This window comes from Pelobates fuscus, chromosome 10 (genome assembly GCF_036172605.1).
Source record: "Pelobates fuscus isolate aPelFus1 chromosome 10, aPelFus1.pri, whole genome shotgun sequence".
NCBI lineage: Eukaryota > Metazoa > Chordata > Amphibia > Anura > Pelobatidae > Pelobates > Pelobates fuscus.
In genome coordinates, this window is record NC_086326.1 from 86872184 (window position 1) to 86944272 (window position 72089).

At 41.9% G+C, this 72089-nt stretch overlaps 2 protein-coding genes across 2 annotated transcripts; both read left to right on the top strand.

Moving 5' to 3' along the window:
* The first annotated feature begins 7317 nt into the window (after positions 1–7317).
* Positions 7318–31539, top strand: SAR1A (secretion associated Ras related GTPase 1A). The gene is made up of 7 exons (XM_063433583.1): positions 7318–7464; positions 23116–23186; positions 23303–23422; positions 25351–25416; positions 25526–25629; positions 29111–29242; positions 30581–31539. Exons 2-7 carry the CDS (start codon positions 23129–23131, stop codon positions 30695–30697), a joined length of 597 nt encoding a protein of 198 aa, XP_063289653.1. The 5' UTR covers positions 7318–7464; positions 23116–23128; the 3' UTR covers positions 30698–31539.
* A 19343-nt stretch (positions 31540–50882) lies between these two features.
* TYSND1 (trypsin like peroxisomal matrix peptidase 1) lies at positions 50883–62385 on the top strand. The gene is made up of 4 exons (XM_063435325.1): positions 50883–52453; positions 53892–54022; positions 60941–61126; positions 61447–62385. Exons 1-4 carry the CDS (start codon positions 51219–51221, stop codon positions 61662–61664), a joined length of 1770 nt encoding a protein of 589 aa, XP_063291395.1. The 5' UTR covers positions 50883–51218; the 3' UTR covers positions 61665–62385.
* The last annotated feature ends 9704 nt before the right edge of the window (positions 62386–72089 follow it).

Sequence of the window (72089 nt, forward strand, 5' to 3'; positions counted from 1 at the left end):
TGGTGAGGGTGTGAGACGGTCTCCAGCGGTATCTAAGGCCTTGTTGGCGGAGGAGTGAGGTCAGTGGTTGAAGGGAACGTCTCCAGGCCAGGGTGCTGCTAGAGAGGTCGGCATAAAAGCTCAGCGCCCCGTTTTCGAATTGCAGGGGCGTCCTGCCTTGCAGGGCATCTAGTACTGCGGTTTTGTCCATTCTGTTTCGGAATGCAATTATGGTATCCCGGGTGGCCCCAGTAGGTGCTTTTGGTGATTTGGGGACCCTAAAAAGGTAGTCGGGGTGTATCCGGTCTGCTTGCGCTGGCGGTAGGATCAGTGCGAGTAGGCGTTGAACGACCTTCGGTAGTTCACCTTCGGGGATCACCTCCGGGAGTCCCCTGACTTTCAGGTTGTCCCGCCGTCTGGCGTCTTCGTGCTCGGCCATGCGGTGTTCGTGCGAGCGTTGCTGGAGCTGCAGCTCTTGCACGGTGCGTTTGAGTTCCCCTATATCTCGGGTGTTGGATTCCATACTGCCCTCCATTTTGTTTAAACGGGTTGTCACCCCTTTGAGATCACCTCTCAGTGCAGTGATGTCCTTGTGTATATTGTCGTGGTGGTCCGCAAGTATTTGTTTGAGGACCGTCACTGTCACTGGTGCGGAGTCTGTGTTGGCGGTGGTCGGTTGGGGCTGTCCTGCCCTGGGAGCTGGTAAGTAATCTTCTCCCGAGAGGTCGTCGGAGAAGTCAGAGCAGCCTCCGTGGAGCGCCGCCATGTTGTGCTCACTTGCTCCTCGGGCCTGTCTCCACATGTCTCCTATAGTGAGTCCCGGGACGGTTTTTTCCGGGTTTGGCTTTTTCGTTTTGCGTCCCATAGCATTAAGGGGGTGCTGGGGGGTCTCTGTCGCGATTTAGGGGTAGTTTGTAAAGGTATTTTTCCAGTTTTCTTCGTTTGTGCCTCGGAGCTCCAGAGTTTTGCGACCGCTTGGTTTGGCTGTCAAGCTCCGCCCCCCTCACTTTCAAACAAACAAGAAACCAAAATTTATTTCCAAATACTTCCCCTTGGGATTCCATAGCACATACAAAGCAAAAAAAAGGGGAGTGTCAATTTTAATAAGCAAGACGGTGTCCTTTCAACTAATCAAACTAATCAAAGACAAAGAAGGCAGATATCTTCTTATACAATGCATTATAAACAACATTCAAATGACTTTAGTTAACATCTACGGCCCTCACAATGACCAACACGCATTTCTAGATAAAATCTTCACCATCACCGAGGCACACAAATATGGAGATATCATCATAGGGGGAGACACTAACTGTCTACTAGACCCCACCTTAGACACTACATCCACAGACACAGTAGACTCACGAACTAATAAGACAAGACTAAGGTCCGCATCACTGATAGACCAGACACTCACAAACCATGGCATCCTAGATGTGTGGAGAACACTAAACCCGTCAGCTAGAGATTATACGTTCCACTCAGCAAGTCACATTTCATACTCTCGTATAGATAGATTCTTTCTACCAACCACATTACTGTCAAAAGTAGCTAAGACCAGCATTGGAGATATAACGTGGTCTGATCACGCTCCCATTACCCTAGCACTCTTGACACAACACCCTACCCAGGGCAATAGAACATGGCGCCTCAACGACACTTTGCTGACAGACCACAATTTAGTAACACAAATCCAAGAAGAACTACAAACCTACTTTGAAATAAATAATGATGGAGAAGTCGGGGCCGAAAGCTTGTGGCAAGCACATAAAGCCGTTCTTAGAGGCCAATTCATCAAACACTCAAGCTACAACAAGAAACAAAGACTCCTGCTATATACAAATATACTCACAGAACTACATAACCTAACACGCACAAACAAACATACCCCATCCTACGAAACAACCTCGAAGATTCTACAATTACAAACACAACTGAACGACCTGGAAACAGCCAAGACCACTTTCTACCTCACGAGAATGAAACACAAATTTTTTAAAGAAGGCAACAGAGCTGGGAAGATTTTGGCTGCACAACTCAAGACTAGAATGGCAGCCACAAGAATAGCCTATCTTCAATCAACTAGCGGTCACAAAATAACGAACCCACAGAACATAGTTGATGAATTTAGCAACTACTATAGCAAGCTGTACAATCTAGGCACAGAAGATCCCTCTTCCCAACCTAGGAAAGAAGACATTGATGACTTTTTACGAGATGTCGACTTACCCCAGATAACAAGAGAAGAATGCCTGAGCCTAACCAAGCCCTTCACAGTAGATGAAACTCTTCGCACCATAGCTCAACTCCCAAAGCACAAATCACCAGGGCCGGATGGTTTCTCAAACATGTATTACCGCACCTTTGGTCACATCCTAGCTCCATATATGACTAAACTATACAACCATTGCTTTTGCACGGGCAAGATGCCAACGGATATGCTCCAAGCGCATATATCGACACTCCCAAAACCAGGAAAATCCCCTACCCAATGCTCTAACTTCCGGCCTATTTCTCTGCTTAATTGTGATACGAAGATCTACGCGAAACTCTTAGCTAACAGAATAGCGCCAATCCTCCCCAGAATTGTACACACAGACCAATCAGGTTTTATTCGAGGCCGTCAGGGCTGCGACAATACAAGGAAGATAATAAACATTCTGTCACACATGGAATCACACAATACCGAAGGCCTACTATTGGCGTTAGACGCCGAGAAAGCCTTCGACCGTCTGAATTGGTCCTATATGACAACTGTCCTAGAAAAATACGACTTCCCCCAAGAATTCATACAAGGTGTAATGGCACTCTATGGCTCACCATCCGCTCAAGTTTCAAACGGGGGGTTTATATCCACCCCTTTCAACCTTACCAATGGCACACGGCAAGGTTGCCCGCTATCACCACTATTGTTTATTTTATCACTAGAACCCCTGGCACATAAAATCAGAGAAGATCCGCTGATCGAAGGCATCCAGATTCACAAGCATAACTACCGCTTAGCAATGTTTGCGGATGACATCTTTCTATCCCTCAGTCAACCAGAATCCTCGTTACCTAGACTCATGAGTCTGTTACACAAATACGGCTTAGTCTCGTTCTATAAATTAAACACAGCAAAAACACAAGCACTACCGATTAACATACCAATACACCGCCTACAAGCTCTACAGTCCGCTTACCAATACGAATGGAGGCGCGAATATGTCACCTACTTGGGAGTCAAATTGGCACTCCACACCCAGAAAATGATCTCACTGAACTATACACCGCTGATCAATATGTGCATCTCGAGCTTCCAAGCATGGAAGGCAGTCCACATCTCTTGGTTAGGTAGAATACAAACCATCAAGATGATGATACTACCGAAAATACTCTACGTATTCAGGATGTTACAGATACAAGTCCCACTAATGTGGTTTAGGAATTTGCAAAGTACGCTGAACAGATTCATTTGGTGCAAATCGAAACCGCGCTTGCCACTATCCCTACTGCAAACGACCCCCAGGGAAGGAGGGGTGGGATTACCCAAGTTGCTCACATACTATAGAGCAGCCATACTGGAATCAGCAGTCCGACTCCATGCACAGCAAAACACATACCAATGGGTGGATATGGAAAGTGAGAGGATGTACCCACACTCTCCAAAAAATCTTCTATGGACCCCCAAGCCATATCGCCCACAGGGAATTTCACTATACCCCACAACTGCACTGACAGTGAGAGTCTGGGACCTGATCCACAGAGACTCAACCGAACTCAACCACTTCGATTCTCGCGCTCCCCTATTGGCGTTGAAGGCAATTTCTCCCTGGCTGTCGCTGAAGCTTTGGTCTGAAAAGGGCATACAATCTATTGATGACCTATGCGAGAAGGCCCAAATATTACCATTCTCAGACCTCCAAGAGAAATACAAAATCCCGAACTCCTTTATCTTCTCATATCTACAATTGAAGAGTATAATTACCACTAAAGTAGAGTTCCCACACACAGGGCTTAACTCTAGTCAGATATGTAAGGCGAACCTTATTACCAGATGCCAAAAAAACCCGATAAAACCAAAAACTTTATCAATTTGTTACCGAACGCTGCTAGATTGCCGTTCACCGCAACTCTTCAAATATACTTCCCAATGGGAAAGGGAGGGCATCCCTAAGCTTCCAGATGACCAATGGCTCAAATCGCTAGATGCCTTGAGAGGTATAACAACCTGCTTCACACACATTGAAGCTCACAAGAAAATCGTGTACCGATGGTACCTCACCCCACAACGTTTGCACAAGATCTACCCAACAATCGGAGCTAATTGCTGGAGATGCCAGAAAGCCTTAGGACATATGACCCACATTTGGTGGGAGTGCGAGTTGATTAAGCCGTTATGGACACATGTCGAAACCCTGATAACATTAGGCATCGGGAGATGCCCTACTCTCACCCCCAAAACCGGTTTGCTGCTCCTATTCTCAGATGAATGGCCAAGAAACTCCAAACAAGTGGCTACTATAGTTATTTTAGCAGCTAGAAACCTTCTGGCACTCAATTGGAAATCCACATACTGCCCGACAAACAAAGAGCTAACACGGAAAGTACACCAATACTATAGGTATGAAATACTCTCCTCGGAGTCCTATCTTAGAACTGCAAGACTAGAATCCATGTGGAAACCATGGTTGATAGCTACACACATGACCAATTGCGAGACGAAGACAAGACCGAAAGATCCAAAAAACGCTCTGCAAGATACTTTGGGGCACTTTGGAACATCTCGGTAAAACCGTTGAAAGACATATAAAGCGAACAAATGAATCTGATGTCTCCAACTTCAAACCAAACCATATATATATATCCAATACACCAACATGTACCTCCAGGTCAACTCACGACGACGCTGACAAATTATGAATTGTGGTCCTTCTCTCCTTCTCCCCTTCTCCCCCCCCCCCCCCCCCCCCTCTATCCCGATTGACAAATGGACTTCTTAGTCCTATATTAGAGACAGAGGCGACTAACTGGTAATTGTAATGCAAATTCAGGCTTGAATTGAGATTGTCATCAATTGATTGTACCATGTAAAGCGATTTGTCATACTATGTTCCCCTCCCATTTCCTTTCTGTATCCCATCCTTTGCCTTACAGAAAATAAAACAATATATTTCAAAAAAAAAGAATCCCCTTATAGAGTGATCAAAAGGTGGGAATTAGAATTAGATTTGCAGATTTCTGTAGAAGAGTGGAATTCCTCTCTAACTATGGTTAATAAATATATACACTGCCTCAACCTGTCTGAGTGCCATTTTAAAGTTTTATATAGATGGTACTATACTCCAGCCAGACTGGCCAGAATGTATGATTCTTCTGATCCAACGTGTTGGAGATGTGGAAGTCAGCCAGGTACTTATACACATATATGGTGGACCTGTCCTGCGGTTAGATATCTATGGCTATGGGCGTTTAATATCTTTACAGCTATCACGACAAATAGAATTGAGGAGAATGCCGCTTCGGCCCTCTTACATCTAAACCTGATTTTCAACTCCCAGAAGGATGTTTGTTTTGCCATACATTGCCTAGTGGCTGCTAAAATTATCATTGCGCGACATTGGAAATCATCAAAGCCATTTTACAAGCGACTATTGATTGATCAGATCATGTTCCAAATGTCAATGGAATATGCGCTGATCAACAATTCGACTTTTAGGTCGAAGAAGAAACAATGGTACATACAGTGGTTAAAAAAATACAAGGACATATTTGGACACCCTTCTATTTAGATAGTTTGTCATACTTGTATCTTATCGTGATATATTTGTTGGCCTTACTAAGGGATAAATCAAATAGAATATAAAATAGATGTGGATCTATATAGATTAATTTGGGAAGTTAAAAATAATTGATTATGTGCTCTAAATTATCTGCTCTAAAATTTGGTGATGGTTTTTTGTTTTTTATTTTTGTTATTTATGCTGGTTCCTATGGGATCATGGTGACAACATCTTTCTGTACTATGTCAAATATTGTGCAATAATCTATTCTAATATATATTTATTTGTTTGTAACACTGTACATGAATTGATTCTCTTAGGTCCAACATAATTGTCTCTTACTGTGAAAAAGGAAAATATTTCAATAAACATTTATTTAAAAAAAAAAAAAAAAAAATTATTTGTGAGTGTATGCAAGAATGTGTAAATGTGTGTGTCTGTCAGTCTGTGTGTGTGTGAGTATGTGTGTCTCTCAGTGAGTGTGTGTGTGTCCGTCAGTGCGCGTGTCTGGGTCAGTATTGCGACAGGGCAGTGGAGGACCTGAAGGTGCATGGAGGCACGCAACACAGACGTGATGTCAACGTGCTCCACTTTCACAGAATTTTTAAGGAGTAGTGGGAGGAACCAGTTTGGCACAGGGTGCTGACGGCGCCATGGGGGGTATACCAGAGGCTGTACTCTGTAGTCGCATACTGGCAGCGGCAATGTGAGTGGAGTCTGCTTGTTGGCTAATATTGTGTTTTTTTGTTTATTTTAAACAAGGGCCGGGGTTTAGTAGAGGGGGACTGGGATTTAGTATGGGGGGTGGGTGGGGGGACTGGGGTTTATTATTGGGGGTGGGGAGGGACTGGGGTTTAGTAGAGGGGGCTAGGGTTTAGTAGAGAAGGGATGCTGTTTTGTTTTTTTTATTCTGTACTTTTCAAACTAAACCTACGTTTCTATGAAAAAGTGTTTTGTTTTGCGGCCCCCATAAACTTAACCCTTGTTTATTTGGCCGATGCAAGCCTTTGAGTTTGACATGCTTGTTCTAGAGGGAGCGGGATACAAGGTTTATGATACAATCGAGTATTATAACTTGGTCTTCACGGTAGCATATCTTTTATTTTGTATACTTGATGCCAGCACATAATGCAATCTGAATATAAAACTATTTGTAGGAGAACTTTTTTCTCTGTTTGTGGATGACTGTTTCAGGTTTCACACTTAATTCAAGGCTTTACCAATTACATTTTCTCTTTATAAATAGAAGTAATAATGAGATGCTGTATGTCTATATATAATTAATCACACATGATGAACAATAGCTTTAGTAGGGACTCCCAGTGATGTGGTAAACGTGACGTCACGAACCCTAGGAGATCACGTGACCGAGAGAGCGAGAGCCACGCAGCAGCGGACTCCTCAGCTCCCCCTCTCCCCAACACCCGCCGGCGCGCCTTACTGCGCGCGCGCGAACAGCTGGGACACGAAACGCTTACGGGGCTCGCGCAGGCGCTTCAACACTACAGGCGCTGCCCCGCACCCTCGCGCATGCGCAGTCCCCGCCCGCGAAGCCGTTCTGCCTCCTGTTTGTCGGCTCGAGCTGCCCTCTTTCCTACGTACTTCCGGTGTGCGGTGTCTGCTCGCTCTCTCAGTATCTCAGAGTGTCAAAGGCCCCGGGCCGGGTGAAGAGGAGGAGCTGCCGCCGGGAACCGAACTGGGAGACTCGGAAAGACGGGAGCAGGTATAGCGGAGGGGGTGTCAGGGCGGGGGTGTCCCGGGTAGTGAGTGACCGGAGGGAGAGCTCCATGGTTAGTGTGAGCTGGAGGGAGGCCGGGGAGGTCCAGGGGGTCACGGTGGGGGATGACTTGGTGTCAGATCCTCTCACAGCGTCCTGGACCCCCCACTGGGACTGACACGGGCTGCGGACAGCCGGCGCCTGGGGATCGGGGGAGGCCTGGGAAGTGACACGCAGGCGGATCCATGGCCTGAGAGAGAGCCACTATCATAACATCTCCCTGTGTAACCTGCACACACTGAGCATATATAATATACACACTGAGCATATATAATATACACACTGAGCAAATATAATATACACACTGAGCAAATATAATACACACACTGAGCATATAGAATATCCACACACTGAGCAAATATAATATCCACACACTGAGCATATAAAATATACACACACTGAGCATATAGAATATACACACACTGAGCAAATATAATATACACACACTGAGCAAATATAATATCCACACACTGAGCATATATAATACACACACTGAGCATATATAATATACACACTGAGCAAATATAATATACACACTGAGCATATAGAATATCCACACACTGAGCAAATATAATATCCACACACTGAGCAAATATAATATCCACACACTGAGCAAATATAATATCCACACACTGAGCAAATATAATATCCACACACTGAGCAAATATAATATCCACACACTGAGCAAATATAATATCCACACACTGAGCAAATATAATATCCACACACTGAGCAAATATAATATCCACACACTGAGCAAATATAATATCCACACACTGAGCAAATATAATATCCACACACTGAGCAAATATAATATCCACACACTGAGCAAATATAATATCCACACACTGAGCAAATATAATATCCACACACTGAGCAAATATAATATCCACACACTGAGCAAATATAATATCCACACACTGAGCATATATAATACACACACTGAGCATATATAATACAGACACACTGAGCATATATAATACAGACACACTGAGCATATATAATATACAGACACACTGAGCATATATAATATACAGACACACTGAGCATATATAATATACAGACACACTGAGCATATATAATATACAGACACACTGAGCATATATAATATACAGACACACTGAGCATATATAATATACAGACACACTGAGCATATATAATATACAGACACACTGAGCATATATAATATACAGACACACTGAGCATATATAATATACAGACACACTGAGCATATATAATATACAGACACACTGAGCATATATAATATACAGACACACTGAGCATATATAATATACAGACACACTGAGCATATATAATATACAGACACACTGAGCATATATAATATACAGACACACTGAGCATATATAATATACAGACACACTGAGCATAAATAATATACAGACACACTGAGCATAAATAATATACAGACACACTGAGCATATATAATATACAGACACACTGAGCATATATAATATACAGACACACTGAGCATATATAATATACAGACACACTGAGCATATATAATATACAGACACACTGAGCATATATAATATACAGACACACTGAGCATATATAATATACAGACACACTGAGCATATATAATATACAGACACACTGAGCATATATAATATACAGACACACTGAGCATATATAATATACAGACACACTGAGCATATATAATATACAGACACACTGAGCATATATAATATACAGACACACTGAGCATATATAATATACAGACACACTGAGCATATATAATATACAGACACACTGAGCATATATAATATACAGACACACTGAGCATATATAATATACAGACACACTGAGCATATATAATATACAGACACACTGAGCATATATAATATACAGACACACTGAGCATATATAATATACAGACACACTGAGCATATATAATATACAGACACACTGAGCATATATAATATACAGACACACTGAGCATATATAATATACAGACACACTGAGCATATATAATATACAGACACACTGAGCATATATAATATACAGACACACTGAGCATATATATACTGAGCAATGTCTGTCGGATACCAGGAGGGAAATATAAATAAATTTTATATATATACACATATTCTCATTCTCTCTCTCTCTCTCTCTCCCCCGTCTATACTGAGCCCTGTCTGGGGGCCAATCTGTACACACTGAGCCTCTCGCTTAGGTAGGGGCCCATCTGTACATATTAAGCACTGTCTGTTACTCAGGTTCCAGTCTGTACACACCCAGCTCTACCTCTCACTCAGGTTCCAGGTAGGGCGCCATCTGTACATACTGAGCTCTGTCAGTCATTCTGGTTGTCATTCAGGAATCAAGAGGGGCTCATTGTTGTGAAGACCATATAGAGACTGAATGCTAGATTTCTTTCAGCCTCTGAACAATGGTTTTCCTGTTGGATTTCAATCCATAACAATGTCTGACTATTTAATATAGTGTTAGTTTCCAAATTTTAGGCCTAAATATTCCCCCTTAAATCATAAGGGGGTGGGGGGTATTCGCATGCTAATTGTAGTGAATTTTAAATATGAATTGCTATATTAGCGGAGTTGGAAAAATTCTCCAACTCAGCTCTAGTATTCACTTATCTCATCTGAAATCAAGAATTCAATTTACTATGATTTTAGTACTTGGTGATTAGAATGACCTGCAAAATTGTTCTTGTAACATTTGAAATTCACTTTGAATTTCCTTACTATTCACCCTTTAGTAAATTACTGTTTAAATGTCTCTCAATGATATTTGAAATTAACAAAATGCCTCGTATATTTTATTTTTCACTGCTTCTCACACAGGTTGATTCCTTAATCTCAATGAGAAAACAAAAATCCTACAACTCTATTTTTGTAGCTTAGTTTGGGCTCAATTGCGCAATTCCCTTATCCTTTTTTCACTATTCCCTGTTTAGTAATTAACTCAAACAGTGTCTGTATATCACACAATGTCACTGCTGAATGTATATATATATGTATGTATGAAATAAGTCACTGCTTCAGTTTCGAGCATGTCACCATGATTTCCTTGCTGAAAGCACCTTTTTCACTTTAAGAGATAGTAATAATAGAATCTTGAGAAACTCAATCTGCTTTAGAATGTTGGTGAAATTGCAAGACAATTGAAAGTACAGAAGACAGAGTAGGAGCTGTTTCTTCTCAGGTAATGTCCTTTTATGGTTTTACATGATAAATGTGGCAATGTTTGTAGCTAACACAGCATCATGCTGCCATTTCTTATGTGTGATGGGTACACTCATTTTATTACACGCTAAACAGCTGGAGATTTTTTTTCTGAATCCATTATTGTCTAAAATGTCTTGGTAAGCTGATATTTAGTTGCTAGAACTCACAGCAAAAGTATATATTCTTACATATCAGAATAATATATATAATGTTTTGTTTGCTTGTCACCTAGCTTGGTGTCTGTTCACTAGCCAACTTGCATGGTTTAGGTTAAAATAGAAAAGTTTAAGAAAAAGAATTGGGTAGTTTTCAAGGTTCATAAGGACCCTTTTTCAATTAGAATTCATTAATCCTGGGGCTAGACGTTGTAGTGATGATTAATAATTGGATTATGAAATAGCTTCTCAATAGCTGGCCTTTAAGGAACTCTGTAGTGGCAGGAATACAAACATGTATTCCTGACACTATATTGCTCGTGTGGCTGTTTAGAATACCGGCCCCACTCCAATCTGGATGAAAAGGTGATTTTACTCAACTGTTTCTCTCTTGCAGTGGGTGGCTCTGCCTCCATGGCTGAGATCTGTTTTGATGATCTTTTACAATCCAATGTGTTCCCGTAGGAAAATGTTGGGGAGGCTATTGCGCGTGCACAGCTAAATGTTGTGCTGGGTCAATCAGCATATCCGCATAGAGATGCATGGAAGCAATGCATCTCTATGTGGAACATTCAGAGCCTCCATGCAGTGTGGAGATGCTGCATACTGTGCAGCACTGCACTTGGAAGCACCTCTAGTGACGAGTAACTCCACCTACAGATGTTGGTAGGCACAAGTGTAAATACTGTCTTTGAAAAGGCAGTGTTTACATTGAACAGCATGCAGGGCCAGTCTATAGACATTACGCTGTGTGGTTCTGGTAAATAAGGTGTCCCTTTAAGTTATCTTCATCAGTGGCGGTTTTATGCTAGTGCATGTGTATCTCTTAAAATACTACCCCTATACCCATTTCTGCAAAGGATCAACTGTCTTAACATATAGTACGGTAATGGAGTAACTAATATGTCACTGTGGATGAATTTACCACAATCACTTCAGTGTGTGTCTGTGTCCAGGTTGAAATCTGAGATCTCGGCCCAGAAGAGTGCAGTTCTAGGAACCGATAAGTGCAAAAAAAAACTCAGATTCACATGAGGAACATACAAAATAATTATTTTTATATATATATTAATTCAATATGCTTGCACTACTGGTAAGGTTTGACATCTGTGCCTGGTGCTGGTCTGACAAAATATATAAATCCCAAAAATGTACCGCCCTTAAAGGACTTGAATAAATAATACTTACATTTTATTAATTCATCATAAAAAGAGTTGACATTTCAGTCCCACCAAGGGGACTTTCATCAGGACAAATAAACAAATACATTAAATAATACACATAAGCACAGACAAATGATACAAATTTAGGACAATAAATCATACAAATGGTTATATGAATCTCATTACGGATGGCAATAAAAACAAAATGATCTTACTGGGTCTGGACTTAAATTGTCCTTGTGAGAACCCAGGGGTTCAAGAAGAAAAATATATATAGTTATGTACAAATAAACATACAAAGGCTGGAACACTTAAGCAGACATAAGTATAAACTTTTAAATACAGTACTCAATCTCCTTTTTTGTGATTTATAAAAGTAATAATAATGGTGCCCAGTAGTCAGTCTCTTACATATGGGTATGTGAGAGAGTAAGTGGGCAGAAAATGTTATACTAAAAAGCTCAAATGGAGAGACATACCTTGTCATGGCCTTATGCCCGAAGCGTTACTGTTACTTATTGAAGGCGTATGGACATGGACGAATGATAAAGGCCAAATACAGTGGTACCCTATGGCAACAGTTGTATCAACTTATTAGAATAAAATAATGTCTCTCTATAAGTGTCATCCTAGTATCTGTGCAACCAACTTGCAACTATGATTATCTTTGTAACAGGGAGACCTGGGATTTATGCTACCGGTAACAAAAAAATAATGGCTAAAGGGTTCAAATGAAGGAACCTAAGAGTAGTCAAAATGCTTATTTTAAGGCCATCGTGCTGATGATAAAAATATTAGGACAATAATGTAGCAGTCGAGTTGGTTTGCATACTGATAGTGTGTGTGTCTCTCTGTCTGGTTAAACATAATGTATAAGGTGGTAGAGTATAGTTACAGAGTGTCCATATAGTAGTGATTTTACTCTTCAACTGTACAATTCAGGCCACAGACCATCTGGCTGATGGTGCTATAGGCTGGAAGTGGGGTTATAATGCTAAGGACACCTTAGGGCAGGTCTGTCCAACCTGCGGCCCCCCAGATGTTGCTGAACTACAACTCCCATGATTCTTTCAATTAAAAAAATAGCCAGGGAATCATGGGAGTTGTAGTTCAGCAACATCTGGGGGGCCGCAGGTTGGACAGCCCTGCCTTAGGGTATCCCCAACCACAAGAATGCAGTCAAATTATATTTTTAATTTAGGCCTCTTGGCCAGACAGTGTCCAAGGTACGACTCAAAAATAACTCACGTTTGAGTTACACCTTGAGTGTGTGTGTGTGTGTATATATATATATATAATAATAAAAAATTTCATGTTAGCCAGTATTTAGCTTAAAATATTTTAATCTCCCTAGTAATTTTTTTTATACTCTCTGCTAGAATTGTGTTACATAATCCTTTACGTATTGTTGAGGCATAAACTAATCTAGTATAATTTATATGCCTCTTCATGTAGACACCATACGTGTCTAAAATTATATGAATACACTGCTTGTTGCAACAGCGTGAAAACATTTTTGAAATCATCAATGGCTTCTCCACCTGTCGTCCCATAATGCAACACAAATCTTGTTTACAAGTATGTAGAAATAACTGTGCACGTCTATTCAGCCTAACTAGTAAACTGATATTTTTGTTTACATGTATGTAGAAACGTCTATAAGCTACTAAGCAGTTTCTCAAAGACTGTACAAGCAAGATGTTTTCTTGCCTGACTTACTAGTATTTATTAACCCCTTCATGACCAATGTTTTTCTGAGATGCGATGCATTGGTGACTGAGGACTTTTTGGTCCTTTTCCTATGTGTTCATTCCTCCATACTGTATCACTCTCTGTATAAGTGCACCTAACACACACATTTCTATTGGGCAGATATGACTATATAGCTAACAGACAGATGGGGCTTTCTTCTGATATAGTATGTATATTTATGATGCAACATAAAGAGGGAATACATTTTTTTATTAAAATACACTCATTTTTATTTTGCTTATGATCATTTCTACACAAGTGCAATTAAAGGAAACAATAACTCTACATAGATTTAGAGACTTTTATTCCTGATTATTTAAATGCCTAATATGTGGAGGATTTATATTCATTTTTAAAAGTTGTAGGACAAATATTGCAAGCAACGAATTGTACTTCTAAAGCAAAAATCCTAAGACTTGTAAAGCAAAAATCCCAAAAATTGTCCGCACTCAAAGGACTTGAATAAATAGTACTTAAAGGGCTACTCCAGGCACCCAGACCACTTCTGCCCATTGGAGTGGTCTGGGTGCCAACTCCCACTACCCTTAACCCTGCAAGTGTAATTATTGCAATTTTTTTATAAACTGCAATAATTACCTTGCAGGGTTAACTCCACCTCTAGTGACTGTCTACTAGAGGGCACTTCCTGCTCTATAGCACAGAAAACCTGTGCTAGAGCGTCGCTGGACGTCCTCACGCTGTGTGAGGACTCCCAGCGTCGCTCAATTCCCTATAGGAAAGCATTGAAAAGCATTTTCAATGCTTTCCTATGGGGAGCTCTAATGCGCATGCGCGGCATTGCTGCGCATTAGGTCTCCCCGGCTGTTGGGCGGGATCAGTCTCGCCCACCTGCCGACGTAATGACTGGGATGAGCGGCGGCGAGAAGAAACCACCGCTGAGGGACATCGGCGGGGTTTCAGGTAAGTGACTGAAGGGGTTTTCACCCCTTCAGCTACCGGGGGATGGGAGGGAGAGGGGGCCTGCAGTGCCAGGAAAACGGATTGTTTTCCTGGCACTGGAGTTTTTGTTTAACTTTTATTAATTTATCATAAAAAGAGTTGACGTTTCAGTCCCACCAAGGGTACTTTCATCAGGACAAATAAACAGTTTAACGATCACACAGTGCCCTTAACTTTCAGCAGCAAGGTATGAAAGTAGACCCAATCAGACCCTATGACATTTTCCAACTGTCCTATTTTGGTTTAAAAATGTTCAGTTTAATTTCCCATTAATTAGCAGTTTAATAAATAATCCTGCAATATTAAAAACTGGTGCCTAGGGAAACCACTTCGAAAACTGTTTAACACCATAAGGTAAGAGGGCAAACCAGAGACTCCAGGCATCAAACCTAATATACAACTACAGTATAAAGTACACATTTCTGCATCCTAATAAAGACATTAAGTAAACACAACGTTGAGCATGTACATCTTCATAAACCTGCCACATAGCTACTTGTAACACTCAGCCTTGCCTTTTCATCTGTTTTTATTACATTTCCACTGAATTGTTTAGTAATGGACAAACACAAAATAATCCCTGTGTGCCATGTTGCTGCAAATTAACCATGGATGCTTGGTGAGTGGGCAAACATGAAACAAATTTTCTTTTCTCAATGCACAAACACCGTAAAACTTCTTCTTGTACCTGGTCCAAATTGTTCTGACACTGGACGGTTGAGTCTTGGATTAATTGGACCAGTGCATCTGTTTGATGTATCCACACGTGCACCTTCCGATTCTGATGAATTTCTCACATTTCCTGATCTCTGGATGTACCTTGGTTAACCAATATTGTGGCTTACCGTATATCTTGTCCTTTGTTTGGCTCTGTTTTTTTGGTGTGGTTTTTTTCTGTTTTCAGGCTCTGTGTTCCTCATCTCTAGGTCTATTAATTTAACCCTCAACCATTCTAATGATCAGTACTCTGTCTATCTTATATTATTACTAGTTTTGGCTTTTCTGATTTTGTATTTTTCTGTAAAGTAACAATTTTTTCCTTGTATATTAAGCTTCTGAGGTTACTATGTAAGTGTCATGTTGCCAGTCCTCCATCTGGATTTCCTATTTATACTGCATATAGTGAAGAATAATGCTTTAGACATGGTACTTTGAATTTGTCAAAAGATTCTCCCTTGACCACCTCCGGTATGCTGCAAGGAAACAGGCTCTCCCACCATGCTTCAGTGGCAGAGGCAACTTCAAGGATCCCTTGCATTGCATCCTGATTCGCAGCACTGAGAGTTACTGATTTGACATCACACGTTTATGATGCATTATATCGGCATGCATTGCAGAATAACTAGAGGGACTCTAAAATTCTCTCATGCAAGGGTAGATCACTTTACCACTAAACATCAGAGACCTAATTGGTGCAACTCTTAATCTCTATTCCACAACTCCCTCCTAAATGCCTACAGAGGTAAATATTGGGAGGAGAGGAAGCTACACATATGCATACACATATGTGTGTGGTTAATTAGGTTTGAAAATGCTTGTGAGTATAGTTAATTAGATATGTGATTTAAAGGGATACTCCAACCACCATGACCTCTTAGTGACTTGAAGTGATCACGGCGGTAGGAGTCAGTATGTGCAGAGTGTCACGCTATTATTGATTATTGCACACAATTACCAAAATGTTTCCTTTGCAGACAGAGCGTCTGCAAGAGGAAGCTAGCTCCTCCTTTTTGGGTGTACCTTCCCACCTCCCCTGTCGCTCATTTTTTTTTTTTTTAAACCCTCACTCCCTCCATCACCTCGCCAGATCACACACATGTGCTCTGAGCTGGTGAAATGGTCCAATCACAAGCTTCTCTATGTAAAGCCTGTTTATTTGTGTTGTGTATGGCCCCAATGTCGTCAGAAGGAGACATAGAAGAGCAGAGCTGGGAGCTTCACCTGGTGCTGTATAATGCATTTTACACTGGACAGTTCTCTCCTCTCAAAAGGGTTATAGTAACACTTAAATTTCTGTCTGTGCCCTGGGTTAGGACATTGACTCCTAGATTCAAGGCAAATTTGTCAAACCATGGACTAAACATTGTAGCATAAGTAATAGTGCAGTTACCAATGCTCAAATGCTCTTAGAGGAGTGTGCAGTATGGAAATAGCGTGTGACCAGGATTGAAAGAGCAAGTGATTGAGCCTTGTAAGAATGCTTTGTGTATTCATTACTGAACATGCAAACAACTTTTCATAGTACTAATGTAACAGGATACTAAATCCTGCAGCACATCAGATTTCTCAAGGATTTGTTTTTAGCTTCTCTGATCCCTTTCTATCAGTGGGACTTTTACGTCTTCAACTAGAAGGATAAGGTTTGTATATATGGAGACAAGGCGTTGCAACCCTGTGTGTGTGTGTGTGTGTGTGTGTGTGTGCGTGTAGTTGCATGTGATATACATGTTCAAGCTAGCCCAATATCAGCTGTGTTTGCATGTGTATATAAAAATAACCTGTGCATAGATTCAAAAATCGTTTCCTAGATAAAGAGTTTTTGTTTTTTTTTATTCTTTATTTTGGCAGGTGGTGTATGACATCATTGTATAACAGTTGATAAGCATAGTCACCTCATTTTTGTTTTTTCAATTCTTTATTTTATTCGTGCATAGTTTGAACATGTATGTTTGCACTGCCCCGACAGCAGGTGCAAGCGGGTATGAAGACATAATATTATAACATTGGTGAGGCATTGAAAAAAACATTGCACATTTTTGATAATTCGACGTGGGCCCTGTGATGTTTTAGCCGGGCAGAAAGGCGTCAGGAGAGCGACCGTCCCTCCAGCGCCTCCCGTGTATGTAGGCCGCATGGTGGTGCCGAGCATTGTACCGGTATGTGAGGTATCCACATGTAGGTCTCGGGTTCCTCTGCCCGTTATCAGCGTCCAGGTGCCCGATTTGGGAGTCTGTGTTGGCCGTAGCCACTGTATTTGTCGGTTGGCACCGGAGCTGTTGCTGCCTGCGTCCGTTCGGCTCTGCGATCAGGCCCCGCCCCCACCTAATTTTTTAATTTATAACTATCAGTAGAGTAGTGATGCCCAGGAGCCTGGGGGTGGGTAGTGGAAGCATCCGCCTTCTCCGTTGTTAAGGCTAAAAAATTAGACTGTCTGTGGCGTTACTGTATCTCCCGGTTGTTGTGTGGGCCTCTAACCCGTATGGGGGGGGCGATTGTGAGTTTATTACATCCTATGACATTAGGAACATTGTTAGCTTTTTTTGGGGGGGGGGGGGGTTCTGTTGCTATAGCAGCACTTAGTTGTAAGATAGTGTATGCATGAAAGTACAGGATTAAACGAAAACTAAAACAGTTGGTGCCATTCTGGACCATAAGAATTAAGTCAGAGTCCTGTTCTTTCCCTGGCACAAACTGAGTGATTGCCATGATGTCCCATTGATGGTTGGAGCTCGTCGATGGGGTTGCTTCAGCTATGCCCAGAGACTGAAGGAAGGACGGGCCTTCTCTGGGGCTTGTTGCTCGCAGGGTCTTCCCCTCTTGAAGTACCGTGAGGGCTCTTGGGTAAGTCCAGCAGTAAGCTAGTCCCGCAGCTTGTAGAGCTTCGGTAATGGGTTTCATCGATTTTCCTCCACAGTAAGGTGGGCCTGCTGAGGTCTTGGGAAAAAAGGTGTATTTCAAAGGGTTTTCCCTTTTGAGTGCCGTGAGGAGCCTTTGTTTATCTGCGACGGTTTGACAGCACAGGATTAAGTCTCTGGAAACCGTGGTGGGGCTTGTGAGGATTTCGTGATGCGGTTTGCTCCGTCAAAGGCAAATTTTTGACGGATTTCGCAGGTAGGATGGTTGCGGCTAAACGCTTTATGAAGGGAATTTCTGCCGGAGGGAGCGAGTCTGCTACCCCTCGGATTTTGATGTTACGTTGCCTTCCACTCGTGTGGATAATGAGGTATGTAGTGCTCTTAGTTGCTGAACAGATTCATTCAGCGCAGTCATCCCTTGGTTGAGATCCTGTATGTCCTCCCTGTCAGCCACTGCTTGCACCTCTGTCTTAACCAAATTCAGCTCAGCCGAGAACCTGTTATGGAAGTGCATGAGTAAGTTGTGTGTGTCCTGCTTTGTGAATGGGGCCGTTCCATTAGCTATGGCTGGGCCTTCAGATATTACTATTCCCGCCGTGGGTGTCGTTGGAGTAGCTTCTGGCTGTCTAGCTGCCATGCCTCTAGTGCGCGCAGGGGCCACCAGCATCTGGCCGATATCTTGCCCGTCTTTAGGGGTAGGTGTAGTGGGTTTTTTGACCATGACCAGCTCTTTGGGGGTCGGGTGGCTGTTTGCCGTAGGCAGGTTACCTCCTGTGTCCAGAAAGCCCCAGTGTGCTGCACTCAGGTCCTGCGGGATTCCCGCGCTGTAGACCCGGCTTTCCCGCCGTCTGTTTTTGCCACTCGCGGGGATAATGAATGGCATCTGTCTGCTCGGGACCGCTTCCCCTTTATGATGGTGGCGGTTGTTCCTCGGCAGAACTCTCTGTTCCGAGGATATAGTCGCTTTAACCCCTTAAGGACCAAACTTCTGGAATAAAAGGGAATCATAACATGTCACACATGTCATGTGTCCTTAAGGGGTTAATGTGTTTTTACAGTGTTTTTTTTTTTTTATAGGCCCTAATTGGTACTGATACTTTATTTCTCCATTTTGAAAATATTAATAATTATTTACATTTTTGTTTTTTTCTTATTGGTATCTGATCGTGTGTTCTAGAAAGTCTAAATAGCTTCCTCAGTATCCCGGACCCAGATAAAGTTGTTTTCCCCATTAACAGGGAATCGTTCTAGGGTACTCCTAACATCTTATTCACTACAGGAAATCAAAAGTGGGTATTATGTTTAGAGTAACCCTTAAAGTAAAATACAACCCACAACAGCATCATTAAAAGTGGGTTCCTCATCAGTTGAATTTTTGTATTCTGAATCCTGAGCATGTGGAAAGATAAGGTCAACTCTTCATGAAATCTACATTTTAGACTGTGTCCAAACCCCGACCTCTCATTTTGTCTAAAAAAATCTTCTATAAAAATTTTGGTAAGGAAAGTGAATGTGCATCCAAATTCTCACTAGTCCACATTAAAGAAAATAGGTTGCAGCCTTTTTATTGTATTCTTTCTGGTAAAACTCTTAAATACGTATATAGATGGTGTACACCTGCGCAGTGAAATGTTTCTTACTCACCTCCTGCAGACAAAGGTTACTTGTACCAAAATTAACATTTACAAATCCAAAGGCTCCAGTGTATTGAGCAAGAGAGTGAGAATGGATATCAAACGGAAAGGTTAAGCTTCTTTTGAGGTACATGTATACAGCTCATCAGACACTGCTGTGTAAATTTGTTGAAGCCCCACATTAGCTTTTTGATTTCACATTGGTTTGTATGAAGTTTACCTTCACAAATTAATAGTATTTTGCACTATAGACATTTTTGGGTGGCAGCACAGCACAGCGTCCTATGTCCTGTTATCCTACCACATGTTCTCTTGTTTCTCTCCCCTTTCATTGTTTGGGGTCTTTGTCGTCTGCTCTTGCTCGATCTCTCTTTAAAATCTGCAATCTCTCTCTCTCGTTTTTGGTATCTTTCCCACCTTATTTAAACATGCTTCAGTCAGTACAATTTTTAAAATAAGTCCAAGGCTGATGTAAATTCACCATCGATCTACTGTCTCATGAAGTCTGACTAATTCCTACTTCGTGCTTGACCCTCTTTTTTGGGGGGGTTCTGGTCTTTATATCCCAGCAAAGTGAATCCTGATCTACATGACATTGCTCTTTCATGCATCTCTTATGTTTCCTAGTGCTCTTTTTAGTGTCTCCCTTTCTGGCACATCCTCCCCCTTCTGTTCTTTCGTTACCCGGCCTCTCTGCATGATCTGATTATATGAGTTTGAGTAACCACATCTGTGCTGATGACACAGTTCTCCCTCCCTGACCCCTCACTTGCACTCTGTCATGTCACCAGGTCCATCTGACTGGATGACTGCACACTTGCAGTCCCTTGGTCCCTGAAAAGCTGAATTTCCATCTCCTTCATCAGTGTCCACTTGGTTCTATCTTACAGTGCACTCTCTTTGAGTCTAACTTTTTCACTCTCCATATCCAGTTAATTTCCGAAGCCTTATAATATTCACTGGTTAAGATCCATGTGTTTTTTGGGGGGGGGGGGGTTTTCATGTGTTTTAATAAAGACCTTTTATGGAATTTTCAGTTTGTATAAAACATTCCCATACAAACTTATTTAAAAATATAAATTCTTTCGAAAGACATATTAAGTAATTAAATTCTCTCCCTTGCCACATCTGTATTTTCCCTTTGCTTAAGCCCTGCTTCTCATGCACTTAAGGCAAGACATTTGCTGTTTTATAACTTTATAATACTTTCAATTGAATTCTATTTGAATAGCATGTACTTAACCATTGTCTTTTGTGCAATCTAACCCACTTCCTTTAGATTGTAGATGCATTTAAGCAAGGCCCTCAATCCTCTTGCACATGGAGGTCAGACTTGTTTTGTCGAATTCACCTGTTTGATCTTTTTTTCCCTCCCACTGTACAGCACCACAATATATATTGGTGCTTTAGACCGGCTCTACCCACATTACAATTAGTTCTAAGTGGCTTCCTGTTCGAGGGACCCTATCTATGTTTTTACTATTGGATATAGACATGTCAGTCCTGCAGCTGGTTATCATGGCAACCGTTTGGTGGGCATTCACTGTCATAGGCTGGTAGGGTTGAATATGCCCTCACTCCTCCCACATATTATCATGTTTGGGGTTTTATACAAATGGACTAGATGTTTGTATCTTGAATCTCTTGATAAGTTCTATTTGAAGAAAAGTTGGGATTTACTGCAACTCTGTCACCTAATTAAGGTATCTATACTTTTGACCATTTGACTTTTGATCATTTGTCTTCTTATTTGCACATTGGATACATTTGCTCAATTTGTATGTTATCTTTATTTTTTTTTTGTTTTGTCATTGTATGTTATCACACTGATACAATATTTGGGTAAGAAGTATTATCCCACTATGTTATGATATTTGAATTGATATTTATTTCATTTGACTATTTACTGAAATGCTGTAGCATTATATAATTTATGGACCCTTCAGAAGCAGTAGAAAGGGATTTTAGATTTGCCTTTCATTTTGCCATTTTCCTATAGAGGTTAAATTGGACAAAGTTATGTCTAATAACCAGATTTTCATGTTTGTATCTTACTGGCAGTACTGTTCCAGACCTATTGTGTAACTTGTTAATATTCACGTGCTGATGGATAGGAATAAAGTCTTTACTTTGTAGTTTTTGTTTGTACCATTTTTGCTGAGTCATTGTAATCACTGTACATTTCAGCTTTGTGTTGCACAAGCCTTTATCATATTTCCATGTTTGACGTTTACACTTTTCTGGGGTTGGGGTGAGCATGCAAAAGGTTTTTATATACTTGGTTTTTCCATGTAATGACATGAATACGACCTACATATTAGCATCAATAGTACCAATTGCACAATTTAAAAAAAAAATCTATAGAAACAACCTAATGCAAACTTTTAATACTTAAAGGGTTAAAATAAGTGTTTATAATAAAACACAGGTGGAATTACACAACATAAATCTGTGTGATTTTTCATGTTGAAATGGGGCATATACAGACTCCAAGCACAATGATGACTTCAAATCAGGAAAGTGGTCTTGGTGCTTGGTGTAACTTTTTAAAGGAAAGCATTGAAACGTACAAAGGCATCTGTGGACCCGGGGCACCATAACCACTTTATTAACATGAAGTGGTTTTGGTATCCAGAATGTTGTTTTTTCTTTTTTTAAAGGAACACTTTGAGCTCTGATCTTTAGTTTCTGGCAATGCCCAAGGCTTTAGTGAGGAAGTCTCAGAGAAGCGGAGGACTTTCACTAGGAATTGAGTCAAATGGGAGAAGAACTATTTTTAAATAGGATATTTACCAAATCTATCCATTTGCTAGCAAATCTGCTAGCACAATGTATAGATGGAATGTCAAGCTCTTTTGGAAGCTATATTAGTTTTAGTCTTGACAGGATCCCGTTAATCTCCATATGTGAAACACTTCACATCCAGACTCCAGGGACCATGACCACTTCAAACCATGAAAGTGGTCATGGTGCTTAGAATGTTCCTTTAACTCATTGTCTTCTGATAATGCAGAATACATAAGTGCAAAATCTAGTTTGTTCTGGCAAAGGTTGAGATGTATATGGTAACTAAATAAGTTTTAATTTCAACTCTATCACTTGTATTGTATGTTGATTATTTCTTAACATTTTGCTTATGTGTTATTTTACAGGACAGATTCAGAAATGTCTTTCATATTTGAATGGATTTATAACGGCTTCAGCAGCGTGCTGCAGTTTTTAGGTAAAACATTTTTGTGTGTATATGTTTTGTGTTATATAGATGTTCAGTTTTTTTGGTTCACACCAGTGTGTGTTTTTTTTTTTTTATGTTTTTAACTTATAAAATCTGCTTTGCAGGATTATACAAAAAGTCAGGAAAACTAGTGTTTTTAGGCTTGGATAATGCAGGAAAAACCACACTTCTACACATGCTTAAGGATGATCGGCTCGGGCAACATGTTCCCACACTACATCCAAGTATGTATGACCAAGATTTTAATACTTGTATGACCATGTGTAAATTATGAGCTGTACTGATAACCTTTAAATTTTATCTTTCCATATCAATTTGTTTTGTGGTATATATGGTTTTTAATCATATCATAACCTGAACTGAAATTTTAATGTTTACTTTTCCCTGTAGTTAAAGGAACACTATAGCGTTAGGAATACAAATATGTATTCCAACCGCTATAGAGTCCTAATCAGCATTTAAGTGACTAGGGCCCCGTTCTGCTGTGAATAAATTGTTAATTAACCATTTATTTGCTTACCTTAATCCAGCGCCAGGCTCCCTCGGCACTGGTGACCTCTCCTCCTCCATCGAAGTCAGCTTCTGAGTGGAGCCGAATGCATTCAAACCCGCCCATAGGAAAGCATTACTCAATGCTTTCCTATAGGGATCTTTTTTGGCGCTGGATTCCGTGAGGGCGTCAAATAAGTGCGATTTACTCAGTGTAAATCGCGGAAGCGTCCGCTAGTGACTGTCAGGGAGACTGCCATTCGAGGCTGGGTTAATACTGCAATGTAAACATAGCCGTTTCTCTGAAACTGCTATGTTTTCAGCTGCAGGGTTGAAACTAGGGGGACCTGGCACCCAGACCACTTCATTGAGCTGAAGTATAAATCAGACTGTTTCAAATGGCCATGGAACAGCTGATGGAGCTCAATCTGTTGGCGCTAAATAAATGGCAATAATAATTAGTAGTCTTGGTGCCTATAGTGGTCCTTTAAGAAATATATATATATTTTTTTTTTTGTGAGGTGTGAAAAAAGTTAAATGTAGAAATCCACACCTCTTTATACTGGATCTAGGTGCCCCTGCTTAAGCTCCATGTAAGTCACAGTTGCAAACTCTCTCCTGGCAGTCAGCAGAGCATACAGAGAAGAGAAAAATGTAAACACTGTTTCTATTTCTCCTCTTTATTTGCAATATTTTCCCTGGCTTTTCCTTCTCTGAGCTGGATATAATGTCATTTTCTAAATCTTTAAAGGGACACTATAGGCACCAAAACTAATTAATCTTGTTAAAGTGCTCTGGGCGCAATGTCCCTGTCCCCTTAATACTGCAATGTAAAATATTGCAGTTTTAGAGAAACAGCTATGTTTATGTTGAAGTGTTAAGTGTTTTCCAGACAGGCTCTAGCGGTGCTTCCTGCTGTTTCACAGAGTTTAATGATACGACGCTGGACACAAACGTGCTTTGCATGAGGACGTCCAGCGTCTTCAAAATCCCCATAAAAAAAGATTGTCAGTGCTTCCTATAGGGAAGGCCTAAAGCACGTGCGGCACTCACTGCGCGTTAGGATTCTCCTCACAATGGTGTTGGAGGAGACAGAGCCAGTGCCAAGGGCACTGTGCTGGAATAAGGTAAGTGATGTGATCTAAAAGATCTAGGAATCATGAAAATGTATGTAACCATAGAAACAAGTCCCCATCACCACCAGGGGACTCTTTCCCCTATTAGTCTATCTAGTGTATGCGGCAAAACCACTACTATTTTGTTTCAGTATTGCTATTTTTTTTTTTTTTTTTTTTGAAAATGCTGAGCAATTCTGTTGAGACAGGAAGCTCCCAGCAATGTCTATTGACTGTACTTTTTACTTTGACAAAGGAGAAGTGTTGTGAGTTGTGTTACTCTAGGTCAATGCCTGATCTCACTTTTTCTCTTTGCAAAGCTCTTTCTAAGCAGCAAAGTGGCTGTTGGGTTGCAGGGAATGTTACCACTTGACATAACACTCTTTTACTTCATATGATTACTTTATTTTGGACTTGTTAATTATCAGTACCATTAGAAAGTTTGTCCATGACAAAATACTTAAATATTTGTGCGGAAAATGGCTGAATTTAAAAAATATTTTTTAAGAAACCTGTGCAATTTAATTTTTCTTTTCTTTTCTGTGCAGCATCAGAGGAGCTGACAATTGCTGGAATGACCTTCACAACCTTTGACCTTGGTGGACATGAGCAAGGTGGAGAAATCATATCATACCTTTTCTTACTGCTAATACAGTTAGATTATATCAGTTAGAATTGAAAATATATATTTCCTTGCTTATTTTTGTTTTCTCTTTAATGTAGCCCGTCGTGTTTGGAAGAACTACTTACCGGCGATTAATGGAATTGTGTTTCTTGTGGACTGCGTAGACCATAGCCGCCTTATGGAGTCCAAAGTTGAGCTGAATGTAAGAAACATTTTATTGATATTGAAAATGCTAGTCAAAATGGTTTCATATAGCTTCACTTTCATGAGTCTTAATGCAAGAACAGTTAGTTTTCATCTGTCAACTAAGCTATTTTAAATCACCCTGTACTCTTTGGTGATCATTTTACATATATTGTGTGTTACTGGAAAATAAGTGCAGATTAAAAGACAGAACATGAAATAAATATAAAAAATACCTAATAGATAAGGTTTTACCAATGCAGGTATGGTAACACTTGTATGTTTCACCATGTAAAACTTCACTACCATTTGTTGGTATAATTTTGAGCAGAATACTTGGCAAGGCTAATTGTAAATATGTTTAGCTAGTTAAACTGATACTCTGAGCACAAAAACAACCTTAGCTTAATAAAGCCGGTTTGGTGTATAGATCATACGTCTTCAGTCCCACTGCCCATCTCTGTGACATTTAGGAGGTTTATCAAGTTTGATACAGCCCTAACCACAACCTCCCCTGGTTGTGAGTCAGTCGGCCAACATGCAAATTTTTTATTTTATTTATTATCATATCTGCCAGAACCTTGTTTTTACTTTTGAAGTGCTTATCTCCTGCTTTGTTTATTAAATGTATTCACTCACAGGCAGTGGTGTATCTTGGATTGGTGCTACCCTAGGCACGACTAAATTCAAGCACCCTCCTTATCTAAATTTGCACCACCACTTCGTGTCAAGGCCACTTTTTAGGCTGACAGACGCTCGTCCTCATTGACACATGCACTGATATACACTCACTGAAAGACACTCTGACACAAACATCCTCACTGATTTGACACACTCTGACAGGCACACACATTCACTCACTCAGACACATACCGACAGCTACACACACTGACATCTACACACAAACACACACACACTGACAGCTACACACAAACACACAAGTGACGTCATATTCCGGCTCCGGGCATCATAGAAGAGCACGCAAGGGACCAGGAAGAGCTCAGAGGACCGCACTCCCTCGCTGCCCGCCTACACTATGAGCCAGCCGGCCACCTCTTGCTCCCTCCCAGGACGTGGGAAAAACTTTCCTGGGCACTTAGGGCGGCGTTTTTTGCCAACCCCCCTGAAAGCGCTGCCCTTGGCAAATGCTTTGTTTGTTTGCCTCGTGGCAAATACAGCCCTGCTGACAGGAGGCTACTGCAGGCACCAGTATATAAAATAAAAAGGTGAACAGCGCTAACAATATAAAAAATTTATTACATACGTAGTTGAAGATACTTGTCAATGGTATAGCTTAAAAGAGAAAAACAAAATAAAATAATAGTGCAATATATTATAACCGTGAAGTGAATATTGAAAGACTATATGATCCACACTCACACTTTGGAGAGCTATATAAGCTCAATTGTAAGGGCCTGGACGGAATAATCCCCGTCTAAGGATTTCTTGATATGTGGTCTTCCTGGTAGACTTATAAATATGGGTATTCGTAATATATAAGACGAAAAGGAACACCAATGGTATAGATTGGAAGTATAGGTGTAGCGCAGATAAAAGTAATCCTACTTACATATACTAGAGCAATGAACCTGCTCTAGTGTAGACAGCTTCAGGTGGAATAATCCCCACCTAGGGATATAGTGGACCCAAATGTAGCAGCAGCAAGAGGAAGTAGGAAGTAGTACTGAGAAAGACTGGGTTTACATAAAATGTATATACTTTATTTTAACAAATATTTAAAAGTGAAGTAACAAATAAAATACCAGTCAGAATAAAAAAGTCCATATTACTTCCTCACTAGACGCGTTTCGCCGTGGCCACTAATTATATACATTATATACCGTATTTATTCGAGTATAACGCACACCCCTAATTTTCAATTAAAAATCGGTATAAAATTTTATACCGATTTTGAATCTAAAATTAGGGTGCTTGTTATACTCTAATAAATATTCGAGTGGGTGCTCGACAATACCGACCGCCGGGCTCATTACAAGCCCGGCGGTCCTGGGGGGGTGGGCAGCAAGCGTTTACTCACCTCCGTGCAGCTCCTCCAGCTTCCCAGTGTACATCTCGCGAGACCCGCGGCCAGCTCTGACGACGTCAGAGCGTCAGAGCTGGCCGCGGGTCTCGCGAGATGTACACTGGGAAGCTGGAGGAGCTGCACGGAGGTGAGTAAACGCTTGCTGCCCACCCCCCCAGGACCGCCGGGCTCATTACAAGCCCGGCGGTCCTGGAAGGTATATTTATTCGAGTATAACGCGCACCCTTAATTTTAAATTAAAAATCGGTTAAAAAAAATGCGTGTTATACTCGAATAAATACGGTACATTTTATGTAAACCCAGTCTTTCTCAGTCCTACTTCCTACTTCATCCTGCTGCTGCCACATTTGGGTCCACTATATCCTTAGGTGGGGATTATTCCACCTGAAGCTGTCTACACTAGAGCAGGTTCATTGCTCTAGTATATGTAAGTAGGATTACTTTTATCTGTGCTGCACCTATACTTACAATCTATACCATTGGTGTTCCTTTTCTTTTCCTTTTTGTCTTATATATTACGAATACCCATATCTATAAGTCTACCAAGAAGACCACATATCAAGAAATCCTTATACGGGGATTATTTCGTCCAGGCCCTTACAATTGAGTTTATATAGCTCTCCAAAGTGTGAGTGTGGATCATATATTCTTTCAATATTCACTTCACTGTTATAATATATTGCACTATTTTTTTATTTTGTTTTTCTCTTTTAAGCTAAACCATTGACAAGTATCTTCAACTACGTATGTAATAAATTTTTTATATTGTTAGCGCTGTTCACCTTTTTATTTTATATACCGGTCTTGTTTTTAACAAGGTTGGGGGAACACCTTGTTGGTGAATTGCAGCTCATCTATAGATTGAGAGCACTTATTTCTGTTTTTTATACAGGCACCAGTAGGCTACCAACAGATTGAAAGATAAGAAATTCTAACTTAAACAGAGTGTGCAATAAAGGAAGTTTAAACATTCGATCTCTTTTTACAGGAGAGGGTCACATGCAGGGCTGTGTAAACAAAGTGATTTAACTCCTAAATGACAGATAATTGAACAGTTAGACTATAGGAAATGATCTATACACTAAAACCACTACATTAAGCTAGCAATGTTTGGTGCTTATAGTATCCATTTTATTTGATGTAAAGTGTATATAGTCAAATTGAAAGAACAATATTGCAGTGAAAACATGTCACAAAAAATATCTTGATATAAATGTATACCTTACATTCTAATAGTTTTGAGTTGATCCAACTGGGTAAGTGAATGTGATTACTACTATGTATTTACATAATAAGGATGGCACATTTTCCTCCGTGTGGTAAATAAAATGTATTTCCGTACATGAACACGTGATCTTGAAACAAATCAAGACGATGTTACATGTAAACCATGTGGGGTTGTGTCCAGATTGATTCATAGTTATGCAGAAATGGTAATGTTCTTTCTTTTTTGCAGTCACTTATGACAGATGAAACGATATCCAATGTGCCAATCCTTATCTTGGGAAATAAAATTGACAGACCTGAAGCAATCAGTGAAGAGAAATTGAGAGAAATCTTTGGGCTTTATGGGCAGACCACAGGAAAAGTAAGTTAAAATTCTTCACGGTTTTTATTGTTGATATAGCTTAGTAGTTGGTCGCTATCTGAGTCACAGGTTCTTATCTCAGCACGGTCGACGGAGCCTTTTAATCTTCAAAGTTTGATAAAATTAGTACCATTTATAAAATACATGCAACTTTTAGCTATTTGGAAACTAGTGATTAGTTACTTACTAAAGTGGGAATTATCAGGAATTCAAAGTGAATTTCAAATTTTAGATGAAGCACAGCTGACTTGGAGAGTTTTTCAATTTCGCTATTTTTGCATTAAACTAGAAATCCACTGTGATTTCCAACAATTCTCACTTTAGAAAATAACTGTATATTTACTTATTCCGTTAAATCCTTCTGATTCTATTCATTATTCGTTTTCACATCATTCAAAAATCGCTTGGTATAAGACCAACTAGACATCATCCATATGAATTTGTCATAGTTTATTTGTTTGAACTCGATTCTAGGAATAGGGCCTTCACACAAGGTACAGGTTGTGTAAACCTGCCATGAACTTATTTACAGACATTATTTTAAATCTAGAAGATCTATGGCTTGTAGATTATTACAGGAAGCAACCTCCAAAATGTTATACACACATATATATGTGTATGTGTCTATCTCTATATTAATCAAGTCTAGCATGAGAGAAAAGGAAAAAAGTGTTTTTAATTTTGTTTGGTTGTTCCTAGTTTTTAAACTTGTAATAGAATACATGCAATGAACCACCCCAGGAAATTGTAGTTAAGTATTTAAATTATTGGTCTCTCCTTCATTTTTGAAACCACCATATGAAACTTTCTCTGATTAATTTATTGAGGTTCTTTTGATAACAGCTATGCCTGATTTTTTTTTTTATACAATGATCACCCTGCTCTCATTGATATATTTTATAGGTGAGCAGGATTCAGCTGCATCAAATCTCTGTTAAATGCTTGGACACCACTAAATTTAGACCCCTCCATGTGCTGAAAGTTTTAACATTGATTTAACCGTCAGATTATTTTTAAATTGAATAATGAGAAGACCCCATACACTATGCTAAGCTTTAATATGTGATGCTTGTACATATGTTATTTAATTGTAAAAAGTATTCATATTTTCCTGAAACATTTGGTGGTTTCTGAGCTTTTCACATTCTAAATACTAAGCAAGTGTAATGATGTAAAGTAAAACTTCAATGCCGCGGAAAAATGTATAATAACTAAACTGAGTTTCACAGATCAGAGCTCACTTGCACATTATGCTTTGAGAGTTCTCCTCAAAAGATTTATGAAATGCATAGTGATCTTTTCAACGCATTTTTCATTACTCCGTTTTGTTCTTCCTAGGGTAACGTGCCACTGAAGGATCTTAATGCTCGCCCAATGGAAGTGTTTATGTGCAGCGTGCTTAAGAGGCAGGGCTACGGTGAAGGATTCCGCTGGCTCTCACAGTACATTGACTGAAACTTTATTTTTCTCTCCTATCCCCCTCATTGAACGACAAGAAAACAACCATATTATACAGAGTTCAACTCTTCGGACTTGATCCAGACTGACTTCTCTATCAGTGTGTGGCAGACTCACATAGGCAGTGATTAACAAAGTACAACAACCAGGAGTCTTGTGGGGCACGTCCCTCTGATCAAGAGTTAATTGATTTCAAAAAAGAAACCAATTCTATTTTTTAAAGAACGTATCAATGTTAACTGTATCCAACTCCCTTTTATTTTTTTGGTTTGTTTTATCCCTCATTTATCTGTACTAGGTTCTTTTTTTTTTTTTTTTTGTATTTTATTTTCTTTGACTATTTAATGGTATTTACATATATCACAAAGTACTGAATCAATTACCATGGCATTAAAAGTCTGCAATAAACCTAGTTTTGTCCTGGCCTGCTCTCCAACAGTACTTCTAGTTTTGCTGGTGGTGTATCAGGGGAGAATGTTTGTGCTTGTATCTATTTTTCATTTTCTCTAAGTAGAATGAAAAGTACTCAAGCTGGAATACAGTTTATTGCCAATTTTTATCTTACACCTAAACATGCTGTTCTAGGTTGCATTTTATTTTTCCCCAGTAAATGTCTATGGTATATACTCGGAGGTCATTCTTAAGAGTTAAGGGTGTACTCCCTCTTAGGAAAAGAATGTACTAACAGTGGTGTGAAGACTAATACAATGGAAAACAGCTATAACCAGCTTATTTTGTACTGTTCCCAGTCACTGTTTTAGTTGCTTTTTAAAACCACTGGATTTCCCAGTCCCACCTATATAGAATTTGCAATAAAGTAAAAACACTCAGACCTAAAACATTGTGACTTGGTTCTTTGTGTTTCTTTTGCAGTGCAATAAAAGTTAAGAACTGCCTGGTCCTTTTTGCTAGCCATCGTGATTGCAAATGTATACATGAGCAGATATGTACACGTTTTGTGTTTTTGTTTTCCTTTTTTTTTTTTTTGTACCTTCTGTCTGCACTGCCAGTTATGCAGAATTTAAATGTGTCCATGCTTTGTAAACCTGGTCCAAAATAATTTGCAATTCTTGCCATGTATAGTATTCTTGAAAAAAGGGCAGAGGAATAGGTCAGGAACGTGTCCTATTCATAGTGGGGGCATCACAACATAATCAGAACATTAACTGAACACTGGCTTCAGATAGTTCTGAGCATGTTTCAAAGCAAACAAAGTACTGATAGGTTGTTTTGTTTGAGGCCTTAAAAAGGTCTTAAAGGGGCTTTCTAAGCACTGTATCCCACTACAATTCCTTGTAGTGGTTATATTGCACAAAATGTGTGTGGTGTTGTACCCCCGGTTTATGTTAAAGTTTTTGAGCAGTTTAACAAAAAACAATGCCTTCCTGCATGTACTTCTTGGCACCTCTGGGGAGAATTGATTAGCTGAGAGCACTGGAAAGGCCTGACAGTGGCATCTAAAGTTGGATTGGCTAGAGACGTTCACTTGTACGTAACCAAGTAGCAGACACTGGCAAAGCCTAGTTTTTGAAAGTCCATTTGAACAGTTTAACAGCTGAAGTGCTTCTTTAAACTACCAATTTACTAAATGGTGAAGTAAAATTGCCTACTCCAAGAGATAGACTAAAAAAAGCAAAAGGTAGATCCCCACAGATAACAAGGGAAAAATGGACCCAATAGGGAGGGAGAACGATAAGTGATAAGGGAAGCCCTTCCTTTATTAATTCTAAGGGTCAAGGGACATACGAGGTGAGTAGAATGAAATTCTACTCACAATACAAGTTTATCCATAATATTCTAAATAGCATGTAACTTAAGGCATCAGCTTTGTTGACTTTTTTTTTTAAAGTGCATGTAACAAAGGGTATATATAATATAATAAAGTACCAAGTCTCGAATGCAATACCGTTTTTTGAGAGAACTGCTAATACAGTGCATAGTTACCAGCCTACTGACTTGATAGTTGGAGTGTTCTCTGGTTAGGTCCTTGTATATAATAAACACAGTTTCCAAGCTTATATTTTACTGGTATTCCTAGAAAAGTTGTAGAAACTGTCTGCGACAACTCATTGTGTTCTATTTCGCAGTATAAAGGCGGCAAACCTTTACACAACTTTAGTGTTTACGTTTCAATCTATTGCTGTGAGCAATGTCCACCCCCCCTTTGCTACTAAAAATGTAAGTTACATAATGATTACTTAGCTTGTTTCTTGCTCGAGACTCTTCCGCTGCAGCTACTCGCTCCACCTCATAGAAAAACATTAGATAGGAAATTCGCATGAGTATCCAAACATCACACGCCTCCAATCAATTTGATAGCAGGATCGAGTTTACTTGGTTTTGGAGGAGAAATCACCTCTAGTGGCTTTCTCGAAGATGGCCACTTGGGGGATTATTTAACTCCAATGCAGGGTAAAAATGATTGGACCACTGCAACTAGGTTGTATTCCTAATCCTATAGTGTTCCTTTACATTTATTTGCTCAATTATTTCTTCACTTGTATCTTTCTGATAGTGCTAGTTTAATTCTTAAATGTTTGCATTTTGCAACAGTATAGTGTGAGCACACTGACTGCATTGCAATGTGAGTATATTCCAATTTGTACTAATGGTATTCAAAGTTTAGCTTTACTTGAATATTTTTAGTTAATTGGATGTAAACTATTCTATTGTGTGTGTGTGTGTATAGAATTTTAGTTAAACCCAACTGTCCTTACTGAAGTGTGTGCAAGCAGAGAAAGTAAATTTAATATTTGTTTTTTGAGCTGTACAAGCAGTGACTGTAGTTTGTTTGTTTTTTTACCTCGCAATCAGCAGTGAACTGAACAGTTGTTATGAAATTGATTCTGTTAACCTGTTTAGTTTAATTTGGCTTTTCTCAGTACAGAGACTTGTGAAAGTAACTGGTTTTGTTTTTTAGTTACTAATTTAGTCTTGATTTGCTCACAAATCTGTAAAGAAAACCTACCTTAAGTAGGGCTCCTGTCAGTCTAAAGGCTCTACTCCTATATTAGAAGCATCCTCGTCAAATAGAAACCACTGCTCCAAAAAAATGACATAGCCGTGTCAATTTAATCTACCTCTGGGACTAGCTTTAGTGCTGCTACATATATACAAAAGGGTAGATTGCTGATTGCAGAATGATGATGCAATGTTAATTTTTAATACTCTGCAGGGCAACTAATGTTAGGGTTGCTGCACCAGTGCCCCTAAGCTTAGGGGCCCATCGGGTGTACATCACATATACGGAGATCCAATGGGCGTTCAGGCTGCTTCCTCCCAGTTTATAGAGTCCTGGTTGGGAGAGCTAGGAGCAGGCCAGGACCCCTCCAGCAGCCAGATCTGGACCCTAAAAAAAGCCACCCTCATGCATTCAAAAGTATAGAAGCATGGAGGGAGGTGGCTAAAATGTGTGTGGCAGTGTGTATATACCCATACATTTAGACGTCAACACTATACACATATACACCCCAGCATGCAAATGCCAACAATACATACAAACACCTGTTGGAGTTATCTGCTGGGAATGAGTGCAAATGGACTACAATGGGTTTGGAGTCTCAAGAGAGCATTTATAGCATAAAAAAAAACAAAAAAACACACCAGTACATTTATTGCTGGTTAAAATTATGGCTGGGGCCCAACACCACCCCAATAATGGTAACATGCCTCATGGGAACTTCATCAGAGGAATATAACATGCACACACATAGAAAACCTGTTTTCAGCATGTTGCACAGCTTTGACATGCCATTGTTGAAAGATCAATCCCTATGCTAAAGAGGCTGCTTACACTGGCAGGAGACCAGAAATTATATTCTGTGTAAACTGGTTTCAGACCAAACGTCTGCACTGCAGCAATTCCCTCTGCTCATGAAGCATCTCAATTGCTCATAGTGCATAAGAAAGAAATGTGCCAGATCACTGTCTGAATCTGTGGTTTCCAGTATTCCTTGGCATTATCCAAACACATCTTTTTTTCTTCTTCAAAAGTGAACCTTTATCAGTTAATGAAGGTCTCTAAGTTTACATAGAATTGGTATTTTCCTTTTGTCCACACTTCAAGAAAAGTATCATAAAGAATGACCACCAACTGAAACGTTAACAAACATTTGAATACTTTCATAGATGATGACTGTTCCTACAGCTGAGATACCTTTTGCTGAGTTGGAAAAAGAAAGATGTTACCAGTCGGACATCCAATAGTTAATGGTTGAAACCTGGCTTTTCAGAGGTTTTAATGAACGATCAGCTCAGAGTAAAGCCCTGGATTATTGTCGGGCAGGTCCCTCAGATTGTAAATAATAAAATGACCAATGATCCAATATAAGCACTTATGCCGCCTCAGACTGTTTTGTGCTTCCCTTTCACCCCTTTATGAATCTGGCTTTTTTCCCCATTGTGGTGTGTAGTTTTTATTAAATATGTTTAGCTTGTAACTTGACATAGATTGACACTGGGCAGATCTTCATTTTATCCAAAATACATGGTGTCTCAAAAGCATTAAATCACTCCAGTACTTCCGTAGCCAGTAAGGTTCCTAACAGTTGTGGTCTGATTTGGCGTGCACAGGATTTCAAGTGCACTCACAGAGAAGCTCAGCTGAGAGCAAAAGTTTGCACCTCACTGCCAAAGATGGCGGCTAGTAGTGAAAAAGATGTGACAGAGATAGAAGAAATGTGCAATTCAGTTCCGGAAAGCTTTAGAAGATCTGCCAGATCCGTTGGATTGGCCACTGTGGGTAGGGTCGGGTCTAGTCACCTTTTTCATCAGCAAACTCTCTATATGTGTACTCTGTGACCTAATATTTCAGAAAGGCCACATATTCTACCTATCTAGTCCTCTGGCAATACTCTATGAGTAACTACTCTATAGAGGACAATAAATAGCAATATACCTGGAGACCTCAAGGGAAAGACAAAACAAGCTTCTTCTTGGTACAAGCAGGAGCAACTAACTTTATTTTACAAGTAGCAGGGTTTTCTAAACACTCAGCACACAATAAACAACACTATTATTTGTTACAGTTGCCTTTCCCCTTTCTGCATGTCCACCTTGACAACAATGAGCTATCTAGATTGGCCAGGCAGCTATCTCAGGACAGTATGTATTACAATCTCGTTTTGGTCCCAGCGAGAGAAGCTCTGCCTCTTGTGCCATGTGATACATCAAAGTCCCTTTTATCACACAAGGTTATTCAATGAAGTGAGAATTCAAAGTGAATTCCAAATTTTAGGACAAAGTAACTGAACTTGAAGCTTAGCTGAAAGATAGTTATTCCAAGTTGGCTATTGTGGCATTAAAATTGAAATTCACTTTGAACTCACCTTGAATTCCTGATAGAACTCTAGTGAATAACCCTGTTATTGTTATCTGGTTTCATTGGACTTACATCTAGACTAGCAGACGCAATGATATCCATGTGCTGTTTATGACACTGCAATGATCGGAACTCTGTTGGGATTGCTACAATGTAACAGCTTCATCCTCAGGCTAGTTTAGGGCAATCATATATCCCCCTGGGCTTGTTTGTTCCACACTACAAAGCTATGGGAGTGAAGAGAACAGAGATCTGTTTAACAAGAAAAAGGAATGAGCTAGAGAACCACCATACATACAAGTACGAGGTGGAAGGCTGCTCATTCAGTGGTAAATACCCCTTCAGTAAATGTACTTACATAGAGAGGGGGAGGAGAGAAAAAATAAATAAAAGCAGAACCAAAAACCATAAATAAAAATGAACAAAGACAGGGGGGAGAGGACGTGGGTATGTGTACCTTTAATAGAGCAAAAAATACATAAATTGTAAAAGATTCAAGCTGGCCCTATACCTGGCCAGGGTGGAAAAAAGTATCCCTTGCAAGATCTGTTTATTTACACAGATAACGCCACCATGTTTACACCTGACCTGTATAACAGAATAGGATTTAAAGTTCTTGCATATCCATTTACTTGACATGAAAATTAACAACCCCTAAGCTACTACATGCAAAATTTTAAATTTGTATGTAATTGTTGATGTCAAAACACTCCCACTTTCATAATTTTGGGTATTTTGTCTAAACTGCACCATATGACAAACAGTCCATCTCTAACATTTGGTATACTAATAAACCTTGGATAGTTTGTTTATGATTCATGCTGGGCATTTATGTTCTAGTTAAAGTCAATCACCATTGTAGCTTTTTATACATTGCTAATACTGTGATGATTGACACAAACTCTAATTGATCTAGAGAGCAGGTAGCATCAGGGTTATAAAGTCTCCCCATGAAAATCTTTTGGGGTGAATAACCCCCCCCAGTCACAATGGTGTAGTACTTAAAAATGTTTCCCCTGCGGTCTACTGTTGCTGTTGTCATCTTCGTGCTCTTCTAGCACGGCTCCCTCATGCGCTGCTTATTGAGGCTGGGACCAGAACGATGTCATAACCCAGTATCACCGCATGGTGCGAGGTAGCAGTTCTGGAAGAACATAGACATCAGCGATCACTCGTCACCCGCCTTCATTCTCCTCCCTGGACACAGCACCATTTAGGCAGAGTAGGCACCTGCCATCTGAGTAAACAGGTGCCTATTCTGTCTTAGCGCACAGCAAGCCAGCTTCTGGCATACCTCCTGCTTGTGGTGCAAATACCCCATGGGGTACATGTACCTTAGTTTGAATACCTGTTCTTGGAGGTAGATTTTTTTTTTTAATTTAAATATTTAGGACGGCAGGCATATAGTAAATTCAAAATACATTTAGAATGATGTTATAAATATATATATATATATATATATATATATTCTAAAAATATATTATATAATATTTTTACATAATTAAGTCATTTTATTAATTACAATCTGAGGGACCTGCCCGACGACCCAGGCAGAAAGTTCAGAGAATTTGGCTCGCAAGCCCTATATTTAACCCTGTAACTTTCCAGGACACCATAAAACCTGTACATAGGGGGTACTGTTTTACTCGGGAGACTTCGCTGAACACAAATATTAGTGTTTAAAAACAGTAAAGCATATCACAACGATGATATCGTCAGTAATAATTCAGTTTTTTTGCATTTTTCACACACAAACTGTACTTTCACTGATGATATAATTGTACTATTTTTAAACACTAATATTTGTGTTCAGCGAAGTCTTCCGAGTATAGCTGTACCCCCCGTGTACAGGTTTTATGGTGTTTTCAAAAGTTACTGAGTCAAATATAAGGCTTGAATTTCCTTTTCTTCACATTGAAATTTGCCAGATTTGTTATGTTGCCTTTAAGACCGTATGGTAGTCCAGGAATGAGAATTACCCCCATGATGGCATGCCATTTTCAAAAGTAGACAACCCAAGGTATTGCAAATGGGGTATGTCCAGTCTTTTTTAGTAGCTACTTAGTCACAAACACTGGCCAAAATTAGCGTTCAATTTAGTTTTTTGCATTTTTTCACACACAACAAATATGAGGACTAATAAAATAGGGGTTTTTGAAAGACATTGGTTTATTCTTAGGAAGGAAATATTGGACTCTCTCTCTACAACAACATAGCTGTTTGTATTAAAGCAGTATATGTGGAGATTTGACAAGTGAATTGCATCTTCAGGCAAACATGATAATTAGTCAAAATTCTCTAGAATCACAGTGTGTCCAGCTTGGCTGTTTTGGTCTAAAAGTTGATATTACTTTGCAAATTCCCTATAATTTCTGGTTTAGTGAATACAACTCACAGACATGGGAAGTTTTGCTTGATATACATGTATAAGCTCAAAGGTATGGAATTTTCACCACAACTGCATCCACAGGGGACAGATGTGACTAACCAGTTGGATATCACAAGATAAATCCACAGGCCTGGACCCTTAGAACAAACTGGAAAGTTCCAAACTTGAAGCTCTCCTATCTGGTGTCATCACACTTCTACAATTATTCTACTATGACAATAACATTTGATTTTCTAAATCAGTGGTCCTGAAAACCATTCCTCAAGGCACCCCTACCAGTCCAGAATTTAGAGATTACCCAGTTGTGTCTAAGGTATTAAAAAAAATACCTTGAACACAAATGGGTAAACCCTAAATCCTAAACTGGTAGGAGTGCCTTGGGAACTGGTTTGGAAGGTACTGTACCGAAGACAAGCACAGGAGATCCTGTCCAGGCCCTTATGAGCCATATGGAACACCAAGCCAAAGAACAGGTGTGACTTAAAGGGACACTCTAGGCACCCAGACCACTTCTGCCTATTGAGTGGTATTGGAGTGGTCTGGGTGCCAACTCCCACTACTCCTAACCCTGCAACTGTAATTATTGCAGTTTTTTTATAAACTGCAATAATTACATTGCAGGGTTAACTCCTACTAGACAGCCACTAGAGGGAACTTCCTGATTTCTAGCAAAGATTGTCTTTGCTAGAGCGTCGCTGGACGTCCTCACGCTGTGTGAGGACCTCCAGCGTCGCTCATTTTCCCATAGGAAAGCATTGAAAACCTTTTTCAATGCTTTCCTATGGGGAGCGCTAATGCGCATTAGGTCTCCTCAGCCGGTGGGCAGGATCAGTCTCGCCCACCGGCCGACGGAATCAGAAGGAGAAGCGGCGCGGAGGAGGAGACAGCGACGAGGGACATCGCCGCTGCCTCAGGTAAGTGACTGAAGGGGTTTTCACCCCTTCAGTAACTGGGGGTGGGTGGGAGGGAGAGGGTACCTCCAGTGCCAAGAAAACTGATTGTTTTCCTGGCACTGGAGTTTCCCTTTAACTATGATTAAACTATAAACATTGAAGGGTCCAGTATAGGGTACCCGATCATTAGTGGCTCAAATATTCTCATTGAGAAGCCTGAGTACTAGCAAAGATATCACAGAACAGTGACCACTCGTTTAATGAAGGCATGATACAGACTCAACTAAACAAGCCCTTGATACTGTAAAATAAATGTAGAGAAACATTTACCCTCCGTTGCTACATGACAATGGGATGATGAAAACATTCAAAATGATTTCTTTTTCATCTAACAAACATATGACTGGTTCATACTATAATTACAACACAGGTGGTTGGAATATAATTACTTTAATTACAGACACCAAGACAACCAGTTCTTAATTTGGAAAACTGTAACTGGTAACATGAAAAACTGACATACATATTAAATGTTCTCTGAATCCTTCAGAATGCGCTGTATTCCTGAATTACACTGACTTAAAATGAATCATGATCTAAATCCTAGTAATAAATGAAGAGAGTAAGATCAAATAAACAGCACATAACAATTACACATTTCATTTTTTATGTGACACGCTTATCCACATTTCACTGTCTTCGCTGGGAAAATCACTTAACGAAGTCATGTCTAGTGAGTTGTCCCATAGTAAAGTAAGAAATAGAATTGGGTTCACACCTGGAACTTGTTTTTTTTCAGCAATGGTGCTGCTGTAGAGACCAAACTGTATACATAATACAGATTAAGAAACAGCACACACATAAAAGTACAGTTTTATATTTTATAAACCTACTTAAAACCACCTCTCTCAGCAAACAAGCATGGGGATTCAGTTCCACCACATGGTCATATCGTGTTAAACCCGCCACTACTTCACAGTATCCCGATATCGGTGGGTCCTACACTAATTCCAACATGGGAAACAAATTAAATAGTGCTAGTGCTCAACGAGCTAAAGTGTATTTAAATAATCTGTTGTAAGAGCATTGTGTGTATATATATATATATATATATATATATATATATATATAAATGCAGTGTCACATTATCCTGTCTTTATCCAGTCTGCCTGTCCCTGTCTGCCTAGTGGCACTAGGCTCAACATCAGCTCTCCCTAAGAGTGGCGGAGGAGGTATCTTTGGTGGTAGTTGGCTGAACAGAATCAGATACAGCACCAGTGAACCTGCTGCCTGCCCTAGTACTTTATCTTTCTGCTTCTTCCCTCAGCAATACAGATTTATAGAGGTTAGTTCATACCAGCACTGGTGAGGTGATCTTTCACTCCCCCCAGCCCCCCCCCCCCCCCCCCCCCCCCCCACTAACTTCCTTGACACATAATTTACACTTTGCAATTCACACTTCTGGAAGACTGTCAAAATAATGCCGAACTCTGCTTGGGCACAATATATTGACCTTAACCCTTGTCCTTGATAAAGACGTGGGTGGATTTGCATCTGTGGAAGCTTTTGCAACTCTAGCCTCTACACTAGCACTTGGTTGAGTAGTGGTTATAGGAATGGTTATTTAATATCACTGGGTGAGCTTCCTCTAGCACTGGTAGTAGTTGATGTTACAAATGTATTAATTAGATGAATTACTTTTGTATCATAGTCGATTTCCTCCTGGGACAGAAACAAATGTCTGAAGTTGTGAGGGAAAGAGCAATATAACCATCACTAGATTCCTCACCACTACCAAGATCAGACATTAGGGATTCAACTTGGGTACTTTGTTCTACTTCTTCAGTAAAGAGTGGCACTGATGCCAATAACAAATTATCTGTGGAGCTCTCCCTCATTGCCTTCCGGGGGTTGCTACAAGAAATAGGGGGTAACGAAGGCAACAAATCCACTGATTTCACAGATCTCTTGCTCTGAGCACCATAAAACACAGAAACGGTAACACTTGAACTTGTGGTGGTAGAAATAGCTGTAATGCCAGTGTACGTGGCAGCAGAAGTTATTGAGTGGCATGAAAAGAGTGAGAAAAATCCCATAAGCGCCTGGGTGGTGAATTGGACTTAAAGGATCACTATAGTGTCAGGAAAACAAACCCGTTTTCCTGCCACTATAGTGCCCTAAGGGTCCCTTGGCGCTCAGCTACTTACCTTAATACAGCACCCAGGCTCCCTTGGCGCTGGTGACCTCTCCTCCCCCCCGACGTCAGCTCCCAAATGGAGCGGAATGCGCATGCGCGGCAAGTGCCGCGCACACATTCAAACAGTCCATAGACGTTCTGCAAGTTGGATGCAAGCCGCTCTGGCAGCTGTCAGGAAGACAGCCACTAGAGGTTGGATTAACCCTGCTATGTAAACATAGCAGTTTCTCTGAAACTGCTATGTTTACATGTGAAGGGTTAAAACCTGAGGGACCTGGCACCCAGACCACTTCATTGAGCTGAAGTGGTCTGGGTGACTATAGTGTCCCTTTAATGGACATGCTGCTAATCCCAGTATACTGAGGCTAAATGTTAGTAACAGTGGTAGTGGAGGCAGTGGTGGAGGAGGTGTCAGCAGTCATCATGGCTGAGAAATGTTTAACAAATGTATATTAGTAACCTTGTCTCAAAAATAGTTTTAATCCCTTTCCATTTTCCCTCTACTGGTCATGTGTCTCAACATTTAGTAGCTGTCTCTGACCATCAATCATCTTTATTTTGCTACCTCTTGACGGTTCCGCCAAGCTTCTGGCACATGGTTCTACCGATTTCCATTTGAAATCAGTACTTTCATAAATACTTAAGTTGTAGGAACGTTTGTTAGAGACTCCCCGGCTTGCCCAGCTTCTCATTGAGAAACGTTTAAACTGAAAAGTTGTATGTGTGCTCGCAAGTGCATTGGTGGCTCAAAATCAGAGTTTTCTCAATAAGAAGTCTCTAATTGGTCACTTCAGTGGCCGAAAAGTCTGTCCCAGGGAAAAAGGGGAGGGCTTGAAAAGGTTTTTAGATAGAACCTCACAGAACAAAAAAGCAGAAATCAGTGCAATCAACTGCATGGTATTGCTCTCTACACAACGCTAACAGCGCCTCGTATGCTCCCCAACAAGGGCGGTGTACTGGCTCACAATTGCCTGCTGAACAGCTTACCATATAACAGCATTCTCGATTTAACGTATTGAGGCCTAGTGTATATATTGGGCAGGAGAGGCGGCCTATCTCTCGATCTGAGGCAACCTAAGCCCCTGTGGTGATCTTCTGGTGCCCATTTCCCCCCCCCTCCCCCTCCCCTCTGTACCGGTGGGGGGTCATCTCAGCCTACCCTTCAGAGGCACTGCTGCTTCACCAAATCTGCAGGACTGCTCTAAAATGGCGGATACCATATGTCCTACTGCTATATGTGTGGAGCAAGCCAACATCATCTCTAAACTAGACAAAATCTTTGATCCATTTTGGCAGAAGTTACATCAATACCAGCAAGATCCTGCTCAGCGGAGTGCGTCCTCACCTTGGAGATTGCCAGGGCAATTCCGGCGCAAGAGACCGACTCCAACCCAGGTTTGGCCCCAATGTAGACGTTGACGAGTGCATTGCTGCAAGACAGCAAAATCTGGTCCTGGCCTACCACAAGACCCTAATACTTGGTCACATATCGGATCCCCAGAGGAACACTGGGATGCTCTCCAGGCCTGTTTTACCATCACAACAGCTAAATTAACAGGCCACCAAGCTAGCACAACTATACAAGACTTTACTCTGCCCCTGGAAGGGGTCGCTGAGCTATGGACTGTGAGCTGCCCTCAGGGAATACAGGCAAAGTTGCTCTATTCTCCAATTGATCCACGCTGTGGCAGGGCATTTGTTGTCTTTTCTTTATTTTCACTCGTTTGGGTTGTGGTATGTTTTGTTTTCTATGCCCACATTGTTAATCTCTGGACCGTCACTGAATCAAAGCGGGGTCCCCTTGTGGGGGCGCAAGTACTAATGTATCACTGAGTTTAACAACAGGTCTTATAACTTAAAATTTGTCCAGATATCCCTAATGCCATGCTAAATGTTCCTTTTGATTGTTTCTACAGTACTTGCTCTTGCTATCGTGGCAGTGCAAGCTTGTATGTTTTCTTACGCACAACAAAAATAAAGAATTTAAAAAAAAAAAATTAGAAAAAGAATGGAAGATAAAAAACAAAAAAAAGGGGTGAATAAACATATTACTAAAAATTCTGGGATAGGCCGGTTCCCTTTAACTAATAGCCTGCATTCTGGGATCAGCTCTATTAAAACTGTGTATGGTGATGTGAACACTTTCTCTGTAAGATAGATCGCTGATCCTTTAAGCAGCAAATGGGCTTACACAAACCAATTATTGATTTGGCATTCGTACAAACGCGTCCCTCCCTTGGAATGTTGTTTTGAAACAGTTTCACTGCTGTGCTTGTCATGTTCCTGGCTATTAGAATTTCTCAGAACTTGATGGTTTTCACCTATAGTGAATTACTGGTTACTGCAGATTTAACTGCTATTCTTCTAGGGTTGTGAAAGCGGAAATGTGGCCACAGAGTCAATTGGCATATAGGGACACATATTTCAGGAGAATATGTGTGTAAATGCATTGTTGGAGTTTATCACTGCATGGAATAGATTTTTATACTTTACAAAAGAATACTAAGAATCACGTGAAAAGAAGTGATTTAATTTTTTTTTATTTAATTGTGTAATTTCCAAAGGACTGATGTATCCTCTGTAAAGGAACACTCACTGTAACAACTGTAACATGCCGTGTTTGGTGATGGCGCCAACTGCCAATGGTTCCCTGGATTATAAGTGGGCAATCAATTTGCACTGCATTTGTGAATAGTTTGGCAACTTACCAGAGGTCAGCAAGGTCAGCAAGGTGCAAGTCACAAACAGTATCTCTAATGTAGGCTTCAATTATCTAAACTATTCCCCATTTAGGTTTCTGCCTGCACTTATGTAAAGATTTGAAATAGCTGATAATCTGACAAAAGATTATCATTGTCCTTGTAAATTATGTTATTATATATATATATATATATATATACACACACACACACACACACACACACACACACACACAGGGGGTGACGTAGCGTGAGGGGGTGACGGGATGTGAAGGGGGGGTGACAGAGTGAGAGGGAGGTTGACAGAGTGAGAGGGAGGTTGAAAGAGTGAGAGGGTGGTTGAAAGAGTGAGGGGGGTGACAGAGTAAGGGGGGGTGACAGAGTAAGGGCGGGTGACAGAGTAAGAGGGAGTGACAGAGTAAGAGGGAGTGACAGAGTAAGGGGGGGTGACAGAGTAAGGGGGGGGTGACAGAGTAAGAGAGGGTGACAGAGTAAGAGGGGGTTACAGAGTAAGAGGGAGTGACAGAGTAAGAGGGGGTGACAGAGTAAGAGGGGGTGACAGAGTAAGAGGGGGGTGACAGAGTAAGGGGGGTGACAGAGTAAGGGGGTGACAGAGTAAGGGGGTGACAGAGTAAGGGGTGACAGAGTAAGGGGGTGACAGAGTAAGGGAGGTGACAGAGTAAGGGGGGTGACAGAGTAAGGGGGTGACAGAGTAAAAGGGGGTGACAGAGTAAGAGGGGATGACAGAGTAAGAGGGGGTGACAGAGTAAGAGGGGGTGACAGAGTAAAAGGGGGTGACAGAGTAAGAGGGGTTGACAGAGTAAGAGGGGGTGAAGAGGTGAGAGGAGGGTGATGGAGTGACGGGGTGTGCGGGGTGAGAGGGGGATGACAGTGTGAGAGGGGGGTGACAGTGTGAGAGGGGGGTGACAGTGTGAGAGGGGGGTGACCTAGTGTGAGAGGGGGTGACCTAGTGTGAGAGGGGGTGACCTAGTGTGAGGGAGGTGAGATGGTGTGTGGGGAGTGACAGGGTGAGGTGACACAGTAAGAGGGGGTGAAGAGGTGAGATGAGAGTAAGAGTGGGGTGACAAAGTAAGACGGGGTGATAGGGTGAGAGGGTGGTGACAGGGTGATGACAGAGTAAGAGGGGTGACAGAGTGCAAAGAGGGGAGTAAAGAGGGGGGTGACAGAGTGTAAAGAGGGGGGTGACAGAGTGTGAAGAGAGGGGTGACAGAGTGTGAAGAGGGGGGTGACAGAGTGATGGGGTGACAGGGTGAGGTGGGGGTGACAGGATGCGTAGGGGGTGACAGGATGTGAAGGGGGTGACAGGATGTGAAGGGGGTGACAGAATGTGAAGGGGGGTGACAGGATGTGAAGGGGGTGACAGGATGTGAAGGGGATGTGTAGGGGGGTGACAGGATGTGTAGGGGGGTGATAGGATGTGAGGGGGTAAGAGTGTTAGGGGGGTGACAGGATGTGAAGGGGGTTGAAATTAACTTTTTTTTTTATTGTTGCAGGCAATGCAGGATTCCCTGGTGGTTCAGTGGTGGCAGATTACCTGGTGGTCCAGTGGTGGCAGACTCCCTGGTGGTGCAGTGGGCTCCCAATGTCCCTGGTGGTCCGGTGGATTTTCCGGTCTGCTAAACTGCAGACCACATGGGGAATGTCTTGCGATCTTCAGTCAGAGTTGCCATTGTAACCCGCGGCAACGCTCTGATTGGCTGGAGAGCGCAAGACACCTCAGTCTGCAGCTCTCACCCGGCGGAGCTGCAGACTGAGGCTGGCTCTCTCCCCGGGCAGACTGACAGGAGGGGCCTTGCACCCGGCGGCATAAAGGGCAAGCCGCCGGGGCCCCTCCTGTGTCGGGTCCTCGGTCATAGACCGAGAACCTGACATGTCAGTCTGCCCTCAGGCGATTTAGGTGGCCGCGAGGCCCCTGACTGCGCGAGGCCTTAGGCGGCCGCCTAAATCGCCTAATTAGAGAGCCGCCTCTGCTTGTCCAATCAGATGCTTCTTATAGAGAAGCAATGAGGTCACTTGGGCAGACTAGATGGGCCGAATGGTTCTTATCTGCCATCACATTCCATGTTTCTATGTCACATGGTGTCGGGTTCCCGCGGGCGGCTGCGAGGGGAGGCTGCACTCCGCTCGCAGTACTCACCCTCCAGCCGTCCGCGGTCCCCTCCTCCTTGTGGGTTCGGCGAGCGGCATCCTTCCGGTCTCAGATGCCGCCCGCGACTTCCTCCACGTCCCCCAGCGGCAGCATGCATGACGCTGCACGCTGGGAGACCGCCCAATATATCACACGCCGGGGTCAGTCACCTGACCCGGCGTTAAAGGCACAGTGCCTCAATCACAGTGGGAGGTTTAGATATCTCCCACGTGTGATTGTTAATTCTGATTGGAAATTATCCAATCAGAATTAACCTTTTGGTATAAATACTTACCTTTCCTGTTCCTCCCTGCCCTGTTGTGGTCTTTGCTTGCTAGTATTGCTACTGAACTTGTGTTTTCTGGTTACGTACTCTCTGGCTTGTTAATCTGACTTTGTGACTTTCTCCTACCCTTTGACCTCGGCTTGTTTCTCGTTATCCTGTCTTCTGGTTCCCCTTACTCGGCTTGTCTCCTGACTATTCTTTGTGTGCTTAGCCCGGTCACTCTAAGGTCCGGTACTGCACCTTTTCTGTGTGTGTGTGTGTGTGTGTTAGCGTGTTGGGTTCCCCGAATCGTGACATTACAACAGGGCCATAATGGAACCTGCTGACATACCACAGCTCCTGGTTAATCAGGAGGCTAGAATGGATGGCTTGGACCACCGTATGGATCAGTTTGCTCAAGCTTTGCAAACCATACTGGCTCGTACTGCACACTTGCAGCCTGCCGTTCAGGAGGCTGCTGCTGCTGTGCCCGAACCCATTCCCACTCCAGTACCCGTTCCTGCTCATGTAGTGCATATGAAGCCGTCGAAGCGCTACAGCGGTGACCCAGCATTGTGTCGTGGTTTCCTCAACCAAATCGACATCCATTTGGTGATGAATCCACGTTCCTATCCCACTGACAGATCTAAAATTGCCTTTTTGATAAACCACTTGTCCGGGAGAGCTTTAGCATGGGCCAACCCCATGTGGGAGAATACGTCTCCTATGTCCTTTGCAGATTTTCTGACAGCTTTCAAACGCACATTTGATCAACCCGGTAGGGTTGCTTCTGCTGGCAAAGCTCTGCTTAGGGTCCGACAGGGTAACAGATCTGTAGCGGATTACACTATCGAATTCCGCACTCTAGCAGCTGAAGTGATTTGGAATAATGACGCCCTCGTAACAGCCTTTCAGGAGGGTTTGGCCGCTTATATACTGGATGAAATAGCATCCAGGGAATTGCCTGTTCTTCTAGATGATGTTATAGACTATATGATTCTTATTGATTCTTATTGATAACCGTATTAGAGAGAGGCGTAGTCAAAGACGGCTGGATACACGGGTGTTACCTGCTTTACCCAGTACTGCACTACTAGCGTTACCCACTCCTAGGCAACCATCCCCTGAACCCATGCAATTGGGTGCTACGGGGCTAACTGAGGCCGAAAGAGCGTACCATAGAAGGGAGGGGTTATGCCTTTATTGTGGGAAGAGGGGGCACCACTGTAATGCCTTCCCTAGAGTACAGGGAAACTGCAGCACCTAAGGCCTAGAGAGGGGTCGGCCTCGGGTGTTATGACTTTGTCCCCTCATGTGTCCATCTCCAGACCGTTTATCACGGTTTCTCTTTTAGTCAATAAAACCACTATAACAACTGAAGCCTTGATCGATTCAGGTGCGGCAGACAACCTTATGGATGAGAACTTTGCCAAAACCGCAGCCCTGACTTTGATCCAAAAGGCCACACCCTTGGCCGTTGAGGCCATAGATGGTAGACCACTTGAGAAACCTCTGGTGACCCAGGAAATAGTTATGTCTGTGGGTGCTTTGCACAAGGAAAGGTTAACCTTCCAAATAATTGACTCTCCTACTGCCTCCATTGTTCTGGGTTTTCCCTGGTTAGTGAAACACAACCCTGTACATGATTGGGGTTGTTTAGATATAGTCTCCTGGGGGGAATCTTGTCAACGAGACTGTATGGCTCATGTACGGCTAAACCACTTTTGGTTTCTGTCCCTTCTGTATATGCAGACCTTGCCTTGGTTTTTGAAAAAAGGGAGGCAGATAAGCTACCTCCACATCGTGAGTATGACTGTGCCATAAACCTGTTACCGGGTACTATGCCTCCTAGGGGTAAGGTCTACCCTCTTTCTGAGAAAGAAAACCAGATCATGGAGGAGTACATACGGGAATCCCTAAGTAAAGGTTTTATTAGAAGGTCCTCCTCCCCTGCTGGTGCTGGTTTCTTCTTTGTGGCAAAGAAGGAGGGCGATTTGAGGCCATGTATAGACTACAGGGGTCTGAACAATATAACGATTAAAAACGCCTACCCTATCCCCCTCATCACTGAGTTGTTTGACCGTGTTAAGGGTTCCAAGTTCTTTACTAAATTAGACCTCAAGGGGGCTTATAACCTTGTCCGTATAAAGGAGAATGACGAGTGGAAGACAGCGTTCAATACGCGCAGTGGGCATTACGAATATCTGGTCATGTCTTTTGGACTGTGTAATGCTCCTGCTGTGTTTCAGGCCCTCAGAAATGATGTCCTTAGGGATCTATTGCATGTCTGTGCCGTGGTGTACCTTGACGACATACTTGTGTATTCTCCTGATTTGAAGTCACACCATAACCATGTTAGGATGGTGCTCAAAAGGTTATTACAGAACGGACTCTACTGTAAGTTAGAAAAATGTTTATTCGATCAGACCTTTAGATGAAATTTAAAAAAATTAAGCAAGTAATGCAAAAAGGACAATGTAAATGTATTATTACTGATGGCTCGTATCCAATCAGATACTTCTCATAGAGAAGAATTGCAATGCAAAATACATGCAAAGCAGCCACTATAATCTGCCAACAATGCTTCTCATAAACAGGCCACCCAACAGCCCCGATTTTGGTGTCACAGTCCATATTTCAGTATCCTGTTTTAGTAAACTGTCCTTAGGCAGCACAATGCAGGCGCACCATTAGCCCCCCTCATTCTGCAGAGAAGGCTTCGCCAGCTCTCTCTGCAATGTCTTGCAGACTGTGTGCCAGACAGTACCTTTAAGTGGGTGGACCCATTATGGGCATCACCCTGTCTCATCCAGCATACCCGCCAGTATTGCATAAAGAAGCACTGAAACCAATGCTTCTCCACAAGAATCCCTTACTTTCAAAGCCACTGATACACATGGGCATAGCAAAATGTAAACAGTACTGTTTCTCACAATCAGCACAAAGGGGCTACTTCTTTGCCTCACAAAACACGACATTAAAAGTTTGTGCGTATGACAGTAGGTGCCCGCACACAACGACCATATTCCGCACGTCCTAGGACATAACACACTGAAAAGACACACCAAATGCAAGACTACACAACCTAGTGGGGTGTACTAACGACTATACTGACCCATACGCTACCAGTAGGATAAAATACTGACCCGGCGATTCATACAACGGGGTAAACCCGATAGCCTAACGCAGGCAAGAGATAGAGGTAGTAAGGCAAGGGTACCCCTCAATGGTGAGAGGTAGCTCAGTTCACTAAGAGTTACGTATGAGAAGAACGACCAACTCACACACTCGCTACCTGATTTAGCCACATTTAGACTCAAAGAGTGCCATAATTGTATATAAACATACAAGGAGAACCCATGTACTAGTGCAGAAATAGGCAACCTTCGGCACCCCAGATGTTGTGGACTACATCCCCCATAATGATCTTACACACATAATGCTGGCAAAGTATCATGGGAGGTGTAGTCCAAAACATCTGCAGTGCCGAAGGTTGCCTATGCCTGTACTAGTGTATAACTTTGTCTATATGTCAAGGTATTTCTTTTGTGGTCATGAAAAAACAATAAAAACAACATAAATACAAAAAAAAAAGTTTGTGAAAACTTTCCCTTTAAATTGACTTAATACAAATGACCTTTACTCTACAAGTAAGTTTTCAATACATTTTTCAATAAATATTCTCAGTTTATTTAAAAAAAAAAGAAAAAATGCCCAGGTGCACATGTACATGTACCAACCATAGTTCCATAGATATTAATTTACTTCTTCAACTAAGGCATCAGGCACATTTCTGCCCTTTTTATCTCAATATTTTGCAGGGCAGCACTTATAGAGCAATATAACACTTTTCATGTGCTCCCCATCAGAACCAGAAAGTGCTGAGGTGAATCAGGCAACTTTGCCTAATCCTCCTCTCCCAGCATATCCTTTCTAAACACCCATTACCAGCCAGCTTGCCCTCCAAACACACAGAGCAGCCCAGGTGCCCTATTGAACCACTTCTCAGGTTCACATCCCAGAATCCCCCGCGAACCTTTACCCTGCTGCCTAAACATTCCATTTAATTAGTGCGTTCTACGTCATTCCCGTGGGCGTATCCCTTACTGAACATCAGTGGGTGAAAAACAGCCAATCACAAGGCGGCTCTCTTGTACTGCAGATATCAACGTGTCACTGAAAACAGCCACTGGTAGAGCCCGACACAAACCTGCAGCTAAGAGGTGAGCCTGTCAACCAATCAGATCGCTCCTTTGCCTGTGAACGCTTCCTGGTCAGGCTAACATGCTCCCAGCAGTGAACTTTGTATTGACACTAAGGCATGTGTACTAATACTCTGTTATTGCATGATCACCACTGGCTTCAAAGGAGTGCAAGTGATACCTGCCAGAGAAACAAGGGGACACACTGCACAGATATGTATTAACTACACCCCATGCTTCATTAATCTGAGCAATTGGTGGCATGGACATAAAGAGCCTGCATTAGCTGGCTAAACCTATGTGTAATATCTTCTAATCTGAATTTAGCTAGTATTTGAAGGAAATTACCCTTTGTATTGATGCATTAGTGCTTGAACAGTTGCATTTGGCATTTCAAAAGAAATATGATTAAATCACAGTTGCTGCCTGCTGAGTTTAATTGTTGTGTAATAACTGCTTTCCAGAAGCACACAGACTTAGAAAAAGAAAATGGGACTTTTCTTAAAGACACAGATTCCTACAATTTTGAGAAAACAAATTCAGCTCTCTACCACAATGCCAAAACTGAATGCGATGGGCAGTGGAGCTGCAGCGGAGTAATCCTCAACAGGCGTTTGGGCTTGGTGCTTTGCCACGCATCTGTATTTTTCCCTTTTTTGAAAAAAAAGGAAGCAGATTTTGTTTGGACTGAGCCAACTCATATTTTAGGCAACGAGTTCCCAGCAGATCTTACAATACAAATAGAATGCCCTGCAGAATCCAGAATGGAAAATCACTTCAAAGACAAAGTTCTAGAACACAAACTGGGACTTGGTCTAATTCCAATGGCAAATCAAGCTAGTTTAAGGGCTGAGCGAAAACAGCATCAGGGTCAGCTCCTCATGCTTGTTCCCTGTCCAGAATTCCAGAAGGCATTTTCCAGGTTGTTTAACAAATCGGAGGGGTGGGCATTTTCAAGCGAAGAGGAGAAAGAAGAGTATGGCGAAATGAAAAAGGATCTTGCTTACCTGCATTGGTTTGCTGTTCTAAAACTGCAAAATCCTCTGACCATTTCATGTCCTAAAATAAGTATCATGGATGCTAAAAAATTGCAAAAAGGAAGTTCAGTGTTTGCTTGTGGTTCCCCTTTTGGCTCTTTTTACCCTGACATTTTTCTAAATACCATTAGTAAAGGGGTACTCAGTAACATAGCAGGAGACCGGAATGTTGTTCTTCTAACCGATGCCCGCTGTTTGCCAGGTTCAGAAGGTGGTGGGATATTTTCTGTTGATGATGGTGTATTACAGTTGGTGGGAATTGTAGTGGCACCACTTTGCTGGAAGACAAATGAATGGGTTGGACTTACATTGGCTTGTGCCATTAGCCATATTCTAGAAAACCTTATGAAAGCTTTTGCAATGTCTGGTATGAATGTAAAGAACCAACTGACTCAATTAATGCCAACGGAAAGTTGTGTAACTGAACTTGAGAGACCACTACAACCAATAGAACAACTATTATCCTCCGTTGTTTTAGTAGACTCTGGCCAAGTTTGGGGATCTGGGGTGTTGTTGAACTCAAACATTGTGTTAACCTGCCGCCATGTGCTAAGGGGTGCATCCAAAGTGTCTGTGAAGATTAGACCTCCTACATCAGAGAAGTATGTTACACATATGTTTGTTTTCTGGTAAAGTTTAAAACTGCTTACTTTCACAAAAAATCTCTAATTAGAACAGTGTATTTCTGGCCCTAGATCTGATCCTGAAGTATGATGATGCGTATCAAAAATATCCTTGAATGGGCCAAGTTAAAAAAAACAAAACTATCAAGCGGGCCAAATATTTCAGGAATTGGCTTCTGGTATATTGTTGAGGAATATGGAACAAAGCAGAGTGGTTGTCCCCAGCACTTCCACTCTACCAGGAGGAATTGCCTCATTTCTCTTTTCGGTATACAGTTCTGGATTGGGTGTGCCCTGTTTCCAACTCCAAGAACCAGGTTCACCTAGAGCAATTAGGGCTAAATGTTAGCAGTTCAATACCTTCAATAATATGCTTCACCAATATGCAATAAAACACCTCACCCTATATTTACCCCAATCTTTTAAAAATATTAAAAATAAGCCATTACCCTTCCCAAATCTTTCAATCAACACTCTATGCAACTGAAGAGCTAATGTTTAACAGACTATCTACTCTTTCACACCTTATAAAAATGTAATGTGCACCCTCGCGGCTGTCTATTAAACTCCCGGGAGGAGCTATTTTTAAATTTATTTGTGTGCCAGCATAAAGGGGAAATGAATGCTTCTCATGGAGAAGCATTGCCAGTGCTTTCTTTCATAATATTTTTAGGTGTGCATCCTCCCTCCTAGTGTTTCTCCATGAGAAGCATTCTACTGGAGGCAATGTGGATACTGTCTCATCGCTGAATTACAGGTAAGTAATGGGTTATTTTAAAGGAAGTTACGATGCCCATAGTGTTCATCTCACTGATTAAGGTACGTCAAACTCCTGGGGGGTTGTCTTACCTTATGGGATTAAACAAACGGTTATATCCCAAAGTGCTCCAGATGGCCCTTGGACCTGGAGGTCAGCTGACACTGTTAACCTACTGCTGGCTTTCCATTTGGAAAAATACATAAGAAATGACTGTTTCTAGTACATAAGCAACTAATACGCAAATAACAATAAATTGAAATAACTCTTGGTGTTTCTGCATTCTCTGCAATTATTAATTTTCGCAGCTTCTGGTAAGTTTTTACCAAACCATTCACGAAAGCTAGGCAATGGCATCATATACAGGAGTATTTTTGGAACAGAGATATTAACACTGCAGGTTCAAGGAGGTAAAAATGTTGGCTTACAGAGCAGTGGTATAAGAAAAAAAAATAAAAAATCACAACTAAACAAGACCAATGACCAAACACCCAACATGAATTACTGTAAGCTCACCTAGACATTTCACCCCTATAATTTTAATGTTCTTGTTACTGATGGATATGTATTCATATTCCAGTCCCTGATTTGTTTTATAGTTATCCTGATTATAGTTAATGACTTTAAACTCAAATGGATTAATTTAGATCTTTCTTTCAGGTATCGGGCAATTACAGGAAAAGTGTTGTTTGCAAGTAGCGAATCATCTCCTTATGACATTGCAGTTGTGAAATTAGAAGAAGTTTTTCATGGAATTCCAAACCCAGTTTTGTCATCTCACTACAATGTCGGTATGTACATACACTAACAGTGTATTTTGAAATGTAGCCACAATTGAAACCTTTAAGCAGTCTCAATTCTAGAAGAAAGACACTGAAAGTATATTTTTCTTTATGTATTTTTAAATTCAACAGACAAATGTACATTTTCCTATTGATACTGTTTTTTTCAGTTTCCCATCATGTCATGTGATGTCATGTGTGTTCACCATTATCAGGAATGCAAGTTCTGTAGGATATGTGCTGATTTAATGATTGATTTTATGCCTATGGAATTGGTATTTCCTCAAGTTCCAGCTCAGCCGGTCGAACACTTTTTCTGCATCCAGAGAAAGCATAAGACCTTTTTTTCTCCTCCCCGCCTTTCGAGTGCATAATATCCAGTACTCTCCTAGTAGTATCCGTCCCCTGCCTACCTTTTACAAAGCTGGGCTGGTCAGGGTGTAAGCGTCTGAAGGGCCTCTTCCACCCTGTTGGCTATATTTTTTTGCAAATTGTTTAGCATCTGAGTTACCGTATATACTCGAGTATAAGCCGACCCGAATAGCCGAGGACCCTAATTTTTCCCAAAAAAACTGGGAAAACGTATTGACTCGAGTATAAGACTAGGGTGGGAAATGCAGCAGCTACTGGTAAATTTCTAAATAAAATTAGATCCTAAAAAAAATATATTAATTGAATATTTATTTACAGTGTGTGTATAATGAATGCAGTGTGTGCGTATGAGTGCAGCGTGTGTGTGTGTATGAGTGCAGCGTGTGTATGAGTGCAGCGTGTGTATGAATGCAGTGTGTGTGAGTGCAGTGTGTGTGTGTGAGTGCAGTGTGTGTATGAATGCAGTGTATGAATGCAGTGTGTGCAGGGCCGGTGCAAGGATATTTGCCCCCCCATATGTCCTGACCTCCCCTCCTCCTCCCTCAGTGGTCCTTACCTCCCCACCCCCGTGTTCCTTCACCCCCCTCCCCCAGTGGTCCTGACTCACCCCTCCCCTAGTGGTCCTTACCCTCCCCTCCCCTAGTGGTCCTTACTTCCCCCTCCCCTCCCCTAGTGGTCCTTATCCCCCCCTCCCTCCCATAGTGGTCCTTATCCCCCCCTCCCTCCCATAGTGGTCCTTATCCCCCCCCTCCCTCCCATAGTGGTCCTTATCCCCCTCCCTCCCATAGTGGTCCTTATCCCCCCCCTCCCTCCCTCCCATAGTGGTCCTTATCCCCCCCTCCCTCCCATAGTGTTCCTTTTCTCCCCCCCTCCCTCCCATAGCGGTCCTTATACCCCCCCTCCCTCCCATAGTGGTCCTTATCCCACCCCCTCCCTCCCATAGTGGTCCTTATCCCACCCCCTCCCTCCAATAGTGGTCCTTATCCCCCCCCCCCTCCCATAGCGGTCCTTATACCCCCCCTCCCTCCCATAGTGGTCCTTATCCCACCCCCTCCCTCCAATAGTGGTCCTTATCCCCCCCCTCCCTCCCATAGCGGTCCTTATACCTCCCCTCCCTCCCATAGTGGTCCTTATCCCACCCCTCCCTCCCATAGTGGTCCTTATACCCCCCCCCCCCTCCCACAGTGGTCCTTATACCCCCTTTTTTTTATTATTTTTTTTATTATTATTATTATTATTTTTTATTATTATTTCTTATTTTATTTATATTTTTATTTATTTTTCGTCCCCCCTCCCTGCTTGATACATGGCAGGGAGGGGGGCTCTCCTTCCCTGGTGGTCCAGTGGCAGTTCAGTGGGGGGGAGAGGGGGGCTGGCAGAGCTGTAACTTACCTGTTCTGCAGCTCCTGTCAGCTCTCTCCTCCTCTGCGCCGTCCGTGCAGCTCCTTCTATCAGCTCACACTGTAAGTCTCGCGAGAGCCGCGGCTCTCGCAAGATTTACACTGGGAGCTGACCGAGGTGCTGAACGGACGGCGCGGAGGAGGAGAGAGCTGACAGGAGCTGCAGAACAGGTAAGTTACAGCTCTGCCAGCCCCCCTCTCCCCCAGTCTGTATTATGGCAATGCAAATTGCCATAATACAGACCTTGACTCGAGTATAAGCCGAGTTGGGGTTTTTCAGCCAAAAAAATGGGCTGAAAAACTCGGCTTATACTCGAGTATATACGGTAAGTAAAGATATGGGCTTAAAGTTTTCACAATGGGTCCGGGGTTTCCATTTTAATTTATTTTAGAGGTTACACTCTGTGTGTTGGTGACAGAACAAAATTTACTCTGTTGAGATCAATGAGATATCTTTGGAGTGCAGATACATTACATATACTACATCCCCATAGTCTATGACTGGCATTAACATTTGTACCACAATGCATTGTCTTGTTGGAAAATCATGCTTTATTTCTCTCCATTCTTTCTTTCTTTCTTTTTTTTTTTCTCTTTTTTTTTTTAGTTGTTAAGCATATGATAGTTATTTAGCTCATAGATTGTACCTGGATGTTGAAATGGTCCCATGAAACTGCAAGCACTGTTTCTAAATTAGTACGGTACTGCATTATCTTTTAGGAGCCATCATGCTCAAGCTCAAGCTAAGTGTTTATTTTAATTTTGACCTGAATTTGGAAATGATTCATAAAGGAGAATAATGTTTTGAAAGCAAACAGTAGTAAATGTGCTGTCCTTTGTCAAATACATCACACAAACGGCTGCAATTTGTATTGATAAAATCCTTATTCACCTGGTTACATAGTAACTAATTAACGTGGAACGACACGTTGCACAAAACAGTCTTTAAAAAAAAAAACAAAGAAAACAATGCACATACGCTTTATATCACCAAGTACATGAGATAAGCAGCAGACATCTGTATTAATAAAAGCCATATTTACATAGTTACCAATTAACATGCAGCAACACTTTGCACAATCCGAGCGATTCTGTGTAATCACCTTTGAATTGATATATGAAAGCACAGTGATTGAGAGGATATTGCACCATTCAACACTAAAATACAGCCAACTGCAGACGTAGGACATCAACTTACTATTTTTACATTAGGGTGGTATTAAAGGACCACTAAAGGATTTATCGTTAATTGTCCGGCTGCAGATAACACTAAGCAATGTGTAGATCTAATCTGGGATGCTACACATAGATGCTACTCTGTGGCATTGGTATCCTTAGACACCAAGAAGGCATTCAGCTGGGGAAGCTTGGATGCGCTAGTGGAAACTGATGGGCACATGAGGCTTCTAATGCTCCTCAATGAGGATCATTGGATTGGACCACACTTGAGGAGGCTATGCCTCCTCCATGAGGTCTTGGGAGGAGGAGATATAAGCAGCATACGGTGCTTGGCACTTTAAAAAGGTAAGTAAAAACTTATATTTTAATAGTTTTAATCGCACACATGGGGGGGTCCTATAAAACTAGGGACAGAAACACTAAAGTGCTTGGAATACAGGTTTGTATTCCTAAAGTTGTTGTGTTCCTTTAGCTTAATAAAACAGTTTTACTGTATCGATTTTTAAGCATCCATATCATGATTTTGTCACTTTGCGCACTATGATCGAATTTGATTTCCAAAACACATAGTAAATATTATAAAAAAATTATTCACTTATTAAACGTTAAATGGACACTACTAGCATTGAAACAACTGAACCAGACCATGCCCCTGTAGTTTCCCTGCTGAATTCTCTACCATTTAGGAGATGAATTACATTTTGTTCTGCCCATCCGTCCCTTGCCACTCCTCCCTTGGCTATGACTCACACAGCCCGTTTTAGAAAAATGGTTTAATTACTAATCAAATGCTAAATTTCTTTTATCTACTTCTCTGTAAACTTCAGTCTCCTGAATGCTCTACAAGGCAATTAACAGAGCAGGAGATAAGAAATTCTAGATTAAACAGAATGTGCAATAAAGGAACCTAGAATATCTAGGTCAAAAACAAGCGGAGGTGTGGCAAGGGATGCAAAAACATAAACAAATGTGGTTTAACTACTAAATGACAGAGAATTGAGCAGTGAGACTATACGCTAAAGTTGTTTTTGTACCTACAGTATCACTTTAATGGAGTGGTTGTAGTGTATATACCATGCTCCTGCATTCTCACTGCTCAATTCTCTGTTCTTTATTCTCCTCAAAGTTGAGAATAATTTCTCTATATGGCCTTAACTCCTTAAGGACCAAACTTCTGGAATAAAAGGGAATCCTGACATGTCACACATGTCATGTGTCCTTAAGGGGTTAAACGAACTTGGTGCAGCAGAAAATGGTTTGTTATTTGAAGAAACCTTTGTCAAGAATTAAAAACCTTTTATGTCTTTTGGATATGGCACAAAGCTCAAGGAAGTGGGTGTTTACACCCCAATTTTTTATGTGGTGATGGGAAAGAGTCCGTCCATGGTTTTACGGGGTTTCTCAGAACCGAGGTTCATTCTCCAAACATGCCACTTACTCTGAATTAAAACCAGCACCATTCTGCCCATCTCATGGGAGGCCATGGGTTTCTCAAGGCAATCGTCATGACTTTTCCTGGAAGAGACCCTACAGTAAGTATCTTAACTCACCTTTATTCCCATCCAGAAATGAGGGGAAATTTAGCCCTCTTTGCTCATATGTGGCCATTGATAACCTCCGATGTATAGGTATTACATATCGCTTAGAACCGATTTACTTTCCTGTTTAGTTTCTCTCTTCGAAAGTTGTAGAGCTTATCGGATGGTTAATCTTTATAGGTCGGCTATTTCAACCAGTCAATCAGTCCTGGATGGTGGTCATATTGGTTGTCATCCCTTTTGTTTTCCAAATTCTTAAAAAAAAGTTTTAGTTTTGCTAGGCCACTTGCTCATCGATATTCATCGTTGGGATGTCAATGTAGTCCTACATGATAGTAATGTCAGGATTTTAGTAACCGCATGGAGGCAAGTATTATTTCCACATATTTTGTTAACTCTTTCATATGTTGTTTTTCTCTCATTGTTTTTATTTCTTTGTTGCTGAAGGAATAAAGGAAATACAATCACATAATACTTTTCTTCATGTCATTCATAAAATTGGGACTTTAAATCATGTAAATAGTAAAATCTGGTAATTTTCAATTACATCTGACAACACAGGTGTTATCTTTAGAAATTTTTCATGTCCTCAAGTTTAATAAAACTCATGAGGTTCCTGCAGGCTATCAACAGAGCTGGATAAATTCTAAATTAAACAGACAATAAATGAAGTTTAGATCTCTCTTTACAGGGAATATGTAGAGCGACAGTGTAGTTCACATGCAGGGTAACATTAACAAAGTGATTTAATTCCTAAATAGCAGAGCAGTGAGACTACACTAGCATGACCTATACACCAATACCACTCCATTGAGCTAAACTTGTTTTGGTGCTTATAGTGTCTATTTAAAGCTGTTTGTTGGGATCTTAATGAGAGAATAACTTTTATAAAATTTTCACTATGTGTTTTGGAAATCATTTGATTTTTAAGGTTCCATATCACAATTTTACTGCTTTGTTTTAATGTTTAATTCTCTGGCCAGTAGATTTTCCAGGACAATACAGAGTGAATGAAGAGCCACGCGTTGCAGAGCAAGACCTGTGCAACATAATATTTGCACCCAGGCAGCAGAGCTCTCTTTCACAAAAGCCCAGAAGTGTCCCTATGGGCTTCAGTCTAATAACTTTGACTTGCTTCACAGCACATACAAATTCAGAATAAGGTGTATATTATTACTCGTAGACTCACCCTTTCTCTTATCTAAATATAAACCAATGCAAACATTGATTTTATTTTAGGGTTGACAGATCCTTTAAAACCGCTTATAATAATGTATATAATTAGAAGCAAAGAGTTTTACAAAAGAAAAATGCATTGAGGTTTAATCTCCTATTCAATTCTATATTTTATGGAGTATATATTTTATTGTATTGTAAGGGAGTCTGTTGTAGCAACAAATGATAATGTAAGACAATTGTTATTTTTATTGTACCTTTTTGTATTCATTATAATATGTGTATTTTGTTAACACAATGTGTAAAGTAACACAAGATTTTTACAATAGTCCAGTTTTTAAAAGTGCTTATACTGCCACCTAGTGATGTAATGAAAATACAAAGTCAAAATATCTGTGTATGAATATATTATTTATGAAGAGATAAGAAGTATACTTAGTATTGTTAGTGCTATTAAGTATACTTAGTATAATACTTTTAGTATAGTACTTACAGTATCAATGTAGATTGGGCATCCACTTATTTTTATGGATCACAAAGTCCCTTAAACAAAGAAGGAAGAATCCATTATGTTACCAGTTTATAGTTGAAGATCAAGTGCACACAATTTGGCCCATATTGAGATTATATTGCCTTTTAATTTTTTATATCGTTCTACATACATGGGATTTGAGTTCCCTATCTCAGAGGTAAAATTGTCTGCTTGCAATATTACCATCGTAGGTCGATAATCTATATATCTGAAGAAAAAGGATTCAGTTGACTATTTAAAACGGCACTGTCACACCAATGTTACCTTTCTCCTATTTTTTCCTCTTCTCTTCCTCTCTCAGAATCTGTTCTTCTTTTCCTTATTTCTGATTTAGTTTTCTTTAAAACATAAGACAACTTTGTCTTATGTATTTTTCCTACGGTTGACTTTCTTTGACCAAAGGAGGAGCTTAAGTGGGCTCCATTTCCTGAGAAAGTACATGCCCTTCTCTTTGACACATAAAATGGAGCTGATGTAAGCTCCTCCTTTGGTCAAAGAAAGTCAAGCGTAGGAAACATACATAAGACAAAGTAGTCCCTTCTTTGTCTTATGTTTTAAAGAAAATTAAATCAGAAATGAAGAAAAGAAGAACAGATTCAGAGAGAGGAAGAGAAGAGGAAACAATAGGAGAAAGGTAAGTTTAGCGTGACAGTGCTGCTTTGAAGAAGATGGTTTATGTTTAGTTAAAGTTTTTACATGGTTTACCCTCTCTCTCTTCTTTACACACCAGGTGAGGACGTGTGTGTTGTTGGATATGGGGCTTTTGGGGAGAACTGTGGTCCTTCAGTGACTTCTGGGATCCTGTCGGCAGTAATTTGCACAGAAGAGTCCCCAGTCATGCTTCAGACAACCTGTGCTGTTCATGGAGGCTCTAGCGGAGGTCCGTTGTTCGCAACACAGTCTGGGGAACTTCTTGGTAACTAAACTTCCAGTTTACATGCGTGCTTTACAATACACATGAAATTTAACTATCATCACTCAGATGTGTCCAACTGCTCCACTCCAACTGCTTTTTGACTATATATCAAATACTCTTCTCCCATAATTCTCGACCACTCACTTTTTTTTTCTGCGTCCTTTTTATTGTAGTTAATCTGCAGAGCTTGCAGTCCTGTGTATAAATTGGTCTCCCTCTTCACATGCCCTATTCTATAAAGAGATATAATTCTAGCCAATGCATGCTTTCGATTAATTACCCCATAGTAATAGTCTAATTTTGTTTTTGTTTTATTTAAGGCATTGTTGCAAGTAACACAAGAGATAACAGCACAGGAGCTACATATCCCCACCTCAATTTCAGCATTCCGCTCACAGTTCTCCAGGCTGCTTTACACCGATATATAGAGCATGGCGATGTGCAAGGCTTTCAGATGCTTAACAGGGTCAGGCACAGTGTGAGAGATGTGTGGCGTCTACAGAGGAAACCAGAAAAAGCTTTTCCTAGCAAACTTTAAGCAACGAATAAGTAAGCTGTTACGTGTGACATTGAAATATTCAATGACTCCCAAACCTCTTTAAACTGGACACCACTGATGATTCATACATTGTGTATGTCAGGTATGCCAGATTATGATGACTTTTTAGCTTGTCCTAGGTGAAAGATGAACTAGCAAAGATGAACTGAAATTGTGTAAACCTGATCTAAGACGACTCCATTTTGTTTAATACATAAGGTAAACTAAAGAGGCATAACAAGGCACATTCTGTTCTGATGTCACTGAATAAAAGTGACATCATATAAGTGTGTGTGTGTGTGTATATAGGAAGGCTTGGCCTGAAGTTGTGGTAGGGGCTATGTGCCTTTAAAAGGGGACTCCCCCCTTCCCTACATTCCCGTGATTGGTTCCAGACGTACTGCTGGCCCACCCTCCACTCCCTCTATTCAACGTTATCTAAGGTAGGTCCACTTTATTTTAAGGCCTACCACATACGTCGGTATTGGCACACCTCAACCGACTTTGCTTATTAAAGGTAGATGACTTTATCTCTATCTCTATTTCATTTCATTACTGAAATGGCCCCGAACACAAATAAATATATACGATACCAGTAGAGAGCACTCAGGAGTCTGTCAAGGTAAATTTCATCTGTTGCTTTATTGAGCAATTACAAATTCAGACAACGTTCCAGTCGACGTTTCAGTCTGTAAAAGACTTTTTTCAAGACAATTGTGTATGTGAGATGGATACCTTATATACAAAAAATGCAGTGATCCTATTTGAAGGTGAACAGGTGAAAGGTAACAATGGATCAGAGTGATGTCATTAATGACGTAAACATGTTTGAATTACATAATAAATTGAAGTTAACCCTATGTGTAACCGGTATGTGAAACATACTCTCGTGTAGATAAGTCAGAAAGTAATAAAAGATAAATAACTATAAAAATAAAGTATATACAAATGTTTCAACCCTGACCAAGGGAACATAGATACATAGTACATATCGTCATTAGCTAAATATTAACTCAGTTGTATAGCAGAATATTGTCAGTGCAATTTTTAAGCATTATACGATATGGACTACTTCCATCATGGAGTTACGGCAAATAACTGTACTATATTAATGCATTCTGTAAAACATAGCTCAATCATATATTATCTTCTAGGTAAAAAAACAATATAATGAGTTCTTCTCATTTAAACCAGATGGTGATAATGTTTCCAACGTGCAGGACCACACATGTTGTGTATAGAATTATATGCCCCTGTGGTCTCACTTACATGGGCAAGACATCTAATGACCTAAGGGAACGCATGCGGGGTCACAGGTCAACTATACGTTCAGCACTACTGAGCGGCACTGCGAGAACTCCAGTCGCCCGGCATTTCCTTGAGATGGGACATAGCCTGTCCTCACTTCACTTTATGGGAATAGATCACATACCCATCTCACCCAGAGGAGGAGGTCATGATAACCTGTTACTCAGACGTGAGGCTTTCTGGATATACACGTTGAAAACATTATCACCATCTGGTTTAAATGAGAAGAACTCATTATATTGTTTTTTACCTAGAAGATAATATATGATTGAGCTATGTTTTACAGAGTTAATATTTAGCTAATGGCGATATGTATCTATGTTCCCTTGGTTAGGGTTGAAACATTTGTATATACTTTATTTTTATAGTTATTTATCTTTTATTACTTTCTGACTTATTTACACGAGAGTGTTTTTTTTTTTTTGTTTGTTTTTTTATTCTTTATTTTTGTTGTGCGTATAGATATAACAGTTGCATGTGGGGTACCTCAAAGGCAATCCTCCAGCTCATGAAAACAGTTAAACATAGAGGTACATATAACAAGCACATTTTTTGGGCTATATACAGTATGGATTCACTTCGCTTAGATATCATAGTATAACGTGGGGTTGTTAACGTTGGAACCTTGGCTTTAGTGTAGGTTGCTTTGTACGCTGAGAATCAGATCATGTTACAAGTCGAGTATTGAGCAGGTTGATCCAAAAGAGAGGATGTCACCCTCTGATTATAAGGCACAAGTTTGGACTATCATGTCTAGTGGTACTAGTGAGAGTAGGCTTCTGTGTTATGCAGGTAAGTTCCCAGGCATGTAGCTACAAAAGAGGTTATATGGTAATGAGACATTTACAGGCTAGGCACATGTTACAACTACCTCTGTCACAGTGGGCTACCTGAGATCTGTGCAGATTAACGATCTTAGCATTGCAGGTTTAGTAGGTGTCAGGGTACCTGAAGCCTCTACCTCTGAGAGAGGTAGAGACTTAGAAGTTTATCCGTCCGGACGGCATGTCTCCTCGGTTCCTCGCGGTTCACCCGGTCTTGCAAACGCCGGCCGCGAGGGAGTCACTTCCTTTTATAGCAGGAAGCCCGGAGGCCGACGTCATGACGCCAACCCGGAACGGCCTGTCACTCAAATCTGTGGAGACGAATCAGGACTCGCCGGAGGCGTGTCTTCTCTCCCTAACCAGGGTATTTAACAGTGTCTCTCTCATTTACTCATTGCCCTGTCGTGGTTCTAGTCTGCCTAGTCACACAGTGCTCTGTTATTCTCTTGTCTTTTGGTTCTGACCCGGCTTTGTTATTTACTTACCTGTCTTTCTGTTATCCTTGACCCGGCTTGTCTCTGACCATTCTATACGTAGTTTTACGTTAAGTCCGGCCATTCTAAGGTCCGGTATACGTATCTGCTACTCTTTGTACTCTGCGTGTTGGATCCCTGACCCGATCCTGACAGTAGGTAAACTAACATGTTGCAGGGTACATTCATGTCTAGTCATCCGAAGCATGAACATTTGAACTAAACATAACATAACATAAGAGTTCTGTGTATATCGTCTATCTCTGCTTAAGAAGTTGACTTTGTATTTAAGTAATAACAATATGGCCTGTGGTGCCACAACAGTAGGTAAAGTTATAGAAATAACAGGCAATGTAAAATATGACCATGGCTTGTTGATGATCTGCACATTTTTTATAATATGAATTATGGAGCAGAGATTGTAAAGCTTATGATAAACATAAACAGGATATATTACTGCATCCTCAGGTACATGAGGCAAGAGTGGGTGGCAAAATGTAGGACAGGTTTCTTAATGTCGCCAGCGTGAATACAAAATTAAAGTAAATAAAAGTAAATAGTGCAAGCCAGATTGGGGCTATGGTATGCCTGCAGGGTGATTATCAGCTTATGCCTGTTTCAGGCATCATTAGTGGATACTTGCTGTGTCCATGGAAAGCTTGTGGTTGCTGTCCCGTCTTCATGAGGCCCATATGCGTTCCGGCTTGATTCTGGTTGTTGTCTGCGCCCAAGAGTTACTGGCGTTGCAGACCTGCCAGTTGGGGTTCTTTGGTCTCCGCTTGGCTCTGGCTTGGGTCCCAGGGCGCCTCTGTCGCTGGACATTCTTCCGGGTGCAGTGATGGAATAGGTACTCGGCAGGTGTTGGAGTTGGAGGTGTTAGGCAGGCACCGTGCCAGACGCAAAGTCCCCTGTACTTTTTCTTTGACGCCATGCATGGGCAGAGCAAGGTTTCCCGGTTGGTGGGCTCTTTGTTAGGCTGGCAGAATACCTGGGTTCTGTGGGTGTTGCTGGTAAGAGGTACCTGGCTTAGGGGCTGTGCCTTCGAGGTTGGTGCTCAGATTGCTCCGTCTGTCTGTATCTACACCTCGGCGGTATCACACAGTTGGGGCTGCTCCAGGCACCTTTCTCCGGTAGGTTGGCACTGATGGGCAGGAGCTTGTCTGTTCTTTTGCCGCTTTGTCCAGAGTTGTGTGCACAGTCTTGTACATGCGAGTCCGCCATGTGAGTAGGCTGTAAGCAGGCCTTCAGAGATGCGGGCTCAGGTCTGGCGGCCATCTTGTTTTGGGCCTTGGGCCTTGGGCTCATGTGGTGGTGTGGCATTGCCTCCAAGTGCTGTTATGAGGCGAGGACCGGGATAACCTCCCCGGTCCAGAGAGGCCGCGATGGTTCAGCTTCTCTGTTGGGCTCCGTAGGGCAGGATAGTGGAGCGGCGGCTGTCCACTCCACTCACCGCCAGGCAAGGTCCCGCTTGGTACGGCAGAGATCTCTCCCCCGAGGGACTAAAACTCCAAGAGCAAGCCTCTCCTCGGCTCCGGTGGCCCTCAATCACGAGGGTCACAGTTGTGGGTCATTTAAGTTTTCAAAAGTCCAGTTTTTCAGGCTTAATAGTGTATGGTGTGCAGGAGCAGGTCTTTCCTGCGACCGTTAGGCCCGGCCCCGCCCCACGGTTACACATAGGGTTAACTTCAATTTATTATGTAATTCAAACATGTTTATGTCTATAATGACATCACTCTGATCCGTTGTTACCTTTCACCTGTTCACCTTCAAATAGGATCACTGCATTTTTTGTATATAAGGTATCCATCTCACATAGACAATTGTCTTGAAAAAAGTATTTTACAGACTAAAACGTCAACTGGAACGTTGTGTGAATTTATAATTGCTCAATAAAGCAACAGATGAAATTTACCTTGAAAGACTCTTAAATGCTCTCTACTGGTATTGTGTACAATTTGGTTGGAGACAGCACCGGAGAATTAAAAGACCGGGAGCATCGAGTGTTGGGACCTGGGATATCAAATTTTTCCTATAAAATATACTTTCAGTTGTGTTGATGTAACACAGGAATTGGGTATTCTTTCCACAACTTGCTATTTAGTGTATAAATCTCCAAACAATGTTAATATCTACTGTATTTTCTGTTGCTTCCCAAATATTTTTGTGTGAAATACAATTCTCTGCTTTCATTTATGAAACCATGAAAAGAACCATATTAACTTAATAATAATTTGAAAGCTATTGTGCCTTAATTTTTTATGTTTGGCAAATACCAGTTGCCATATTAGTATTATGCACACAAATTGACTTAAAGGGACAACTTTAGCTTAGTAAAGCAGTGTTTGTGTATTGATAATACCTCTGAAGTCTCACTGCTCAATACTCTGCCACATAAGAGTTCAATTACATCTGTTTCTGTCCTTGCAGCCCTAGCCACACGTCCACTGGCTGTGACTAACACTAAAAAAAAAAAAAAGTTTTTATCTCCCATCTGTAAATTGAACGTTATTCACATACAGGAGACCCCTACCCTACAGGGTCTAGCAAGTCATTAACAGAGCATAAGATAAGAGATATATCAAATTAAACAGAATTTGCAATAAAGCTTGTGTAAATATTAGATGACTCTTTACAGGAAGTGTTTAGGAAGGCTTGGTAAGTCACATGTATAAGATGTAACTAGGGCTGCATAAACAAAGCAATCTAACTTCTAAATTACAGAGAATTGAGCAGTGAGACTGCAGGGGCATGATGGGCATTCATTACACTAAAGTTGTTTTGGTGACTATAGTGTCCCTTTACTATTGTTGAGTAATGGCATCCCACGGGTTCACGAGACTGCTTGCCTCACACATGTAAACTCTTAAACCATATGATAGATGTGGATGTTGAACAATGTGCACAGAATACAGCACAATGCACTAAGGCTGCCTGCTTAAAGGGAAACTCCAGTGCCAGAAAAACGATCCGTTTTTCTGGCACTGGAGGGTCCCTCTCCCTCCCACCCACCAATCCCCGGTTACTGAAGGGGTGAAAACCCCTTCAGTCACTTACCTGGGACAGCGGCGATGTCCCTCGCCGCTGTCTCCGCCTCCGCGACGCTCCTCCTAGTGATTACGTCGGCCGGTGGGCGAGACTAATCTCGCTCACCGGCCGAGGAGACCTAATGCGCATGCGCGGAAATTCCGCCTCCCCATAGGAAAGCATTGAAAAATAATTTCAATGCTTTCCTATGGGGTTTTGAGCGACGCTGGAGGTCCTCACACAGCGTAAGGACGTCCAGCGACGCTCTAGCACAGGAAACCTGTGCTAGAACCCAGGAAGTGACCTCTAGTGGCTGTCTAATAGACAGCCACTAGAGGTGGAGTTAACCCTGCAATGTAAATATTGCAGTTTATGAAAAACTGCAATAATTACACTTGCAGGGTTAAGGGTAGTGGGAGTTGGCACCCAGACCACTCCAATGAGCAGAAGTGGTCTGGGTGCCTGGAGTGTCCCTTTAACCCACCTCTTTCCTATCTTCGTCTTCTCCACTACTATTCTCTACAGCAGCAATGTCTACTAAGAAACACCTTTTTGTGGGGGGAAAAAATACAATTCTGCACATGGTTTTTATCATTCGAATTTGCTTTGTAAAATCAGTGTGGTTTTATCACTTGTAGAAACTGTGAAAATGAAATGTGAGTGTGTATTTTAAGTGATAGGGTAATTAATTGGTCCTGGATGTGACTACAGTACTCTGAATACAATGTAACTACAGTGGATGTTAGTGCTATAGTCCGTAAAAACCAGGGCTGTGGAGTCGGTAACAATTGTGGGTTAGTGACTCTGACTAAATGTACAGTATAAGCCGACCGCCAAAAATTAGAGGTGTTATATAGGTTTAGGCCTATATTCGACTGATAAATAATGTGAAACGTTTGAACTTCTGCTAGGCCTATGGTTTTGTACAATTGTGATTTGGACAAAGACTAGGCAGAAATAAACAAACAGAAAATTATAAATGTTTTACTTACTACATCCTGTTATTATAGGTTATTTTATTATTATTATTATTATTATTATTTAAATTCGCTTGTAGTTTACTAGTTTTTGCTGGTAGATGGTGTGTATGTGTGCGATAGTGCGTATCTCTCCAGCCAGTCATCCGTGTCTTACACACAAATGATACGATACCACAAGAGGTAGTGTCATCTGCTAGATCTCCTGAAATTTGTAATAATAATATGTGTATTAAGAGTACAGAATAGTTCCTCAGCATATTCAGTTGAGTGATAGAATTACTGAAAGACTTACCATTAATGTTATTTCTTTAGAAGAGAAGTAAGCAAGAGATATAAGATGGGTGGAATCATTGCATGTCTCAGTAAGGCATTGGCCCAAGGCCTTCTTTTCATCCTGGTCTAGGTATTAACAACTTTGTTTGGCGTATTGCTCTACCCTCTTATAATATTTGTTTTAGCTTAAAGCGGCACTGTCATGCCGAATCCCGTTTTTTTTTTAACCCCCCTCCCGCCTCCACTACATCCAATCGACCCCCTAGTCACCCCCAAATGCCCCTAAGCCCCCCACATTACCTCTTTTTAATTCTTTATCTTCTGCCCCGATCTTTATTCAGGGCGCCGCCATCTTTGTGTGGGTAGGTGAAGTCCCTGTGGGACACGTCATCTACCCACACTAGACAGACTGTGAGATTCCCGCACATGCCCAGTGAAACACCTGGACATGCGAACGGGAATTTCACCTATTCATTCATTCATCAGACAGACGAATGAATGAATAGAAAAAATCAGACGAACAAACTAACACTGTGTATCAGTGTTAGTTTGTTCGTTCAGTTTATTACAAGGAGGGAGCTACCGGCGTGCAGCTCCCTCCTTGTAATATGTAAAGACAGAAGCGGCAGGGAGCAGTGCTCCTCGCCACTTCCTAAGCCCCCCATGTCCCCCCTCACTCTATGGGGGTCAATATGACCCCCATAATAGGACAAGGGAGATTAAAATCTCCCCAATGCCCCTACTCGCTATACCGCGAGTAGGGGCATGTCCACTAAACAGTGAGCAGCCTGTGGCTGCTCACTGTAAAAAAAAAAAAAAATGGTAATAAGGGGGGGACCTACTGTCCCCCCCCCCGGCCCCCACCCCTGCGCGGTGGGTGGGGGCCCTAACAATAAGGGGGGGGGGACCTTCTGTCCTCCCCCCCGGCCCCCACCCCTGAGCGGTGGGTGGGGGCCCTAATAAAAACAATAAGGGGGGGGACCTATTGTCCTCCCCCCCTGGCCCCCACCCCTGCGCGGTGGGTGGGGGCCCTAATAAAACAATAAGGGGGGGGGACCTATTGTCCTCCCCCCCTGGCCCCCACCCCTGCGCGGTGGGTGGGGGCCCTAATAAAACAATAAGGGGGGGGGACCTATTGTCCTCCCGCCCTGGCCCCCACCCCTGCGCGGTGGGTGGGGGCCCTAATAAAACAATAAGGGGGGGGACCTACTGTCCCCCCCCCTGGCCCCCACCCCTGCGCGGTGGGTGGGGGCCCTAATAAAAACAATAAGGGGGGGGGACCTATTGTCCTCCCCCCCTGGCCCCCACCCCTGAGCGGTGGGTGGGGGCCCTAATAAAACAATAAGGGGGGGGGACCTACTGTCCTCCCCCCCGGCCCCCACCCCTGCGCGGTGGGTGGGGGCCCTAACAATAAGGGGGGGGGACCTTCTGTCCTCCCCCCCGGCCCCCACCCCTGAGCGGTGGGTGGGGGCCCTAATAAAAACAATAAGGGGGGGGACCTATTGTCCTCCCCCCCTGGCCCCCACCCCTGCTTGGTGGGTTGGGGCCCTAATAAAACAATAAGGGGGGGGGACCTATTGTCCTCCCCCCCTGGCCCCCACCCCTGAGCGGTGGGTGGGGGCCCTAATAAAACAATAAGGGGGGGGGACCTACTGTCCTCCCCCCCTGCGCGGTGGGTGGGGGCCCTAATAAAACAATAAGGGGGGGGGACCTACTGTCCTCCCCCCCTGGCCCCCACCCTTGCGCGGTGGGTGGGGGCCCTAAATGGACCCCCCCCCCCCCATCAAGGTGACTAGGGGTCCCAAGCCCCTAGTCACCCCCCACCCAAAACATTCTATCCCCTACCTACCCCCCTCACCCTAAAAATAGTGAGGGGGGAATAAAATAACTAACCTGTAAAAAAAAAAATAAAATAAACTTACCATTTGACGTCTTCTTTTTTCTAAATTCTTCTTACTTCAGCCCCCCAAAAGGCCAAATAAAAATCCATAAACCCGTCGCACTTTAAAAAAAAAAAAAAAAAAAAAACGAGCGCAAACAAAAATTAATCCATCTTCACCCATGGAGGGCACGCCGCGTACTGAGCTCCGCAGGGCGGGTCAAGGCTTATAAAGCCTTGCCCCGCCCTGCAATTAGGCTTAGAACACAATGATTGGTTGGTTTAAACCAATCAGAGTGCTCTGTGTCATTTTACACAGCGTGGGAAAATTCAAAAGAACTTTCCCACGCTTGTAAAATGACAGATCACTGTGATTGGATGGTTTTCAAGCCATCCAATCACAGTGCTCTGTGTCATTTTACAAGCGTGGGAAAATTCCAAAGAACTTTCCCACGCTTGTAAAATGACACAGAGCACTGTGATTGGATGGTTTGAAATCCATCCAATCACAGTGCTCTGTGTCATTTTACAAGCGTGGGAAAGTTCTTTGGAATTTTCCCACGCTTGTAAAATGACACAGAGCACTGTGATTGGCTTAAACCAACCAATCATTGTGTTCTAAGCCTAATTGCAGGGCGGGGCAAGGCTTTATAAGCCTTGACCCGCCCTGCGGAGCTCAGTACACGGCGTGCCCTCCATGGGTGAAGATGGATTAATTTTTGTTTGCGCTCGGTTTTTTTTGTTTTTTTTTTAAAAGTGCGACGGGTTTATGGATTTTTATTTGGCCTTTTGGGGGGCTGAAGTAAGAAGAATTTAGAAAAAAGAAGACGTCAAATGGTAAGTTTAATTTTTTTTTTTTTACAGGTTAGTTATTTTATTCCCCCCTCACTATTTTTAGGGTGAGGGGGGTAGGTAGGGGATAGAATGTTTTGGGTGGGGGGTGACTAGGGGCTTGGGACCCCTAGTCACCTTGATGGGGGGGGGGGTTCATTTAGGGCCCCCACCCACCGCGCAGGGGTGGGGGCTAGGGGGGGAGGACAGTAGGTCCCCCCCCCTTATTGTTTTATTAGGGCCCCCACCCACCGCTCAGGGGTGGGGGCCGGGGGGGAGGACAGTAGGTCCCCCCCCCCTTATTGTTTTTATTAGGGCCCCCACCCACCGCGCAGGGGTGGGGGCCAGGGGGGGAGGACAATAGGTCCCCCCCCCTTATTGTTTTTATTAGGGCCCCCACCCACCGCTCAGGGGTGGGGGCCGGGGGGGAGGACAATAGGTCCCCCCCCTTATTGTTTTATTAGGGCCCCCACCCACCGCTCAGGGGTGGGGGCCGGGGGGGGGGGACAGTAGGTCCCCCCCCCTTATTGTTTTATTAGGGCCCCCACCCACCGCTCAGGGGTGGGGGCCGGGGGGGAGGACAGTAGGTCCCCCCCCCTTATTGTTTTATTAGGGCCCCCACCCACCGCTCAGGGGTGGGGGCCGGGGGGGAGGACAGTAGGTCCCCCCCCCTTATTGTTTTATTAAGGCCCCCACCCACCGCGCAGGGGTGGGGGCCGGGGGGGAGGACAGTAGGTCCCCCCCCCCTTATTGTTTTATTAGGGCCCCCACCCACCGCGCAGGGGTGGGGGCCGGGGGGGGGGCAGTAGGTCCCCCCCCCCTTATTGTTTTAT

What these genes read in the sequence shown, in the direction of transcription:
- SAR1A (XM_063433583.1), top strand. Translation starts at nt 23,129, where the DNA reads ATGTCTTTCATATTTGAATGGATTTATAACGGCTTCAGCAGCGTGCTG. An exon ending in CAGCGTGCTGCAGTTTTTAG is followed by an intron (nt 23,187 to 23,302) that starts GTAAAACATTTT and finishes TCTGCTTTGCAG; the next exon opens with GATTATACAAAAAGTCAGGA. An exon ending in TGTTCCCACACTACATCCAA is followed by an intron (nt 23,423 to 25,350) that starts GTATGTATGACC and finishes TTTTCTGTGCAG; the next exon opens with CATCAGAGGAGCTGACAATT.
- TYSND1 (XM_063435325.1), top strand. Translation starts at nt 51,219, where the DNA reads ATGATTAAATCACAGTTGCTGCCTGCTGAGTTTAATTGTTGTGTAATA. An exon ending in AGACCTCCTACATCAGAGAA is followed by an intron (nt 52,454 to 53,891) that starts GTATGTTACACA and finishes TCTTTCTTTCAG; the next exon opens with GTATCGGGCAATTACAGGAA. An exon ending in ACAGTCTGGGGAACTTCTTG is followed by an intron (nt 61,127 to 61,446) that starts GTAACTAAACTT and finishes GTTTTATTTAAG; the next exon opens with GCATTGTTGCAAGTAACACA.